Below are 72,089 nucleotides of genomic sequence, written 5' to 3'. Positions count from 1 at the left end.
TAGACTCTTCCTTCCACCCAACCCTTTCTACATTTCCTCAGTGCAGTAATAATATGTTTATAGCTGCTGTGGTCTGCGTCTCATCACACAGTTGTCTTTGCATTGGGGAAGAAGCACTAACAATATACAGGCTGGATTCCTGATTAGATGCTCAGCTACACTAAGCAGCTGAACATGTCACTTCTGTCACGCTACACTGCTCGTTCACTTTCTGCAGCCTGCCCATCAGCTTACACTCAAACCTCCAGCTGCTGGGAGGAAAACCGTCTCCACTTAATGGTTACGACATGATTAAATCGTATATTTGTGTGTCTTTGAATGTGCGCTTACACTGCTGTGTAGTGCTGTTTCTAAGCCACCAGGTAGTGTTACTCTTTAAGCTTTCACATAGACTGCTGTGTGTTTTCCTTTAATGCTGACCTCAGATGTAGGATCAGCATCCCCGCTCTCTCCTCCCCAAAGCAACCTGCACGCCTCTGACTCTCTGTTCACGGTGACTAACCTTTACATTTTACTTTTAATGACCAATATTAGATTTGCCCTGTAGCTTCACACTAGGCGTAGTGTAACATTAATCTTTATGTAACACAGAGATTGCTGTGGGGCACTAAAACGGGGAGTCTTTCCACATGTCTGTTTTAAAGTCATCATGTCTCTCTGAGTAAACATGTCATCATAGATCAACATTACTGATAAGCAGGCGAAGGAAAAAGGAGGAAAAGTCACTTCCTCTGATGATAACCTGTCCATATACGCTGCTCCTGACAGTTTCAGTTCTGTAACTGGTAAACAGAGACTTCTTCACATCTTTGCATGTTAGACACTAAAGTGCAAACATGTGTAATACAAGAGAGAGCAGTCGATCATGTGACTTCCTGGATCAGCCACAGCAATGTCTCCAGCTAAGTCCTGCAGTTGACCAGCTGAGTATACATCTGTGTACAGTAGCTTTAGTCTTTCCTTATGAGATTGTAGATTATAATATAATGCAACCCTTTTGATGCATATCACTGTATCGTATGTAATAGTATTGTACAGTGTGGCTGTATGCATTCCCTCTGTATGTTAGGAGTCAGCAGTTCACAGCAATGACTGTATCAAATATAACACAGTTGACAGAGTCATTGGTTCAAATCAGAGAGAAATCCATTCGGGTTCATTTCACGCTGCTAACATGAGAAAAGGTCTTTAATCACTTCACCTTCATGACGGCGCCTCACCTCTCATGCAACAGGCTGAATTACATAGATACATGTTATATAGTGGTGCAGCGGATCGCGGTTGATCCGTAATCTGAACCGATCCCACTCCACGGTTTGGCACGCACGTGGTCCGAAGATTCGAAAAAGAAGAAAAAAAAGTATGTGTATGGTGCGCGTGGTAGGTCTGTCAAGCGATAGCTATGGCCAGCGCTAGCGGTCCAAGTGGAGGAGCAGAGGAGTTTGTGGCATTTAAGCAGCCCTTTGCTGCCCAGCCCGACCGGGCTAAAGCTATTACAGAAGCTACTGGGGTGTTTAGCTGCAGACGGGAGGCCGTATTCTGTTGTGCAAAACAAGGGGTTTAAACTATGATGAATGTGCTTGAGCCACGCTATGATATCCGGTTGCGCGTCCACTTTAGTGGCAAGATCATTCCAAGCATGTATGAGCAGGAGAAGTTTAAAGTTATGGCTGAACTGTCCCAGGCATCTTCTGTTGCCCAACTACTACAAATGGGTGGAGCTCCAGGGCAGCGGAGTGCGATGTAATGAGCGGTGTGTATTATTGTAGGGTCTACCTTACAATATAAAGCACCTTGAGGCGACTGTTGTTGTGATTTGGCGCTTTATAAATAAAACTGAATTGAATTGAATTGAGTGGTAGATACAAAGCCCTATACTGCACTATATTGTACCATAATTTTTTTTAATAACTGCGTGGAATGAGTCTTGAGTTGAATGTTTTTAACAGGCAAAAAATACTTCAATAAGTAAATGTTAAATTTTTGTCTTTTTTCTTTTTTTGCTGATCCGAAAATTGATCAGATCCAAACTGTGAGATTTTTGATCCGTTGCATCACTAATATGTACACATAAATAATTAAACTTACACATCAAATTATATCATATAAATTACAATTCACTGGTTTCATATTTAAAAAAATATGTAATGTAAATTATTCGTTGTTACCAACCTCCTCTCATTCGATCCTGATCTTTTCATGTCTTGTGCCAGCTGTAGATCGACTGCTCAGCCTGGGAGGGACTGTGTGGTCACAGAGCAGTGATGGATCCACAGTGGATCCAGCCAAATCTGTTCAGGGGGGGACTGATCAAGTAATAAGAACACATTTAGGAAAAGCCACAATCCAACCAGACTGTAACTTGCCCATCGTCAATGTAGACGACGTGTTATCAGATGTGAGCCGCGACACCAGTGAGGAAATATCATGTGATGAGCCTGAAACCTGCTGTCCAGGCCAACATGGTGCAGCCCTGTGTGAGAAGCCTGCTTTGGAAGCCAGAGATGAAAAGGGTGCTGCCTTTCTGATGAATAAATGTGTGAACCAACAGAAAGAAGGCAGCTCTGCAGTTTTCAGCGGATCAGGTCCAGAAAAATCAAATCCTAGTTGTAAACACATGGATCCCACTGCAGATGTCAGTGGTTCAAACAGTGATTGCAGTGCAGTGGTAAAGAACATGGCAGATGGTATTGGTGGTGTCTCTTCTACACGGTCACCATGCCAGTTTCTTAACAGTACAGCACCTGTTTCTGCTACAGAGCCACACTTTGACAGAGTTAAAGCGTGTGCAGCATCCAGACACACGAGCGTTTACAGAAACCATGCTCCACCAGCAGCCCACTCCGTCACTGAAAATCTGCATGCAGACGTCTCCCAAAGATCAGATTTACTGAGGTGTGACGACACACAAACATATTCAGTGGAATCCAACCCCTCAGGCTCCAGGCTATCCAAAATGTCAGCGTCAGTGAGCAACAATCACAAAGTTGTGCAGTGTAAAGATACGTTAAAGCCTGACGCTCGCTCCTTACCTAAGACAAGCTCAAAGCTGAAACACCTCGGTTACTCAGACAGTCCTGTGTGGAGGAGTAACTTCAGACTTCAGGTTGAAAGTGGTCCTTCCACACTTAAAGGTTTGAGTATTAAAAAGAAGAACAGCCCAGAGGAGCCTCTTCAAAAACTGTTGGGGAGTCCAGTCCCTGCAGATACAAAGGCTTCCTTCAGGCAGTCAACAAATCCAGCAGCTGTGGTAACCATTGGGATTTTGAAGCCCACTAACCAGCCTGATGTCAGGAGTGGCCTAGCTGTGGCCGGAGCAGGTGACACAAAGCAAATAATGACTGAGCATGGAAATTCAGATGGAGCTTTGCAAACTGTGCAGCTGCCCAAAAAAGATATGCACGTAGGTTACGAAGCAAAAGCTGAATCACATGGACCTGCCACTCAGAGGACATTCATGGAAGTGCGACTGTCTTCCTCATCATCATCATCGTCAGCAGCAGCAGCAGCTATGTCACATAGAGACAAAAAGGTTTCAAAAGAAAATAAACACAGAAATGATACAGATGCACGATTAGCAGCAATGCATTCATCCACTGTCACCGCAGAAGAAAGAACAGCTGCCTCGGTCACCAACACAGCATTTCATTCACTGTCTTCTACAGCAGCTCATTCAACAAGTAAAGGTTTCAAACCTGTGACAGTTATGGAGACAGAAGAGACAGCGAAGTCCAGCACATCCAGACTGTCCACACAGACCCTGTCCACACGGACCCTGTCCACACAGACCCTGTCCGCACACACTGCCTCGTCTGCAGATTACAGTCCTTTCTCTGTCCGACATAAAATCAAATCCTTTGAGAATCTGGCTAATGTTGACAAGCCCCTGGTGAAAAGCAGTGATCCTCAGCCGTATGCGCTGGCATATAGAGCCCCGCTGAACCAAAGGATTGCAGGTTATATGGAACTGGTTAATGCTGTTGACTTCCGGACACGGCAAAGGAGTTTTAGCTCTTATGTGGAAAATCTGCTTCCAGCCACATCCTGTTCTCTTCGTCTTCGTAAGTCTTCTAAGAATGAAGTTCACAAAGCTCCAGATGGGGCTGCACCACACACTCCTCCAGTGCTGCGCAAGAAACATGGCAGACTTCTCTACAGTAGGTTACGGCAGCTCAGGGCTCTCAGCATGCCTGAGCTGGAAAAACTGTGCAAAGAGGACGTTGCAGGAGGGTGCAGCAATGCAGATAAAACAGACTCTGACACCCAGTCCACTATAGCCCCAGTGACTGACAGCTTTCCAACCTGTGCAACTCCAATGAAAGCAGATTTGAACAGCGTTAACCACAGTGAGGCTGAAGTCACTGAAGAGACTGCTCAGAGGACCCGAGAGACCCATGGCCGGCAGCTCGGCTGGTCCATCAGGTGAGACTTTAAACCAGTCATTGTAAATCACAGCAGCTGCTTTGCTCCAAACATAACTGTGAAATGTGGGTGAAAAAAACACATTAAATGTCCTGATTCGATGGCTTTTTCTCTGCAGTTTAGAGGAGCTGTCGGCTTCACCTGTGAGTCAGTGTAAACTGGAAACACTGCTGTCCTCACTAACAGCGAAAGCTTACATATCAACCCTGCTTCAGCAAACCAAGGTAATGTCTCACTGCAGATACAGAGTCCAGCTGAGTTTGAGTGTTCTTTATTTGTCTCTCTGTGTGTTTTGCAGACTAACAGAAATACTCGTCTTGTTGTCCTGAGTAAAGGAGAAGGTTCAGGACTTGGTTTCAGTATTGCTGGAGGAGTTGACCTCGAGCAAAAGGACATAACTGTAAGTACAAGATGTTGAATCTCTGTTCAGATTCACATCCTTCAGATTTAAACAATAATGTACGGTGACTGTTGCAACAATTTAAAGCACATTTTCTTGCACATTCATTTACTTGCCTTGAATGCCTCACTAAGATATGAAGATTCAGTTAGTCCAGAAAATCTCAAGAAAAGTTTCTTCAAGAGCAAAATGCACCAAACAGTGTGACAAAGCCCACTCTGCTGAGGGAAAGTTCATTAGAGTCACCAGCTACAGAGGTCAAAGGTTACCAGCAGCTCAGATTACAAAACACAACAAGCCTTTCAAAACTTCAAGCAGCAGACATTTGAGGACTTACAGGATCTATTAGGACTTACAGGACGTTTGAGGACTTACAGGACCTTTAAGGACTTACAGGACGTTTGAGGACTTACAGGACGTTTGAGGACTGACAGGATCTTTAAGGACTTACAGGATCTTTAAGGACTTACAGGACCTTTGAGGACTTACAGGACGTTTGAGGACTCACAGGACGTTTGAGAACTTACAGGACCTTTGAGGACTTACAGGATGTTTGAGGACTTACAGGACCTTTGAGGACTTACTGGATCTTTGAGGACTTACAGGACCTTTGAGGACTTACAGGACCTTTAAGGACTTACAGGACCTTTGAGGACTTACAGGATCTTTGAGGACTTACAGGATCTTTGAGGACTTACAGGACCTTTGAGGACTTACAGGATCTTTGAGGACTTACAGGACCTTTGAGGACTTACAGGATCTTTGAGGACTCACAGGGTCTTTGAGGACTTACAGGGTCTTTGAGGACTTACAGGATCTTTGAGGACTCACAGGACCTTTGAGGACTTACAGGACCTTTGAGGACTTACAGGATCTTTAAGGGCTTGCAGGGTCTTTGAGGACTTACAGGACCTTTGAGGATTTACAGGACGTTTGAGGACTTACAGGATCTTTGAGGACTTACAGGGTCTTTGAGGACTCACAGGACCTTTGAGGACTTACAGGGTCTTTGAGGACTTACAGGACCTTTGGGGACTTACAGGACCTTTGAGGACTTACAGGATCTTTGAGGACTCACAGGACCTTTGAGGACTTACAGGACCTTTGAGGACTTACAGGGTCTTTGAGGACTTACAGGAGGTTTTAGGACTCACAGGACGTTTGAGGACTTACAGGACCTTTGAGGACTTACAGGATCTTTGAGGACTCACAGGACCTTTGAGGACTTACAGGACCTTTGAGGACTTACAGGATCTTTAAGGGCTTGCAGGATCTTTGAGGACTTACAGGACCTTTAAGGATTTACAGGACGTTTGAGGACTTACAGGATCTTTGAGGACTTACAGGGTCTTTGAGGACTCACAGGACCTTTGAGGACTTACAGGGTCTTTGAGGACTTACAGGATCTTTGAGGACTTACAGGACCTTTGAGGACTTACAGGATCTTTGAGGACTCACAGGACCTTTGAGGACTTACAGGACGTTTGAGGACTTACAGGGTCTTTGAGGACTTACAGGACCTTTGAGGACTTACAGGACCTTTGAGGACTTACAGGATCTTTGAGGACTTACAGGACCTTTGAGGACTTACAGGATCTTTGAGGACTTACAGGATCTTTGAGGACTCACAGGGTCTTCGAGGACTTACAGGAGGTTTTAGGACTCACAGGATCTTTGAGGACTTACAGGACCTTTGAGGACTTACAGGATCTTTGAGGACTTACAGGATCTTTGAGGACTTACAGGGTCTTTGAGGACTTACAGGACCTTTGAGGACTTACAGGATCTTTGAGGACTCACAGGACCTTTGAGGACTTACAGGACGTTTGAGGACTTACAGGGTCTTTGAGGACTTACAGGACCTTTGAGGACTTACAGGACCTTTGAGGACTTACAGGATCTTTGAGGACTTACAGGACCTTTGAGGACTTACAGGATCTTTGAGGACTTACAGGATCTTTGAGGACTCACAGGGTCTTCGAGGACTTACAGGAGGTTTTAGGACTCACAGGATCTTTGAGGACTTACAGGACCTTTGAGGACTTACAGGACCTTTGAGGACTTACAGGATCTTTGAGGACTTACAGGGTCTTTGAGGACTTACAGGACCTTTGAGGACTTACAGGACCTTTGAGGACTTACAGGATCTTTGAGGACTCACAGGACCTTTGAGGACTTACAGGATGTTTTGCTAACATTTTGGTGCCACAGCACAGCTTCAGGTCCAGTGGAGTCTTGATGGCTCAGCCCTGTTTTGGCAGCAAAGGGGGACTGACAAAATATTAGGCAGGTGGTCATAATGTTGTGTTTGATCAGTGCACTTAATTAGTTCATGGCAGATGCAGAAAGGACTGGTTAACCTGAGAGCAACAGTGATCGACTGAAATCAGTCACATATTGCTCAGTGAGTAACTGTCACTGTTGCACCAACTCACCGTGACCTCTCACAGTTTTGTAAAGGCCATGATCCTCCAATAATTCAGGAGACCCATCTGCTTAATGAACACATAATAAATGTATTTAATACATGACTGAATGATATGTATTATTAATATGTTTTTGTCCTCAGGTTCATCGGGTCTTCACGAAAGGTGCAGCTGGTCTTGAAGGTACAATCCAAAGAGATGACAGCATTTTATCCATAAATGGCACCAGTCTGGAGGGTAAAACACACGCAGAGGCTAGATCCTGTCTTCATCAAGCCAAGCAGTCCAACCAGGTCTTAGTGGTCATTCACAGAGACAAAGACAGTGTGCAGTGTATCTCTGACAGACAAGCCTCGGCTACCCAGAAGTCTTTGGAGCGTAGCGGAGGTAGGTTTCCATCTCCAGTGGGTACACAGAGCTTCCTGTAATATTCTCATTGGCTGTAACGTCGGTTTTAAATCACTCTGATGCTGTCTGACTTAGAGTACTTCTTTCGTCAGAGCATTTGACCCTTTTAAATACAAACATTAACCTTGCAAACAGCTCTGCCCGTGGTGTGGTTTCTGCAATCAGCTGAAGTCCAGCGGTCAGCAGCAGCATCCTCTCTTAGGTTTATATCTAACTTCTGTCCTTCTTGGTGTGGGATGTCTTTCAGCTGTGGATGTCAGTCCAGATGGTGCTGTAACAGTGGAGCTTCATAATACTTCTGTTGGACTGGGCTTCAGTCTGGAGGGGGGCAGGTCTTTGAGCCACGGAGACAGGCCTCTCACTGTCAAACGCATCTTTAAAGGTGACTTTTTCTTCTCAGACAAAATGCACACACACTGTGACGTCACAGTGTGTGTGCTGCTGTTAACAATGAACACAAGGTTTCCATGTGACGTAAACTGTGTCTTTGTAACTGCTGGTGTCACAGACGATAATGTTAACATGAATACTGATTCTTGTTTGTTAAAGATTTTATCACATAAACCTTCGGGCTCAAACATAAACATAATGCTACATAGATAACTAGCTTAGCAAACAAATTCAGCCTGGTGTTAATCACAGGGAACATGACTAAAGTCGTTCCACCTCCTGTGTTTCAGTGTACACTCCTTCCTGGTTTCATTCATGCTTTCTTAAAAAAAAATCCCAAAACGGTCATTCTCTTATTTTGTAGGTGCATTTGTAATGAACAGCAGGGATCAGGGGATAGGGCACACTCACTGCAATTCTCGGGACTTTAATCATGAAGCTACAGCAGCACTTCTGCTTGCATTTGCACAAACTTAACGTATATTTTTCCGGGTCTTTAGCCACAGACACAGATACTTTCATCAGTGGGACACAGAGTGGACGCTACCTTTGTGTTCGTTCATTCAGTAAAAGTTAGTGATTGAAGCCGACTTCAGTGCAGTGTTTGAGCATTAGAAGAGAAAGTAAACACAGCCATCACAGTGAGATCAGTTTATTTTCTTTACCCCTAATTTCTTTAAGAGCTTTAATAGCTGTAGTGCTACTGGGAGAAACACAAAATCTAAGCTGTTTACACTGTGTCTGCCTTAAATCAAACAACGTGACTGTTATAACAGCATTGACATTTCTGTTTGGATGGAAACTTGTTTCCCCCACAGCATTTTCCTCTTGTGGTCAAAATTTGTTGCATAACTTAAAATTTGTGGCACTTGGGTTAGCACGGTTACCTCACAGTAGGAAGGTCCTGAATTCAGTTGTCTGTGTGCACGTTCTCCCCGTGTTTGCCCGGGTTCTCTCCGGCTTCATCCCACAGTCCACAGACATGCAGTCAGTCGGGTTGGGTTAACTGGTGATTCTAGATTGTCCACAGGTGTAAATGTTCGTGTGAATGGTTGTCTGTCTTTCTGTGACAGACTGGTCACCTGTCCAGGGTTTACTCTGCCTCTCGCCCTATGATAGCTGGGATAGGCTCCACCCCCCTGCGACCATGATAAGGATAAACAGAAGAGGATGAATAGATGGAACGCTGGAAAGTTCAACAAAATCAAACTTTACATTTGTTGAACTTTGACCTCAGTGACCATGACAGCTGCATGCGTGTTTTCTTGGAACGGCCACACTGAAAGTAATGATTGCAGTGTATCCTGTGTGAAAGTACCTTTATTATTTATTTAAACACAAATCTTTGACTTAATTCAAATAATGAGAGTCTGTGAGATATGCATATATTAGAGGAGAAATCAGAGGCTTAAATCTGACAGACACTGACAGGGAAGGTTGGTTATAGCCAGGTGAATGGCCATCTCTCAAATCATAGCTATAATTTGAATATATCTTCAGCGTGTAGATCATAAGTAGACCAGAGTAAAATAAGGAGCTTTATCTGAGTCTGAATTGCTGTTCATGTCTAACACAGGAGGAGCTGCAGAGCTTTCCGGGCTTATCGAGGTTGGCGATGAAGTCCTGTCTATCAATGGCGGTTCTCTGGAGGGACTCATGCACCATGATGCCTGGAAAATGATCAAAGCCACTAATGAAGGGCCTAACCAGCTCCTCATACGCAAGCAGAGCAATGTGATGGTAAAAAACAAGGAAACGGAGTCCTGACAGGCTCTACTGTTCAAGCGGATACGTTTAAAAAAAGCAGTTATACATTTTGATGGTTGGACTTTTTGGTTAGCCTTTTTAAAATATCTTTGTATTTAATAATTGGCTGGACACTATTGTGGTGCATAATACGTAATTATGATTTTTCGAATGAAGAGTTCAGTTTATTTATAATAAATTAACTTTTGAACACTCAGAAATAATACATTTGTAAGGCATTCCTTTTTTAAAATAAAGTTGATATGTTGACAGAAAATTTGCAGGTGACTGTGGCTCTAGCATTCCAGCTTATACATCCACACTATATGCCTCTGTACCTATTCACCTATATGGACATCAAGACGAGGGAGCTCTTTGCCATTAATGGAGGAGTTCAGGTATCGGGTATGAAGGTAGCCGATATGGACAATGGCTCCATCCGGTGCTGCAGCCATCTTTCCGGTGCTGGACACAGATATGTGTATATATATATACATGTATATACACGAGTATATATATATACACATGTATATATATATACACATGTATATACAGCTAGAGGGCATATATGGTATCACTCTTGGCTGGAAGCAGTGCTTAAACAATGGAAAAAACACAAACTTTGTCCAAAAACCTCTCATGTTTAACTGTTTTCCACTTTTTCTTTGGTCATTTTAGCCTTTTTGGCCAGGGTGAAGGGAGTATCTGCCATCAAACAAGAAGACAGCCGCATGTAGCTATGATGATGTTTGCTAGTTCACCTTACATGCATTAATGTAATAACGTGGTTAGCCTACTCAACGTAAATTACACACGAACAACATTAAGCTACTCACGCAGAGAAGAACGGCTGCTGCTGCATCATCATCCTCATCATTTCTGCTACACTGGCAGGGCTAGGGGCCAGGACTCTCCTCTTCGGGTTCTTGGGGGATGTTGCTAACTCCGGGTCGATAACAGGCACCACACCCGCAGTAGATGTGCTCGATGTGAGGTCTCGCAGCAAGCTATCAAATACGGCGCATTTTTCGGCTTTTAAAAAAAAACGCTATGCGTCGCCAGGTGTTTCATCGGATTTGAGGAGTTACCTCCTTTGACAGTATCACAGTATCACCTTAAAGCACTTGTTGCTGCTGAGTTTGCATCTTTTGCTGTGAAGTACAGCCAGACTTTGACCGCTTCGCCTTGGGCATTTTTAATCTGTAGCTCTGCTCTAAAAGAACGTACGTACCTGGCCCCGCCTACTATCATTGGAAACGTAAAATGATTGGCTAGAATTCAAAGTGTATCACAGCTCAGGAAAATAAAGCACCGAAATGTGCGCTGCTTTTCGGTCTGGTTACTACCGTTTATGTCAGAACCGGTGCCACCATGGCACCGGACACCGGTACCCATCCCTATATATATATATATATATATATATACACATATATATGTGGCCACCATCGTCCCTGTACCCAAATCCTCCACCATCTCCTCATTGAACGACTGGCGACCTGTAGCCCTGACCCCCATCGTAAGCAAATGCTTCGAGAAGCTGGTCAGGGACTTCATCTGCTCTGCACTACCCGACTCACTGGACCCTCTACAGTTTGCATACGGCCACAACAGGTCCACTGATGATGCCATAGCCCTGACACTACACACTGCCCTGTCACACCTGGAGAAGAGAGACACGTATGTGAGGATGCTGTTTGTAGATTACAGCTCAGCATTCAATACCATCGTTCCCTCGAAGCTGGACAGGAAACTGCAGGATCTAGGACTGAGCAGCTCCCTCTGCAGCTGGATCCTTAGCTTCCTGTCTGACAGACGCCAAGTGGTCAGACTGGGCAGCATCACCTCATCCCCCGTCACACTGAACACTGGTGCTCCACAGGGGTGTGTACTGAGCCCTCTCCTGTACTCACTCTACACCTACGACTGCACAGCCACTAACAGCTCCAACATCATTGTGAAGTTTGCAGACGACACTACAGTGGTGGGTCTTATCACCAACAGTGATGAGACGGCTTACAGGGAGGAGGTCAGCGCCCTGACCCACTGGTGTCAAGACAACCATCTCACCCTCAACGTCGCAAAGACAAAGGAGTTGATAGTGGACTTCCGGAGGTGCAGAGAAGTACACACCCCCATCACCATCAACGGCGCTGCTGTGGAGAGAGTGAGCAGCTTCCGGTTCCTTGGCGTACATCTGGCTGAGGATCTTACGTGGTCAGTACACACAAACAAAACAGTGAAGAAGGCGCAGCAGCGCCTCTTCTTTCTCAGGAGACTGAAAAGATTCGGCATGAGCCCCCGCATCCTCAGGACCTTCTATCACTGTGCCATTGAGAGCATCCTCACTGGATGCATCACCACCTGGTATGGCAACAGCACCGCCTACAACTGCAAAGCTCTCCAGAGAGTAGTGCGGTGCTCTGAACGGATAATTGGAGGTGAGCTTCCCTCCCTCCAAGACATCTACAGGAAGCGCTGCCTGAGGAAAGCGGGGAGGATCATCAAGGACTCCAGTCACCCCAGCCATAAACTGTTCAGACTGCTTCCATCAGGAAGGAGGTTCTGCAGCATCCGGTCCCGTACCAGCAGACTGAGAGACAGCTTCTTCCACCAGGCCATCAGACTGCTGAACACTTCATAGACACCTCAGCTTCACTACTGGAACGTCAACATTATGCACTCCATACTGTACAGTAATGCCACTTGTTTTGCACATATACAACTCTGTATATTTTATATATTTTATTATTATTATTATTATTATTATTTTATTTTTTTACTATTTAATTTGTAAAAATGTGTATACACACACACACACACACACACACACACGCACACACACACACACACACACGTAGGAAAATATTTAGTATACACATCCACAAATGCATACACTATTATATATTGTACATATATTTATTAGTTTCAGGTTGGCCATTCTTGTATTTTGCTCGTTTGTGTTGTTGTGTTTGCACATCTCTGTTGCTTGTGGGGCTCGCACACAAGAATTTCACTCGCATGTGCTGTGCCAGTGTGCCTGCACATGTGATGTGACAATAAAAAGTGATTTGATTTGATTTGATTTGATTATTTCTGACATTGACCATTGGAGGGCGCTAAAGTGCACAAAATGTTTGTCAGCAGCCTGAATGGCCCACAGGAAGAAGCTGTTTTTGAGTCTGTTGGTGTGGGAGGTGATTGATGTGAGGGGCCAACCAGAGGCCAGCGGGTCAGACAGGTGCTGAGTGGGGTGCGAGGGGTCACCTGTGATGGCCCTGGTTTTCCTGAGACAGGAAGATCTGATGATGGCCTCGAGGGGTGGCAGAGGGCAGGCAATAAATTTTTTGGTCAGTGTTAATTACACTCTGCGCAGCTGTCCTGTTCTCAGCTGTGGCACACCCAGCTAGTAGGAGAGCACGTGCTCCGGTAGAAGGCCAGCAGCAGTAGGTTGTTCTTGCTGAGGACACGGAGGACGTGCAGCTGCTGCTGGGCCTTCTTCACCAGGGTGATGGAGGTGTGGGTCCAGGTGAGATCAGCTGAGATGTTGGTACCCAGAAACCTGAAGGTGGAGACAGCTCCACCTGTTCTCCATGTATAATGAGAGGGGAGTGGACCTGTCTGTGCCTCCTGAAGTCAGTTATGAGTTATTTTGTTTTAAAGATGTTCAGCTTCAAGAAGCTAGCTCTTGACCTTGAACAAACACAGATAAAAGCTAAAATGGAGCAACTGGAAATTTAGCCTGCAATTGCAGCATCCAGTGCAAGGCTGAAAGTGTTCGAGGAGTGATTCACGGAGGAGTCCTTTTAAAAGGTGAAATATATTTATATATTTAATGATTAGATCATTAAAAAATCGATACTTCACAAATAAGTTATGTATTGGCCCAAATGTTGATGATCCCTCATTCTTCCAGATTGCAGCCTTGTTCTTGGGGGTGATCTCAGCCTGGGACTAAATGAAGAAACACAGCAGAACCTCAGCGCTGTCAGCAGTCGACAAATATAATCAAACAGTCCATGAGCGACTTTGGGCTTTGCGATGCATGGCACTCCTTCACCTCGACATTAAGGAATTTTCTTTCTTCTCACATGTCCATCACTCCTACTCTCATCTGGATTATTTCCCATCAGCAGCTCACTGCTCAGTGACATCTTAGACACTGAGATTCACCCTAGCCATCATGCTCCTGTATTTCTAACACTAAGACATAAGAAGAATACTACACCACGTAAAAACTGGGGATTTAATACATCACTGCTCAAAGATGAAGGCTTAAAGAGTGGACTTTATATTTAGACTATAATGAGCTGTGTGGAACATCAGCATCTGTTCTCTGGGAATTCAATTCAGTTTTATTTATACAGCACCAAATCACAACAACAGGTGCCTCAGGGAGCGTGTTATTGTAAGGTAGACCCTACAATAATACATACAGAATCGCTTTTTTAATATAATTTTTTTTGCCCAAAACGCCAGAATCTCAGGTTAAACCTCACAAATTTCCAACAACCACCAAACAGCTAAAACAGTAAACGAGAGCAGGAACACGGATTCTGCACAAAGACGTAAACACAAAGCGCCGACGGATCAGAATCAGTGAGATGTCGCCCTTCTCACCCGACGGCACGGACACGGTCGGGGCTGAAAGGCGACAGCTCGCTGATTCCGGTGTTTCGGCGGGTCGAGCTTTGTGTTTACACCCTTTTTGCGCTGATTCAGAAGCTGCAGGTTTTATTTCTCTCCAAACGGTATTGACTGAACCAGCAGCAAAAGAAGATCCAAACTACAGATAAACATCGTCATGAATTCACTCTGACTTTTGCTGTTTTGCTTCCACCAGGATAAAATCACACTTTGTGCACAGCTCTCTCTCTCTCTCTCTCTCTCTCTCTCTCTCTGTACTTCAAGAACAGTTTCTTAAAAATCTGTTTTCTGCATTATTCGCTTGCTTGTTACGCACCAGTCTACCGTTGTTTACAGGCTGTCGGACGCTGTTTTTTTTTCCTTTTACTTACGTCCGAAAAGAAAGCCTCATTTCTGCTGTTCAATACTGAACAAATTTAAAGTTTTTAAAATTATGCAAAATTGCAAAACTCTCAGCTGTGTCTCTAAAACCTCTGTAACTCTGCTCTTCTTCACCTCAGCAACATCAGGTAATGTTCAGATGTTGATTAATGGTTTTCTTTCGTTTCTTTCCAGGCCAGGAAAGTCACCTTCATGTTTTTCTGTGTTTTATCCTCAGTTACTTTGACACAAAGGCCTCTGCTGTGATGCTCACACCTTTGAAAGTCTGGAAAGTGTCAGCTTCCTTTTTATAGATATATAAATATGGAAATGTACTGATGCATGATCTGAATTATAATATTTCTGACTGTCTGAGGCAAAATTTCCCCGAATCGAATCGAATCGTGGATCAAATTGATTCGGGACCTTGTGAATCGGAATCGAATCGATTCTAGAAGTCAGTGACGATACCCAGCCCTACTAGAAAAACCATCAAATATTTACAAGAAGCCTACGTGTCAAGATCAGGAAATACTGAACAAAACACGCAAAACAAAACTAGAATTAAATGAAATCATTAATAAAAAAAACAGTTCTTAGTACAAAGACTTCACTTGCAGAATTTTGAACATGGTAATAAATCCGGTCGATTTCTGGCTAACCAGCTAAAAATAAAGAAAGAAAAAACAAGTATATGTGCTGTTAAAGATTTATCTGGGAACACAATATATGACCCTGAAAGAATAAGCAACACACTGTATATCCCTCAAGCTATCGTCCAATATCCCTTATTAATGTAGACCTCAAAATAATCTGCAAAGTTCTCTCAAAGAGATTAAAGAAGATACCTCCTGATGAAACTGGTTTCATAAAAGGCAGACACTCATCAAAAAACAGACGTAGATTACTTAATTTAATAGACTACTCATGCAGTAAAAACCACAATATTGTCTCTAGATGCAGAAAAAGCGTTTGACAGAGTTAACTGAAAATTTGTATTTGCAACTTTACACAAATTTGGTTTTGGATCCTCTTTCATTAATTGGTTAAAAATATAACAACAGCTCGTGTCAGAACAAACGACCAGACATCCTCCAGCTTCTGTCTCCTGAGGGGCTCCAGGCAGGGATGCCCACTCTCCCCTTCACTGTTTGCAGTTTTTATCCAACCACTAGCAGCAGCAGTTAGACAGGCTGCAGTAATGAAGGGCATCAGATGCAAGAATGTAGAACATAAAGTCAGTCTCTGTGCAGATAATGTGTTGCTTTTTCTCCAAAACTCACAAACCAATCTCTCTGAGATAATTGTATTAATAAATTGTTTTTCAAGAGTTTCAGATTATTCAATAAACTGGTTAAAATCTGCAGTTCTTCTGATTAATTTCTCCTTCCATAATTCTTCTTCTACCCCACTGCAATCTGGAAATATTAAATATTAATTATTTAATGTCTCTCCTAAGCTTGCAGATTTAACTAAATTAAACCACATCCCACTTTTAGAGAAAGAAAAAGACGATCTGGCCACATGGAAATCTCTACCCAAAGGACCAAGGACAAAGGACTAGATCTGCCTAACTTTCAACAACACTTCTTAGCCCACAGGCTTCATCTCAGGATGGTTTAAACACACCCTCTTAGATGAGCCCTGGGCAGATGTAAAACTTTGCACTAATCCAGAGATTTCAGACCATTTATCAGCTCAAACATCAAACGACATGATGCTTTAAAAGCATCAACATCAGCTCTTCTCTGACAGCATGGTGGGAGTTTGTAACAATGACGGAGTCTTCATGCAAACGCCTATCTGGAACAACCCTGACATACTACAGAACAATGATATGGTTACAGCAGGGCCTTGGGGTGCAGGGGAGGCACCATGCCCTGCTGTGTTTTAAACACACTTTAAAACAGCACACAGCAACAACACATATGAGTGGGCTGAGAGGTCTTCACACCTTACTTATCACACTTTATTAGTTACTGAAACTTATACTTATCTCGGTTGTTGCTGTGGTCTCCCTGCTGTGTTGTTCTCTTTTTGTGTGTTTCTTCTTTTTTCTTCCAGCAGCTGATCCAGTGGATAAACTGTTTATGCTGAGTCTGAGTCTGCAGGGGGTCCCAATGACATCATGCCTCGTCCCTGTACCGAAGACGCCACGTCCCGGTGGCCCCCAGGATTACAGACCTGTGCCCCTGACCTCCCACATCATGAAGACCCTGGAAAAACTCATCCTGGACCAGCTCTGACCCATTGGCAGACCACATCAGGATCCCCTTAAATTCCCTTACCCGCCCCACCTCAGAGCTGAGGACGCCATCATCTATTGCTCAATCGTGCCTACACCCACCTGGACCAGCCGACGAGCACTGTGAGGGTCGTGTTTTTTGACTTTTCCAGTGCTTTTAACACCATCAGGCCGATCCTCCTGGGTGATGAGTTAACAGCGATGCAGGTGGATGCTTCTCCCGTGTCCTGGATTGTTAATTACCTGACAGGAAGACCACATGTACACATCCTGGACAGGGAGGAACGCTGGTTTGAGTGCGGAGTCAAGGAGGCCATTTACGTGAAAAGGGAAAGACCATCTCTGAATGGAGGAGGGGCCTAAGGGTCCATCTGTCACCATCTTACAATGCTGTGATTGCAGCCATTCCCCAACTCTCTGTGAATGGGACTCATGACCATTGATCAGTGGTTGTTGATCAGTGGTCATGAGAATTTGCGTAATTATGATGAAGGAACTGCCCTCCCAGCCCATTGTTCCTTCACGGCTGGTTTCAGTCAAATGCAAATGTGCTGTTTATAAGATTGAAACCTGCAGTCAGCTGAGACTGAAGACGTCACCTGATGATGACGAAACGTTTCTCCCACAAAACGCTACGTCCAGGTGAACAGAATCAGCTTTTGGAGACACAGGAAGTTATTTCATCGAAATGCCATTCTTATATATCTCTGTAATATTCTTGATATTTATAATTGAACTATTTGTATGTATTAGAGCTATTTCTTATATTTTGTAACTATGTAATATATTGTATCATTTAATGTTCAGTCTGTTACAGTTACTGTCTGGAGCAACTGTAACCACGTACTTTCCCAGGGATTAATAAAGCATGCTGATTCAGATACAGGCTGCGTCCACACTAATACATTTTTGTTTGAAAACGCATTGTTTTCTCTCCGTTTTGGCCTCCCGTCCACACTGAGACGGTGTTTTCCCCGAAAACGCAGCGTTTGGAAAACGCTCTCGAAAACGAATACATTTGAAGACGGTGCTTTCGTGTTGCAGTGTGGACGGTGAAAACGGAGACAGACGGAGACGCATGTTAGTCATGTGATGCAGTCATGTGACCAATTAAACAAAGATAGCGGAGGGCATTATACAGCAGTTGTTTTGTCTGACAGCCCTATTAAAGATTAATATCAGTCTGCTCCAGAGAGCTTTTCTTCTAATTCTTTAACTCTCACTCGCTTTTGCAACTTTGTACTTTTGTGTTACTCGCAGCAACAACTCCACCTCATTGTGAGTCCATTTAAAAAACTCAGGAAAGTAAATAAGCGGCAGACAGAAATGAGGCCGGTCGAATCTTCTTGCGTTTCACGCATGCGTAAGACTGGAACATAAGCGTTTTCTGGCCGTTTCAATGTGGACGCACAACTCTGTGAAAACAACTGAAAACACTAGTGTGGACGCGGAGCGCTTTCATACGAAAATGCAGTTTTCGTATGTATCCAGGCCAGTGTGGACGTAGCCACTGTGATGGTACTATTTCCCCCTGTAGGTGTATATCCCAGCAGTTTGGTCTCAGAGCACAGGCTGAGGCTCAGGCTGTGGGAGACTTCCCATGATGCACTGAGCATTTTTCCCCCACTAACCTCATTTCAGTACCATTGCCTTTATATGCCAGTGCTGCACGTCGTGTCTACTTTTGTCTACTCTCTCCCAGTTAAAAAGGAATTCCTCCAACCCGTCATTGTGAAGTGGGATTGTCTGATCCTTGGAGTTCTCTCTCTGCCAAAGTACACCCACCACCAATGCAGGCACATCGAGTACATATGAAACTCCACACAGAAAAACCAACTGGCTTGAACTAAAGGCCTTCTGTGAGGCAACAGTGTGAAGCAGTGCATCTCTGAACACTGAATTTAAATGTTACAGTAAATCAAATTGGCTGCATTTTCAGTGTCCAGGTGTAAGACCAGCAGAGGGGAGTAAAATCACACACTTCTGTGTGTGAGATACTGTTGCTTCAGTACATCAGTGCTATGACAGCATGTGAAAAACACGGGAAAGCAAGCTTTAGTTGTTTTAATCTATTTATCTTAAAGACATTTATGGCCAGACTAATGAAGCAGACCGCTGAGGTCAGGCTGTGTAACTGTGCAATGGATCACTGGCAAAATGTCATCTATATACTGTATTTTGATGCCTTTAACTAATAGTAAATATAACATAAAACATATAAAACAATTAGAATGTGTATCACATGAAATCATTTCAGGAACATCACGTGAGCAATTAGGACTTGGCCACAACTGATTTTCATGTTCATCCTGAAGGTGTTGGATATTCTTGAATCAGTGCTCTGAGTCAGTGCAGTCATGCTTATCAACGCACAGCCGTGGAAATCTAATTGGCCGTTTTCTTGCACAATGCACACAGCACTCAGTACTGCATCTGTATATTTCTGATGTCAGAAATGATCAACAACAAAAAGAGCAGAGGCACAGCTGAGCCTGCAGGTTCAGCAGGATGTCTGCTCAGACTGCCTTCTCAAAATAAACATGAATCCAGACGTAAAAGATGAGATTGCATGTGTGCTGAGCTGAGCCTAATGACCATAATTTCATAATTTTTCTAGGCAGTGGTCTAATTGGTATAATTTGTACAATAAATAAAGATGTGCAGAATTATTCTTTACATTCTGTATAATGCTTTTCACATCATTTTCCATGTAATGATTTTAAATGTTGCAAAATCTGTGGAAAGCATCAGCACTAACGTCAGCAGACTGCAGTCTGAATGCCAGCAAACAAAAGGTGTCTTTAGACAGCGTCAGTGGGCGGGTCATTAGTGACACGTTAATGAGCCATGATAAGTGCAGAGGTTATAAGCTGAAGCTTTTTGGTTTGCTTTGTTCATTCATTCACAGGAGTCGCTCACTCTGTTCGCTTGGATCTCTCTGCTGTTACTACAGGCCGTGAACTCCATCACTGTGCACACACTTGTTCTACCTGTCTACTATTTTATTTACAATTTATCTGTTTCATACGGCTTCACCACTACAATGGAAAATGGCAAATCATTGTGGGGATGGCTGCAGTCATTCTTCAACACAGACTGAACTCTCTCTGGCAGCTTTCTTGTAATTTCTCCAAGTCGTCTCCAGGAATAGTTTTCGAGGCTTCTTGAAGGACGTTCAAAGCTTTTCTGTCAAGATGATCGCACACTGATTCAATGATTTTGAGATCTGGACCAGGCCAGTCTATTACTGATAATGTTCTGTTGTGTGTTTTCTACCTTGATATGCTGTTACTGCATTGATAGCATCTTTGGGATCACTGTCCAATCAGAGGCTTTGAAACCCAGCCCCAAACCACGACTGAGCCTCCACTGTTTTCCACAGATGACTGTAGACCCTCACTGTGGTAGCTCCATCCTGAGCTCCTCTGAACATACTGATGGCGATTTGGATCCAAAAAGGCTAATCTGGATTCACCACTCCATGCGGCCTTCCAGTGATTTTTTAAAATGTGTTTTTATTTGATTAGCATTCAAATAGATCAATGAATACAGAATTAAGATCTACCACAAAGCAAGAAAGCACGAGGCAAGGCTAATCAAAAGATGCTTATTACGCCAAGCCTTTTAACAAAAGCTCATTTAGCGTGCAGCTCATATACACAGGGCTCGAAGCAAAAGAGTAAAACAAACAAAAATCAAAACAAAAACCTTCCACCTTAGATAATAAATCACATTTCAATAATCAAAGCAAAACAAAAAAGAGTTTCAGTATTATTATGGCTCTATTTTTAAACATGTTTTTAAACAAGGAAAATGAACTAGATCTTTTGAAATCACTGTCATAACTCTTCCACACATTAACCCCTCTGACAGAAACACATCTCTGCTTTATGTTTGTCCTTATCTTGTTTTTTCTTGCTCTGGAGTAATTTGGCACACCTCAGCCTTTCCTCCCTGTATCATTAAGAATGGCTTCTTGACAACCACACTTTGACTGGGACCATTTCTGATGAGGCCTCGGTGACGTTAGATGGATCCACTGGAGGGTCGGATGCATCTCTCAGATCTTTGCTGGGTTTCTTCCTGTTTCTCACAGACATGACTTGTAATATGTCGTTTATACTGTTGTTTACGGTGTTTTTGCCAGAGGCTTGTCGGCAGTGTCAGCATGCACTGCTGAGATTAAAATGATTTCTTTGCCAGTTCACTCCCAAGGTTTAAAAAAATAAAGAACTTAGGGCTTCATTTAAATCGTTTGTATACCATCAACATCACAATTTTAATTTTTGGTCACATTTTTCCACCAGTCTTTCGACTTATTTGCTACTAATGCTGAAAATGTCTATACAGAGATCTTGGTTACTGCAGAGTCCATGCACACCTGCAGTTTGATGGCTTGTGTTGTTGTTAATTAAACCCTGTCTAAATAAATGATCTATAGCTGTGTTACAGATGGTTAGAGCTCGATCAACAAAAAGTAAAGAGCGTCATCTGCATTAACTGGAGCGCATTAAGTCACGCTACGTTGAAGTGGCTCATTGTGCGCTCGGGAGCGGTGTAGCTTTAAGAAGGAGGTGGGCAGCACTCCGATGACGCATGAATAATCCTGAAAAGACGCTTCTAAACTCCAGGCCGGAGCCAGCGTGTATGATGGCTGTTGACTGAGCTGGAAGAATTTCCGAGCCTGGCACGATCAACTGTTGAGAAAATAGTTTGAACAGGTTCAGGAGCTTGGGAAGCGACTCTAAATGCAGAATAAAACACACCCATTCTGGTAGATTGGCTTCTCCAAAAGACAAATACAGTTATTTACTATTAAGGCATTTACTAACGACAGAGGGCTTTCTGTTTGCAGCTCTATGTGCGCTGCCGAGAGCCAACTTGAGGGAAGGAACATTGGAAGAATATTTCTCTAAAAGTCTTTGGCTGTCTGTCTTGAAGAGGAAGTGCTACCATGCCACATTTGAGAACACTATGTGTCTATTTCTTGGTAGCCCTGAGCCCAGTTATGACAAACACCATGACCGAGGACTTAGATGTTTTGGTATTTTTGCCACAAAATAATTCTTATCTTTTTTCATATGAACGAGTCGCACCGGCGATCCGTTACGCACAAAAGAGGCTGAAGGCAGACGGGGGTCAGTACTCCGGGTTCAACTTCAACATCCAGTTTGAAAACTCCGACTGCCTCTATGATGCTTTCTTCACATTGGCGGACAGGTCTTGCGGACAGAAGCCCGACCTGATCCTGGGTCCTGTGTGCGAGTACGAGGCTGCGGCAGTGGTAAGGCTGGCGTCCCACTGGAACATCCCGGTGATCTCGGCAGGTGCCCTGGCCACAGGTTTCGCGAACAAGAACAAAGAATACTCCCACCTGACTCGCATCGCCCCGCCATACGTGAAAATGGCAGAGACTTTCACGGCGATGTTTGAACACTTCTCCTGGAGGAGCGCTCTGCTGGTCTTCGAGGACGACCGGGAGCAGCGGAACTGCTACTTCACGTTAGAAGGAGTATACCATCTGATGAGTAACTATAACATTGAAAGCTATGTGTTAACTGATGACAAACCCCTGGACACTGACGAGCTGCTGCGAAGCATCAGTGACATGGAAGGTAAAGCAGCTTTCCTTACTCTTTAATTAGACGGTGTCTACAGTGTGCTTAATGACAGCTGAAATAAGTCTTGACTTTAGCTCATCGTCACTGGATTTGGCTGACAGCTAACCATCATTCATAGCTCGGTGTAGACTATATATGGTTTGTGTTCTGTATGAAAGCCAGCGAGTTTCAGTTGATGAAACCAATGAGCCCTACACTGACGTGCCCTTCACAAGCCTGCATTTATCTGACATATCAGTTTGTACATGCACTCATAGTCCTCCTCTACAGCAGATTTCAGTGAATGCAACAATCGTAATGGGCTAAATTAGCCACTGCCAGCAAATGTAAGTACAAGTATATACCTGCACTGTCACACTAGTATTCACAGTCTGTACATTAACAACTATCCAAGTTTCACGTTTCAGCCCATTTCAGCTTCAGCAGTCTGAACTCGGTCAGTGTTGTGGCTCTTTTAATCTCCTCCTCCACAGCAGCCTCTCAGTACACGCAATAAATGGCATTATTACCAAAAGCAGCACGATCTGCTCATGCACAGGGATTAACTGACAGCTCACTGAATCAACTAAATGTTTTATCAGACACAATAAGCAACCTGAAGCTGTGAGAGATGTTTTCTCTTATTCACTGTTCTGTCCTGTTCTCTTACTACACTATTCACATAACAAAAGGCAGTGCTTCAGAAATGATACTAGACAATACAATGAAAAGCATTTTCACTTTTTTGCACATTTCTCAAACTTCCATGTTTCAGATCATCAAACAAATTTAATATTAGACAAATTTAAAATGCAGTTTTTAAATGATGATTTAAAAAACCCACCTGGTCCTGTGTATTAAAAAAAGTAATTGCCCCAATAGGGCTGTGCGATATGACCAAAATCTCATATCCCGCTGTAAAACATCTATCGTCCGATAACGATATAAATCACAAAAATGTAACATTTTCTGTAAATTCTGTGAATCTCGGGCAGCTGAAGTGTTTCCAGCTGGGCGTCGTGTATCTGGATCTCGAGTATCATACCGATGCATGAAACGACACATTTTAGACATAAGTTGTAACTGCTGCGTGAGTATTTATTACACGGCGTGCTGCGGGGAGAAGCCTGTTCTAACGTTTGAGTCTAAGGTTTATTTTTTAGCACCTGGTGGCTCTTTTTTGCTTCTCATCCGTAAACTCTCTGCATATTCTTTCACGTGATTCAGTTTATTTTGAAAAGTCTCAACAGGATCTTGAGCTTTATTGTGAAAGGTTTATGTGGAAAACAAGCGGACAGGCGATGGTGTTACTGTCGTTGTTGCTAACGACAACGCATAAAAACAGGCGCTTGTCCATCGTAGTGTGGTTATATTAAATATAAGAGAAAGAGAGAACTTTAAGAAACTAATAATAACAACAGCGACATCAGAACCATGAACAAATATTGCAGTAAACAGTTTATTTTGCGACACCACGAAACAAACGATAGGGTAAAATGAAACGATAGACGTTTTTATATCGTCATCCGATATATATCGTTATATCGAACAGCCCTAAGCCCCAATTTGATAAATCATGAGTCATGTGATCAACCACATCATTTTTTAAGACCTGGGTTTAATTTGGGGCGACCGTGGCTCAGGGGGTTGGGAAGCGCATCTGTAACCGGAAGGTCGCAGGTTCGATTTTCGGGCTCTCTGTCCTGGTTGTTGTGTCCGTGGGCAAGACAATTTACCCTACCGCCTACTGGTGTTGGCCAGAGGGGCCGATGGCGCGATATGGCAGCCTCGCTTCTGTCAGTCTGCCCCAGGGCAGCTGTGGCTACAACTGTAGCTGCCTCCACCAGTGTGTGAATGTGAGAGTGAATGAATAGTGGAATTGTAAAGCGCTTTGGGTGCCTTGAAAAACGCTATATAAATCCAATCCATTATTATTATTAATTTCCTTAGCCACACCCCTTTAATGTCAAAGCCTGTGATTCAACAATAAGAAAGAGACAGCGAAACGGCATCGACGGGCGATTTCCAGGAGAAACGCCGGCTCATCTCACGATGATGTTTGATTATTTTTGGAGGAAATAGTCTGTGGACATCACTGCTGATGTAAAACTAAGACAGCATTTCATAACAGGAACATCACACCAACAGTCGAACATGGTGGTGGTGGTGTGATGGTCGGGGGTTGCTTTCATGCTTCAGGATCTGGATGTAATTAGTGGAACCATGAATTCTAGGACAATGTCAGTTTGCTCACTCATGTCCTGCAGCAGCACACACAGAGTGTCTTCCTCTGAATAGTTTTTAAGAAACAGGTTTTTTAGTGGCCTATTCAAAGTCCATCTGATATGTTTAATCTTACAGTGAAATCATTATTAAAAACCAACAATGTTATCTTATTAAAATTTGTTTCATCTGAATCATGTGTGATAAATATGCAACAAACTAAGGAATCAGAAAGAGGTCGAATACTTTTGCATGGCACTATCTACAGTAAATAATGTAACATCTATAATAATGTATCCAATCATAATCCCAGATTTTTAAAGATCTCTGGTGTTTTTAGAAAATTAAGATGAATACAGAAGGAAGCTGTCCTGTAACTGAGAGAAACCCTGTCAGATATAGCTCTGCTGCTTCTGCAGTGATTCCTCACAGCTCTGAAAACATGTGCGATTTTTCAGCCTGTTCCTTTTCAGATCCAAGCAAACATCCCTCGTGTAGCACAAGCTATCGGTGGTGATAGGCATGTGTGTGTTTGTTTGTCCTCACCCCGCCCACTGCCTCCACTGCTTAGACAGACTTACATAACATCCTGCATGCTGTCTGCATGGTCCATCATCTCGTGTCTAATGGTTTTGTTGCTTCTCACTTGACAATCTGGACTCCTTCTTCTCTCCAGGAACATTTCCAACTCACCTTGAACCACACCAGCCAACTAGCATCGTGTATGCTGTCATTTCTACACGATTGCTCTGTTTGCTGCTGTATCACTGTGTTTCACTGCTCATCACTGTGTCACACAGCTTCTTCTCTGCGAGTGTGTCCAGAGGTGTTTTTGCATGGAGCCATTAAAAACTGCCAATGGAAAGTAAAGTAAGCCAAAACCATTTAAACCAGTGGGATTACTGTTGGTAAATAAAGCATGGTAATGAAGCGCAGCAAATCATAGGGCCACCCAGTAATCAATCCAGGGACTCACTCAACACATTTGAACCCATGTGATATGTGCTTAAAGCGCGAGGCTAAAATACTGATAAGCAGGTTGTTGGCACCGCTGCTGTGGTCATGACAGCCCTGAGGAGGTGGAACCATATCAGAGTAGCTGCGCCGGTGTCATACAGAGTTGCCTGTGATAAACTTTAAATGGTGACGAGAGGCTAAGGGTACTTGATAGCAAGACATGAGTTTGAGATATTTTATGGGATTCAACAGCCGAGCAGTGGGCAGAGCTGAACGCTCCTCCATGTTTCATGTGTGGCTACACAAAAACATCAATAACCAATGTGAACAGCAGGCTTTTCTAAGAAATGTAAATCTTTCCTAACTAGCTTCCAGTGAGAGGCATCATGTCTGATGATGCTGTGACAGCTCTCAGCTTTTCCCCGTGCTGGCACTCAGTTGCTACTCTCATCTGTTATGATGTCATAGTCATGTTTGTAGGAAATGATCAGTTTTTACACAAAACTCTGTATGGAGAGTTCAGAAGAACAGAAATGCCCACAAACATGGACTGTTGCATATTATACAACTTGTTCAAGATGAACAACTACTTCAGTGTAAAACAACTGCCAACATGATCTTATAAATGGTGTTGTTGGCCTGTCACAGTGCAGCGTTACAGCCTGCAAAGCAACTATTGTACTGCGAAATATCACCAGGGCTCAGGATGGGCCCAAACAAACCAGAGTGGTGTCCTGGCACCAACAGGAATAGGTCAACTTGATAATAATTACATATTATTCGTTATTTTTCGCTGTATGGTGTTGCTTTCACCTGACAGCACAGAGGTGCTTGATCAGCAATAAGAAAATGATGACGTCTGTGGTAAATAGTGAGTTATTACTGCTAAAACACTAATAATGTCCAAATATCTTGTATAAACAGTAGGGATGAGACTCAGTTTTGCAGAGCTGAGTCGCAGTAGTTCAGTTCGGGTTAACAGTTAGTCTGCTTATCAGTGTGACATGCACTCGAGCTACAATCAGCTGGTTTCAGTCTGTTGCAGTCTACAGCATGGATATGGACGTTATTTTACTACATAAAAGGACGAGAACGCGACGGTAAAGTGCAAGCTGCATCTATCTGCACAGACGCCATGCTAATGCTAAGCTAGCCAAGTGATGTTAGAGTGGGCGAATGCTGACCCTACCCCAGCAGCCAGAGCCTGAACTTCAACAGGTGACAAACAGGTGAGCAGTTGGACTGCAGCCTCTGTTTCGACCTGTTCTTCTTTCTAAGTTAGAGTCACTGTGGTGATAAAGTTTGTTCTGATTTTCATCTTTGCTTTGTGTTTGTTCATACCTAAATACTGAGAGAAAAATCATGTGTGTGTCCTCATTAGGGCAGGGCTTGTAACAGCCACTATGGTGTGGTGTCCCTTTAAGACACCCAAGTCGAGGATTGATGGTGTCATCAGTGTGTGCCACTGGTCTCTCTCTCTCGCTCCGGGATTATGAGGACACGTGCCTTCACGCTTGTGCTTAACGAGGGACAGATTTATGTTTTCTTCTCCAGACCTTTTTTTGTTTTATTTGCAACGCTTGGGTTGTATGAATGCTGGGCGTTATGTTGTTGAGCCGCAGCCGTTCAGCCGGGCTTTTATATGGTTGTCGAAGAACGCGTATTAAAGAACCACCGTGGATTATCGATACCAGCGTGAGTGTGTGTTCTTCCGATTAGCCTGCTAGGTGTTTTGCCGCCTCCGCTCCACCACGCAACACAACTCAACGTTACAGGCTGTTGTGTAGGACTGTAGCCTTGGATTTAAATGTGTTTCAGGTCATCTTATGGAGAAATGCAACACTATTATAACAAGTAGCATAATGAATTATTTTCTCCTGGTAGTAATTAAGTAACACACTGCGTTACTTTGAAGAACAGTGTTGTGTAATGTGTGTAACACATGACGACCCCAGCACTGATCACAACAGACAGGGGAGATACAACAAACACAGACATTTGACCACATTGTATCCAATTAATGTGCACAAATGTAGCATCATTAATATGCTGCTTAGTAGTGACTCTCAGAGTGAAGCCAATGACAATCTTTAATAGGATCATTCAGTAATAGAAACTCCTTAATAATAATAATGTTGTCATGGTCCGTGGTCCTGTGTCTGTGGAATGCGTGATGCTCGGGTAGCCACACCCCCGGGCTGGGCCATCACTGGCGCACCTGCTCTCCATCACGGTGACTACACGAAAATCTACTTAACCCGGCGCTGACGGATGTTCCACGCCAGTCCGTTAGTCACCCCCACAGTGGTTTCTACTCGGCGTCTGCCACCTGCCTGTCCTCCGGCTCAACTGGATCACTCGGTGCATCATCTGGCCTATTCGCTATCCCCACGGACTTCCTGCTCACGGACTGCCACACTTCCCTCCCACGGTCCCGTTCTATCCCTCCCATGGTCCCGATCCCGGCTTCCTCGTGTCATTGTTTCCCTGGGTTTTTAGTTTCTTGTTTTGCTCCCTAGTTTTCCCGGGTCGCCTTTCATTATTACAATAACGTGTCTTTTCTGTTAGCGCGGTGTCTGCGTCTGGATCCTTTTTGTGCACGCGCGCCGCGGCGCATGACAAATGTAGTATTGGTTGCCATTTTCTAATAGCAGAGCAGGCAGAATATTAACAGGAACTAAAAAGAGAGCTCATATTTCTCCCATATGAGCTCTCTTTACTGACTTACTCTCAAATTAAATTTAAAATCCTTCTCCATCCAGTATCAAGTCCTGAATGATCAGGTCAGTTATGTCTTAAAGACCTCATACTGTCCTGCATTTCTCGCAGTTTCCAAAAATAAAATGGGATTCAAAGCCTTTAGGTGTCCAGGAGATAGTCATCTACTTTAAAAATCGAGCTTCAGTCTTTCCTTTTGAGTGATGGTGACTTTGAGCTTAGTTATTCTGATATAAGCTCCGGCTGCTGGGGGACTTCCCATCATTACTGAAAAGCATTTTGTGAAAACACCACGTCCAGTTTTGGGATATCCTTACCTGGATGATCGATGCATTAAGACCTCAGCTAGTACAGACTTTTGTGTGTGCTTTGTGCTGTTAGTGGTTAGACTCTCTGTGCTTATCTCTCTGCTTTCTCGTTTGATGCTGCAACTTTTCAAATGTCAAATACCTGCCCTCACTGAGGCTTGTTTTGACAGAGAGCTCCGGTTAAAAGGTGCTCTTTCTCCCAGTGCAAAGTTCTTACTCAAAGGGATTTGCCGAGTCATTAGCTTCTTATCTGTAGTACTGGTAAATGGTAAATGGCTGGTTCTGAGCACTCAAAACACTTTATACAACATATCTCTTTCACACATTCATGAGGTTTTTCTATGGTTAAGGGTTTACTTTCCAACATCCCTCTCTGGATGGACTGGAGAGAAACTTGGGGATAGGATCTTGCTTAAAGACATTGGGTATCAGAATCAGAATCAGAATACTTTATTGATCCCTGGGGGAAATTGCTGACTGTAGCAGCCAGGGATTAAATCACCAATGTTCTAATTCAGCGGTCCCCAACCTTTTTTGCGCCACGGACCAGTTTATGCCCGACAATATTTTCACGGACACGTGAGGTGTCGCGGATAAATATAACAAAATAAAACTAGTACCGGTACTGAAAAAAAGAAGATTTATTCATAGCACACGTGAAAAGACCCAGGAAAACAGAGTAAACGATAAAAACGATAACAAAATAACGCCGAAAACCGATAAAAACCCTGAAAACCAGACATTTCACACCTGAGCCTCAACTCTCACGGCCCGGTACCAAACGACTAACGGACCGGTACCGGTCCGAGGCCCGGGGGTTGGGGACCGCTGTTCTAATTTATAGATGATCTGTTCTACCTCCTAAGCTACAACCACCTCACATCCATGTCTCTACTTGGAAAAGCCACAGAATCAGATTCTTGTGTTGTGGTATTTTGAGTTTTGTGTTCTTTTACTATATTTATAAAGACCCATATTTATAAAGGTCGGTTTATCCTTTAATAACCTTTAATCTGCTTTTGTTGTGAATTTACCTTAACTTTTAATGGAGAACAGCATAAACATACCAACGCTTGATGTGCTTTTCAGAACAGACCGTTCTTATTTTGATAGCATCAGAATACAGTCTGCATATATTCCAACAGTACGGCTCAGCAGTAAGAGTCAAGGTGTAAAGCTGTCTCACAGGTAATCCCATTTTATTATTCATGAAAGCCAATTAGTACATTTTGATGAAATCACTCAAAATAGAGTTAGTGTTATTTTCAGATGTTACCTGTCCCCCACATCAGGTAATAAGATGACAGGTGCTTCCATTAGCTAGAAGACTTCCGTTAGATGACCGAAGAAATATTGTCTGGTCTCAAATTCTGTTGCAACATATGAAAGCATGCATCCATGCTGCCTTGGCTCAGCTGGTGGAGGTAGCTCATGACCTCAGCCCGTTCTCACTCACGACACGTAATATACCGACAATTTGTCACGTCCCGAGGCATTCAATGGGAACGCGAAAGGTGACCTTCCACGTTCCTATGCTACCTGCCGGATTGTGGATGAAATGGATTAGGATGACACTCCCGCGGTAACACATGTTCCAGCCGTATATTCCACACCTAACCATAACCTCAGGCTCTTGTAGAATGTATGAGATTCAGGCTGTAGATATTGATATTTCACAATATCTTGTGATGTGCTTGCACTAAGGTTGGGTGATTGGGCGAATATATCGACGATAGGCCGCCCTATCGTTGATAGTTTTTACAAGAGCCATTTATTTATTTATTTGTCCATGAGTAAGTTTGTGGTTGAAGCTAACAGAAGCAGTCAACAGAAGTAAATAAACGCACTGTTTTAACAGCCTCCTCCTCAGAGTGTGCCCAAATGCAGAGATTCATTTACTCAGACTCATAACAGAAAGAAAGAACAGCAGCAGCCTATGTTCAGAAAAAAAGCATTATATATAAATAAAAACCACAATAATGGAAACAAAGAGAAACTGTCAGGGTCCCTGTGTCTACCCTGGGGTCGGCACCCCTGGGCACACGTGCCACAGTCGGCACACGAAGGGTTAACAAATGGCACGACCACAGCTGGACTGGCCATCGGGATACCGGGCATTTGCTCGGTGGGCCGATGGTGATTTTTCGATTTTATGGGCTGATGATTTTTTTTGTAATGGAATAAACAATGAGAGGTGGTGGATTGGCCAGATGCTGGCCGGTGTGTAAAAAAAACTCTTCCACAGAGGCCAGCTGGTGGATGAGAGAAAGGGGAGGCAGGAGGAGGAGAGACGCGAGGCGGCCGCCGGTCCGAGTGTCAGGTGAACTGAACTTCAGGTAAGAAGTTATGACCTGCAGTCTATCTGGGTCAGATATGAACCAAGTTTAGGTGGAGTTTATTTTCGTTGTGCTGACTTTTTCGTACTGCGTGCTAGCTAGCATGATGGAGTTTCTACAGATGGGTGGTGCTATGAAGTTACTGATAGTGAACTTTATTCATAATGTTAGTTAGTAGAGTTGGTTTACCTTTTAGGTGACATGAAAGAGTTGAAGTTATAAACTGTTTCTGAGAGACAAATAACACCAGGATCCTTTTCTGTGTAGCTGACAGCTGGTAACTGTGCAGGGGCGGATCAAGCAAAGTTTTGCCAGGGGGGCAGGTAGGGCATTAACAGGGAGAGGGGGGCACAAAGATATACTTTCTTATTCTCATTTAAAATGTCTCGCTGTTATTAAATATTTATGTGATGTTTTGTCCCAGTCCAGCCCTGCGCACGACATGCAGTGAGTTAATCTGAGAAGGAGCATTAGAAAATAAATGGCCACGCCAGCGGTGCACATCGCAAATCAGCTCGCATAGACACATTAGTTGTGCTGCTTCTTAATGACCGTATCTTAGCTAACAACCCCAACTACCAGATTCAACTTGTAATTGGGTTAAAATAACTTAGCTACTGGTGAGAGAGACGTTGTTAGCTTTCTACATTCCGACACTTCAAAAGCTTCAGGAGCTTTCCGCTCGGCGCAGCATCAGCACCGCGGAGATACACGGATACATCCGTAGACTCGAGACAGAATTCACTATGTGTTTTTGGGACTTTCAGGTGTTTGGACCAATGTTTTCTTTTCTGATCAAACCAGAAGCTTTAATGAGCAGCTGGATTTGTCTCGCATTAACTGTCTGAGTTAATATGACATCAAAATGCAGCTGATTGAAATAAAAACCTCGACTCTGTGGTGTCAAAGTTTGCAGAACTACAGATGCAGCTGGAATCCACAGCTGTGTGTGTTCATGGAGCTGCATGTTCACCTGCTGGACGTCACTATCTGACAAGTTTAACTGTCTTCAGAACATTGCAGAGGCCTTATTGACAGTATTTGGCTCTACATGTCTGTGTGAGCAGATTGTCTCTCACACGACTCCTCAGGTAGCCTCTGAATGCTGGACACTGGGAGACCTGTGTCTCTGAGTGGGAGAGGAGAGATCACATGGTCTCCCACTCAGAGATAACAAACATGCCATATTGGCCCAGTTTATTTTTCTTATCATTGTTGTGAGGAGACCATAAATAGCATTTGTATTTTCTGTTGTACAGTTCATTTGCTGTTATGGTTAAAAAGTCTTTTTTGTTTCCAAATAGCTGATAGCTATTCGCTGACAGCTGCCAACATCTGCGGACAAATATGATTCTATAAAGTGGTTCTATATAGTGCGTAACTGTTAATATAGAGCATTATTAAATGTATTGCTAATGCAACCATATGGCACACTGACCTCTGAGGAGATTTTAGATGCGCTCGTCATCAGAAAGGTTGCCGACCCCTGGTCTACCTGGTTGGCTCATCGTGGCTACATGTGTGTTTGTTTAGATTTTGTTCCTGCTCTCTCCCTCCCTCTCTTTCCTCCGCCTGGGTGGAGCTCACCTGTGGGCTCCTGCCTTTGGCTCACGCACCTGGTCGCAATCACACACCTGTGGCTCATCACCCGACAGTGTTCCAGTCCCTTTATAAGATGGCAGCACCGTGCTTCTCGTCGCTGGACCGTTGCCGACTCTCGTCAGTGTAAACCCAGCTCAGCTTACTCTCGTGTTTTCTTAGCGATCTACCCGTAGTGATCCTTCCGTGTCTCTGTGAATAGACTTCCCTGGACCAACCCCTGTGTTACCTGAGCGAAGTTCAGGTAACACAGTGAAGTGAGTGAAGTTTGGAGTGAGCTTTTGTGTTTTCTGTGGAGTGTGAAGAGGAGCGTGAGGCGTGGAGCGTGGACGGAGTGTGGAGTTAGGAGTGTGTGTGGACTTCCAGCGTCTTGTCCCCCGTTCGTGTGCGGATCCCCGGAGCCCGTCTTTCCCCAGTTTGTAAATAGATCACCTGGTGTTGCTGTAAATAAAGACTCTTGTGTTCTCTATTCAGAGCCTGCGCGTGAGTCTGTTCAGTCCCGCTGTGACAGAAACTGGCTTCTTTTTTCCACTAACGTGTTTACAGGTCGTTCCAGTGTTTGTATGACACACTCGACCAAACAACAAATAAATAAAAAATCAAAATGTCTCTTGCAGCGATCATAAAAAGAAATCTCTGACGTAAAGCTACGTTTTTTGTGCGATTCGGCGTGTCTCAAATAAATAAATAAATACATACATACATAATCCAAAAAGTATCTATATTAATACTGAAACAAACAAGAAAAGAAGGTAAAATATTCCCCCTAAACAAAATTCTGTGACAGGCAAACGAGCATGTTTACTTCATCAGGTTTCAGCAGCGTGCACAGGTGGTTAACAATATTAGCAGCGGTGATGAAGACGTGTTCTGAAGGTGTGTTTGTGGCTGGTGTACACAGCCTGTGCCATGTGTGACATCAACGTTTTTCATGTACTTTCCATCAAACAAGTGGATCGTCTTCTCCGTCTACAACCTCCTCGCTGAGGTAACAGTCCATTTCTATCTGCGCCTTCTCCTCCAGTGTGCAATTTGGCAATTAGTTCGTCCATGTTTGGACTTTTTCTATGTTCTAAACGCGCAAATCAGTCCGTGCATGATTACATTGCTCCGCCCATCAAAAAGTCTGCGCATGTGCAACTGATGATTTTCTGTTGGAACATGTTTACGTATCGCCCAAAGTTAGCTTGCACTTCATGCAACATGAAGTGCAAGCTAACTTTTTTAAACATTTTTAAACTGCAACAGTTTAAAAATGATCCATCCATCCAGGAAGCAATACCTGCTCTACAGGTGTTGCTTCCTATAGCCTTACGTTTGCCTTACCCTATACCTGATGAAGCCTCAATAGACTGAAAATTTGTAAACCAATAAATGTGGCAAGCAAACCTGTCTGCAGGAGTTTCATTTATGTGAAACTGGTTAGGAGAGCACATATTACAGTTTTTTTCAATCGCTAACAAGCGCCTACCCATACTTCAGATACTTTTCTAAACTCTTAACACAGACTCACACCTACAAAACACAATTGGCCAAATGGATAATTTCCTTCTCAAAAATACACTTTGTTAAATATATACTAACTCCTCATTTCAAAATTAGAACACATCTTTCTCTGCACACACTAACTGTACAAAAACACTATGAATCTGACTCAAAATGAAATTAGTCTGTCAAAGAATAACACTTGTTTTCACTTCACAAGGTACATGCAGTCAATCAAAGTACACCAGGTTTCAAAATACTGGCTATTATTGACATTACAAAAACTGCATAGACTTTTATGTTTCAGTTTTACAGGTATTTGCATGCGAAACATGCAATCCACCATTTTGACACCAGAAATGTCTTGGTTGGTAACTGTATGTCCACATGTACAGTAATGTTCACATTCAAAAGCATTCCAGTAAAAAGCAAACAAGTGTTTGTTTCTTTACTGTTTACTACAGGAGGTACAGTAGAAACACGGTATGATAGGACAGAGAAAGTTTTACAGTATTGCTTACAGTGAACAAAATATCCATGAAACACACAAGAGCATTCTGAACAAAAAAACAACAGCAAAAAGCCAAGATAAAAAGGGGGGAGGGGGGCTAAAAAAAGGCAAAAACTTTGCATCTAATCTCTGCGATCTTCAGGGTTAGGCCACATGTTTTCATCAACATCACATCTGATGTTATCCAAGTCGATGCACCTGGGATAGAACCGCCTGGTATGTCGGATCCACCCTTGGCAATCGTCAACTGTGATGTCCCTGGAGCCAGCATCCATGGCTTCAAGGAGGGACATCTGGTCATGTGGCTGATGGTCATAAACCTTCCACCGCCATGCAGAAAAGAACTCCTCTATGGGGTTGAGGAAAGGTGAATAGGGTGGAAGGAAGAGACTCACCAGTCTTGGGTGGACTTCAAACCATGTTGTTATTGCTTGCGAGTGATGGAAAGCCACATTGTCCCAGGTAATTACAAAGGTCCTCATGTTTTCACCCTCCGGACCCTGCTCTGGAACCAGGCGCTGGTGGAGATCATTGAGAAAGGCAAGCAAGCGCTCTGTATTATAGGGTCCAACCTGACATCTGTGAAGGAGTTATCCTGCATTTGCAATTGCTGCACACATGGTAATGTTTGCCCCTCTCTGTCCTGGCACATCAACTGTGGCCCTTTTTCCAATTACATTTCGTCCACGTCGACGCCTTTTGGCCAGATTGAATCCTGCCTCATCGATGTATATGAATTCATGAGGGGCCTGGTTGGCCTCCAATTCCATAACTCTCTGAAACAAAGTTTATGTAAGTCATGTTATTACTGTATACCATACTGTACTGTAACCTAGTATTGTGTAGGTTACCTACTTGCAAAGTGCAAAGCTTATAGAACTGGACATTGGATTGAATATACACTGTACCTGGACATATTGTCATCGTAGCTCCTTGACCCTCTCACTGTTCCTCTCAAAGGGAACAGTGTAGAGCTGCTTCATCCGCACTCTGTGTTTGGACAATGTCCGCGTAATGGTTGTGAGGCTGATTCTATCGATATTGTCGAATATCTCATGGTCCGCCACAATTCTGGTTTGAATTTCACGCAGTTTTATTGCATTATTTGCAGTAACCATTTCTACAATGGCAAGCTCCTGATCATTACTGAGGAGCTTTCCTCTTCCCCCAGAGGGTGGAAGATGTTGTATTCTTTAGAAAGACAAAAAATTCAACATATGCATTACTGTATGACAATATTGACATGTCAAGTGAGAATAGAAACAATCCATGTAAAATGCAATACTTACCTGTTGGTTTGTTGAAAGATGCGTATAATGGAGGCAACCGTTGACCGCCTCAAATTGGGCTGCACTCTTTCACCAGCCTCTCTTAGTGAAAGACCATGGTTGATTACATGGTCAATGATAGTGGCACGGATTTCATCACTGACTACTGTTCTTGCAGCCCTTGGAATGCCACCACCACGCATTCTCACACCTCTACCTTGCCCTCTCCTTGGGCCTGCTCTTCTCCCTGGGCCCCTTGCTCTTACTCTTCCTCGACCAGACATTACAGTGTTTGTCTTTTTTTTGTTTCCAAAAACATCACTCCTCAAGGTCTTGCCTTATAAACCCCACTGAGTCTAAGCCAGAATGGAAGAAGGTGTGGTTGGCCCAATTTACCCAACATAAATCAGCTGTGTGTCAATTATTCAATTGTTTGTTTATTATCAGCTGAGATATGTTTTTGATATTGATATTGTTTTTGTACTGATATCATTGCAGAAGCAGAGGCTTTTATACTGTATCTAAGGTTTGGGATATTGTTTTTGCGATTGTGGGATGTTGTGTGTTAACATTCGTAGATACTACAAAAACAGTCCATAATTCTGTTGGGAGGTATAGCTTGTCTGTTAAGAAAATGTAAGCATTGTGGAAATGTGTTCACTGACTGCATATTGGGTGAACACGACATGAAATGTGTGAATGGTATGGCCACAACAGACCGATGCTGTGCTAATTGTGTTTAGAGTTTTGCAAATGTGACAACTGTTTGGACAAACGCTTGTTAGCGACTGAAAAAAACTGTAACCAATAACATTAATTATCAGTGTTAAATTATGTGATTAGCATATGCTAATGTTATCCTAAATGCTAAACGCTGCCTCCTCTCTGGGTGTCTCCTGTTGTTCTTGTTGCTAATAGGAATTACGCCATGGTTAGATATTTTATCACGTGAGACTGAACAGGTGTTTTCTAAAACAAAGCTTGCAAACCTGGTTCTACATTGTTTCTTGTGTTTTTCTAAAAATGTTAACTATGTATTTTTATCCATCTACACAGTAAGGAAATAATGTTTCTTTACTGTTAGAGTAAAAAGGTTTATACACTGTTACAGCTTAACTACAGTCTCAGCTCATCAGTCCAAGCTCATCAGTTCCTCTAGGAATGGTGGTGAGAAGTACAAAAACTGAAACACTACCATGACATTAATACTCCTCCTGGGCACCATCTGCTCCTCTTTACATGTTCAGGTTACCGTAGGCAACTAATAATATGTCATCAGCCATCAGTTTCTCTCCACCAGGTCTGGAAAAAGCAGTGCCTGTGTGTTTGTAATTGCATTATGGATAGAGCTGTGGCTGTGGTATACAACACTAGATTCAGACCCACTTCAGGTAAACGTTGACATATGCAGTTTCCTTCATACTCTTCCAGCTTTCTCAGATGTGTTGCCATTGAAAAATAAGACACAGATGAGATTTTCATCAAATGTAAAAGTTTAAAGATTTGATATGTTTCCTCTGTTTGACTGAGAGCCACATGTTGGGTTATTACTTTAGACCGTGTCCCAAATTCCCAGAGCTGATATTGTACAATAAAACCTTAAGTCAAGCTGGGTGTCATGTTTCTATGTTGAATGAAGCGTGAAGCACAGATTTGAAGAGTAATATTATTTTTCTAAAGGCTTCATTTATGCTTTTAAACCATGAATATTAAAGGCAGTGAATCACATGTTTATCAGCTTCAGTTTCAGGCTGTCGTCAGCTTTGCCCGTTATAATCTGACGATCCAGCTTCTCAGATTTGATTGGTTTTTTGAGGTGATGTCATTTGGAATTTGATCCTTTAGTTTGATTTTCCTGATAACTGAAAAAATTTATTGTTTCATACTCAGTTTGAAATGCAAATAAAATTACAATGTAAGATGTAGGGTTAGGGTCAGGGGTTAGTTTTAGCTTAGTTTTAGTATATAAAGGCAAATGGCTTAGCCCTCTCATGCTCAAATTAAACCTTTTGTTGCTAATGCACAACCAAGTCCTCCAGTGGTACTTCTGAGTAAAAAAAACTCATAAAATATGTATGTGGGGTAATCAGGTTGTTAGTTTTTAACTGTTGTAAATTGGCAACACCTGCCTTGAGAGGGTTAATCAAGAATTGAGCTGCGGTTGTTCGAAGTCCTCGATAGGGACTGGCGGCAGCTCCCGGGCCTGGCAGATCCCCCCGTGTACTAATGAGAGAACACGGGGGGATCAACGCGAACGAACAGCTTGTAGAACTGGGCCGGGGGTGCGGGTCATATATAGAAAATACACGGAAGGGCCGTGTTTGGAGGCGTGATCCGCCCCTGAAATTTTCATAATTTATCTCCAATAATTCAAAACTATGTGCTTCTCCCAACATATGCAAACAAAAAACCCAAACTATTTGTTATAGATGATTTTGTAACATCACATCATAAAGATTCTAACACAAACTGAAAATAAAGCACCTTTCTTGTGATTGGTTCATTTCCACTGTTAGTCCATGTGAGACCTGCACTCTGATCCTGAATCTGTATGAAGGACAGAACTCCTCCAGGGCTCCGGTAGGACTCGAGATCCACTTTGACTCTGCGACCACAAGTGACTTGATAATCAGGCTGCAAGGTTCAGACAGTGATATGTACCCCAGGACTATAATAATAAGGAGAAACAGTTAGTCAGGAAATAAATATTGATTTCTGTATCTTAAGGACTCTGTTTAACTGACCTACATATACATATTTAATTTCCACCCTCCTTTCTTTTCCTTATCCCGTTCACCTGTCTGACAAGCACATCCAACATCACTGCTTGTTGTTTTATGGAAATGGCATTGCAATTTGCCTCTGCCCATTTTCACTATGTTATATTTCGAAAGCTAACAGGCGAAACAGGGCATCTGAAATACAGTGTGGGCACTCAGTAAGTGCTCCATGTGCTGGCCCATTCCTGAGTTCATTTGTAACGAGCATCAGCGCTCCAGCAAAAAGGAAAATCCAGAAGTTTTGAAATATTGCTGGCTGCAAGCGCTGCCCCGTGGAATGGCTTGCAGAGCATATACAGGGCCAGTAGTGTGTAGAGCCCAGTGTAATTAAAGGGTGCTACAGTGCTGGCAGTACTGAGGTGAAGTTTGTCCCACTGACTCAAGGGATATTTCAGGAGGTGTGTTTAAGTGACAGAGTTGTGAGGAATGTTCCAGCGAGACTCTGAATCTTCCTTATTAGACGGGGCGCTGGGGTTACTGTTTTTCAATTGCAAGCCTTGTTTGTGCAGCCATGTGTTTGTTGGTTTATTTATTTTTAATCACTGGGACACCAGAGGGGAAAAAAACCCTTTTATACAACCCAGCAAAATCCTTCGTTACATTTGACTTTTTCCTCCTCGGCTCACTTCACTCATTTTGATCATTAAATATTTAAAGTAAACAGAAAAGGCTCTGCGGTCTACAGAGCAGTGAGGAGTCTCTTTACTAACATGGATTTCTTAAATTCTTCAGATGATTATCTTTAAATTCCTGCAATTAATATGCAAATCAGGGTGCTTTATATGAACTCTATTAATTTGATTAATTTTTTTTCCTAGTTTTCGAGGACTTTGCATTGTTGAATTGAATAATAATAATAAAAATTTTACAATTACAATTTGAAAAGTGGTCAGTTTTTACTTCAAAGGCATTCGAGAAACACCGACTCCCAGCGTGTTGGAGTGTGAAGACCAGTCAAATGTAAAATAATTTAATTTTATATTAAATCAGTATTCCACAAGTGTGACTAAAGTGTGCACACTTGCTCACAAAGTGCTGTTGCTGTTTCACTCATAGTTTAGTGACTTTTTCTGCACTTTAACTTTAACTCCAGAGTTCTTTTTGGAGCTTGAACAAATGCACTGGACAGCGTGGACAGATGAGAAGAAGCTGCATCTGTATTTGTTCATCTATTCGCTGAGATTAAGTTACACATGAAAGTGCATCCAAAGAGAACCAGCATCTCCTGAGCATGTCTCAGTTCAGTTTGTACAGCACCAAATCACAACAGGATCAAGACATTTTATATTTGAAGTTAAAGATGCTACAATAATGTCTCCACACTGTATGTGTGTAAAGCTTTCTTCTTTTGAGAAAAATACAAATCCAGCACTGATCCTGACTTGCAGTGAATCAAACTGTAAAAAATGTAGTGTGGTCCATTTCTAGCACTGACATATACGACTCCCATTTCAGCACCAGTCTACCAAAGCATGTGCTTACCCGTGCCACGGACATCACAGCTTTTCCAAAGAGCAAAAGGGAAAAAGACACAGTTGTGTTGTGTTTAAACTTAAACGTCCTCTAATCAGCTTGTTATGGTTTACTGCTTACACACATGTCTCTTTTTTCTCAGGGCATATTAGTGTGTCAGGCCACCAAGCAGCTGGTACTTCTTATAACAAGTGAAACAATGTAGGACTCATATAAACTCTGCATTGTAATGGTCTGCACAATGCAACTACTTTGGTTGTGAAAGAAGGATCGCTGGCTCCTCCGAGACAAGATGCTGAAGTTGCCTTCAAGAGATAAGTTGCCTCCAGTGCAGCTGTTTTAGTTTTAGACTAAAGTCCTGGTATGAAAGCGTGTGAGACTGGACGAATAAGACTTTTACTAGAAAGTGCTTTGGAGAAAAGCACCAGTACCAGTTTCAATTTTATAGAAGTCCACTACTCAACAGAACTTGAAACATCCAATAATAATTATAATAATAATCCAATAATGTTGATCAAATGACAATGAGTGGCAGTGGATACAGTTACATACAGTAAAAGCAAGTGAGGTGTGTCCCTAAGTGCAGGAGTCTTGGAGTGTTGTTCCTGAGAAAGACACAGTGAACAGTGAACCTGCACCTAGCTTTGACTGTGTTTCATCGGTACACAGCTTCTTAATGCTCCGAGTGCTCAGCAAGAGTAGAAAAGCACTATTTAAATGTGTAGTTGATGTGTTGCGTGTTTTCCTGGTTGTTCTACAGTCCAAGCCCCTGGCAGTGATTGAGGTAGTAAACCAACACATTATATTAAGTATATAAAGGTTACGAAATATAGGTTTCATCTATGTAGTGTATTAACTCCATCTTAGAAACAGGAGCTTGTACATCTGGAGACAACTTGGTTGTTTGTGTTGATATGAGTCAGCTGTGCAGTTCAGTATCTGATCAACATACCTCTTGAGCACCTTCCTCTTTAGGATGTGTTCTCAGGCATGCTCAGCTGGTACCATGCTGGCCCCTGTCCACATCTCCATATGAACACCAAATACTGAGAAATTGAAGAAGCTGGGCTGCTGTAATGAATCTTTTCCTTACAGTTCATTAGTGTGTACCTAAATGCTTAGTCTGTTGTGCAGCGACATCAAGCAGCCCAGCAGGATCAGTAAGTTCTTAATCTTGAAGATCGAATCACATTTTGAAATGAAATATGAGTCATGATGCACTCTGTACAGACAGCTTGATTAAGTTAAAAGCTTATCTGCTCCATCAGATGTGAGGACGGTGTCTGACTAACATGACTGATTAAACTGAAAATATACAGTTTAAGTAACAGCACTGATTGTGCCAATGTGGCCCAAAAGCAGCACACTGCATGGAGTCCATCAGCTGATTAGCTTTAGCCAGCTGTCTCTGACGGCAGCTGGTCCAGTATCTGCTCCATCTGCAGGCTCTAATCAGAGTGACGTGCATCCAGGATTACACACCACACATCCACTGGTTACATTTTGTGTTGGAAATAGTCCACAGAGCGCTCTGTGTATACGTGCACATCAGGCCTGATGCTTACAGTAATAATTATCAGCAGCTGTGCTGGAGATAGGCTTGTAGTAAATTTCTTACTGTTTTCACTTTGATGGTTCTTTTCATCATTTGAAGCTATGTGAGGTATGTGTGTTAGAATTTGATTAACATGATATGCTCCTCAAAAAAGAATTACATCTGGGACATGTGGTGTTCGATGCTATTGTGGAGCACTAACCTGCACATCGAGAAAGATTGTAACTGGCTACACAGTAAATTACATGCATTAAATATCTGATGTGCTTGGAATGAAAATCTGTCAGGAACTACGATTATTTGATGACTGTGTGAAAAATGTATACAAGTGTGGCAAAACCACACCACCCACCCGACTGTGAATCCGACTGAATTGTTATTATTTTCACTATTATTTGTGGAGCTTATCTTTTAACGTAAATTACACTAAAGCTTACCTAAATTAATTTTCCCTTTTCATAACTTATTGTGTCCAAATAAACTGATGAGCCTATTAAATTACTTTTTGTCTCTGTCTGATTTTCTCTGCAGTGGTGATTATGTGCATGGGAGCAGAAAAAATAAGAGAGATCATGCTGGCTGCACACAAACGACAGATGACAACTGGCAAATGCATATTCTTTAATGTTGAACTCTTTAATGCCTCTTCTTATGGTAAGTTAACATCCATTACCTTAAATGTGTCTAACATACATATTTAAGGTAAATAATTATTAGAAAGCACTGGCATTGTCTGTCAAGGTTTGTTAAAGTGTGTACCAGTTAAGTAAGGTGGTTGGTGCCTGCGTGGTGGTAATCGCCAAACCAGGTGGACAAAGGTGAAGGGAGCCATTGGGCCGAAGGAGGAGTCCTATCGGGCTTGGTTAGCCTGTGGGACTTCAGAGGCAGGTACTGACAGGCCAAGAGGAACACAGCTCGGGCAATGACTGAACCAAAAACTCAGGTGTGGGAAGAGTTTGGAGAGGCAATGGAAAAAGACTTGTGGACTGCCTTGAAGAGTTTCTGGCAAACTCAGGCGACTCAGGAGGGGTACAAGTGCTGGTGGAGCACTGCTGACTTCAACTGGACGTTGTAAAGCTGTCTTGGTTGACACACCTCTACGATGGCGATCAGGAGTGGTACCTTTGGACTGGCAGACCAGGGTGGTGGTTCCCATCTTTTAGAAGACGGACTGGAGGGTGTGCTGAAACTATACGTTGATCACACTCTTCAGCCTCTCCGGGAAAGTCTATGTCACGGTGCTGGAAAGGAGATTACGTCTGTTAGTCGAACCTCGGATACAGGAGAAACAATGCAGTTTTCTTTCCCGTCAGAGAATACTGGTCCAGCTCTTTATCCTCTCGTGGATACGTGAGGGAATGAGAATCAGCACCTCCAATCTGAGGCCATGGTCCTCAGACGGAAAATGATGGAGTGCCCACTCAAGTCAAGTCAAGTGGCTTTATTGTCAGTAAAACCATGTGTACACAGTGAAGCGTTCCTCCGAAGCCATGGTGCTACATACAACAGACAATCAACACAGGACTACATAAAGACGGAGCATTGTGCAAAAAGTAACTTGATGTGTAAATGTGTGTGTGATAAAAAGCACAAAAACAACATCATTTAGTCCGAAGTGGTCGTTGCGTTCATGAGGCTCCGGGTCAGGGACGAGTTACCTCTCCCTTAGAGATAGGGTGAGGAGCCGCTGCTACTCCACATCAAAAAGAACTAGTTGAGGTGGTTTGGAAATTTGACAAGGATGCCTCCTGGGTGCCTTCTGTTTGAGGTGGTCCAGGCATGTCTCACAGGAGGAAGCCCTGTGGGGGATCCAAGACAGGCTGGAGAGATTATATCTCTTGGCTGGCCTGGGAATGCCTTGTTGTTCCCTCGGACGAGCTGGAGGTGGCCAGGAAGAGGGAGGTCTGGGCTTCTCTGCTTAGGCCGCTGACCAAGCGACCCAGCCTTGGATTAGTGGAAGAAAATGGATAGATGGATGGATATTAGTGACATTACCCATTTAATTCATTCAAATTAGAATAATTGCAGACTACTTTAGTTCACTTTAATTCAATTTTATTGATCTAGCACAAGTTCTCTTCTTTGTGAGGCATCAGTAGATGTGAAACGATTAAAGAAAGACTCAGTAGTTCTTAGTTCTACTTCACAGGTTTAATTTGATGGGGTTTGTGTGTAAATGTATGCTCTATGTAACAAGCAAAGCATTACATTTGTAAATTATTTGGTAAATGTAGTTTTTTTTTGTCCCTGGAAACTTAAATTCTAGGCAATGGCTCATGGAAGAGAGGTGATGAATACGACAACGATGCAAGGCAAGCCTACGCTGCTCTGAACACTGTGACTCTTCTGAGAACTGTCAAGCCTGAGTTTGAGAACTTCTCCATAGAAATGAAAATGCCTTTTGAAAAAGTAGGGCTTCATGACTGCAACGACTGTGAAAATGTAAGTATGTCTATCAATATCAGACTAAAATAAAGAAGTGTACGGCATAAGAAAACTGAGCGTAAATGCTGATATGTTTGCCTCATGGTTTAGGTAGTGATTTTGGAGGGTCAAGTGAACAGAACTAAAAAAATATGTGTGATAACTGGAACCTTACAGGACTTTTCCAGGGTTAGAATAATATATGACTAGTGTTAAAAATAGCAGTTTAGCATATTAGCTCACACTAAAACTGCTGTTAAGATTATTCCAATTCAGTTTGATTTATATAGTGTCAAACCACAACAATAAAACCCGTCTAGGTAAAGATCCTACAATAATACAGATAACCCCAACAATTAGACGACCCCCTCAGAGCAAGTACAACGTCAAACTGGTGAGTAAAACCCCAAGCATTATTTCCATATATGTCAGAGGTTTTAGGGAAGTTCAAATTGGGAAAAAGTAAAAAAAACAACAAATTGTGCCAAAAATGACAACAAAAAAAAAAGCCACATGAAGAATATACAACATGAACAGTACAGACAGGCTGCAGTGGACTCTCACTTCAACCTTTGTATGTTATAACTTTGTTCTTTTCTGCAGCTGATTGTCGGGCCATCAGCAACACTGGAGACTGGAACACAGAGATGAGACAGACTGGACACAAAAGAGGAACTAAAATAAAGCAGCAAAAATCAAGAACTATAAATAACAAACACATGCAGTAAAAATAACATATTTAGGAATTAGAACCTTCATTATCTAATAACTTTCTAAGACATAAGTCCAGAATAAAACTAAAGATACTTGGACAAAGATATCATGGGAGTCTGTGGGAATTAACTCACTTATGGAGCCTGTCAGAATCCCAGTTTTAGCCCCAGGGGCAGCAAGATTTCATACAATGGTGTGTACCACTTCTTTCAGAGACTAGCAGAAGCAAATGTGTTTTACATCGCAGTGCTATTTAAACTACAGAAAATTCCTAAAATGGGATACTTTGTAGAGGTTCTAAAAGTAGATTAAGACTACATAATAAAACCACCAAGAGAAATAATTGGATGTTTTCAGTGGGAAAAACGTTTCAACACTCATGCAGGTGACTTCTTTAGTCTCAGCTGACTGCAGGTTTCCAACCTTATAAACAGGACATTTGCACAACGAATGAAACTATAGTCCACTGTTCATTCAGTGGGCTGGTTTCAGTCACTGGAGAAGTCACTTGGATGAGTGATGGAACGTTTTTCCCACTGAAAACAGATGCAGATGAACAGAATCAACTTTTTGGGATGTACTTACCTGGATGATTGTGCACGCATCAAGAAACTTACACTTAGTCTCTTTGTCTGGCTGTATCTCAGAAGGTAGATTCTGATCAGAAGGTTCGTGGTTCGATCCCTGGCTCCCCCTAGTCTGCATGTCAACTATCCTTGGGCAAGACATTAAGTTTCTCTCCGATGTGTCCATCGGAGTATGAATGTTAGTTTAGTAAGCACTTAAAATCAAAGAAGAAAGTGCTGTGTGAATGTTGTGTGTTGTATTAAGCTTTGAGTACTGTGGGAGAGAAGCTCTATATAAGAATCAGTCCATTTACCATTTGCATATTGAGTAAATTGATAATATATTCTGTCAGTTCTTCAAAAGATAAATGTATGCAAAGCATCGTGACATCTGTCCTAAAAAGCCATCGTGATTATGTGAACAGCACAGTCACTTCATGAATTTGTTTCATGTCAGGTCAACATGTTTGTGGAGGGGTTCCATGATGCCCTGTTACTGTATACCATCGCCTTGCATGAAGCCATGAAAAATGGGTACAGCAAGAAGAATGGAACAGAGATCACCTCACGTATGTGGAACAGAACGTTCGAAGGTAAACACACGAGATGGTGTTATGTGACCATCATTTAGTCTGATGTTATTTTGTATATGATCAAATATAAACTTGCAGACTTCATATTTGCTTAACTCTAAAGCAACATCTGCACATCGACAAAACAAGAGCAATGAAGAATGAACTTTTAAATGCCACTGATGCAAAGGAGTAAAAAAACATCAGGCTGACGTGGAATTAACACTGACATTAATATACCATTGTACAGAAAATACAGTGACTGATGACTCTGCAGGTACTGTGCAAAATGATAATGATCGCTCTGAAATCATTTGCTCTCTAGAAAACTAACAAATCTGAGAAGCAGTCTTTGAACCAACTTTATGTTAGACTACTTTTAATTAACTGCTTTAGCCCACTTACAAAAAAAATCTTGTTCATGACCTGCAGCATGTTAACACTATTGGACGTAAAAATAACTTGAACTCCAATTTTGAAAACACAACCTTCTTTTTTATTTTTTTTGCTCTGACTTGTATTATGAGTCTGTGGTCTGGGAGAGAGTCTGTAACTCTGTCTGCAAATACAGTAAATAATGACCAATGTTGGGCAATTAATTATATAGTTACTTCTTCAAAAAAGTAACTGAGTTTTGCAAACAGAGTTTTTTGCAGCTTTTACCTAAAAATGCAGCCAAAGCGTTTTTTAAACAAACATTTCAAACTATTTACAGAACAATCAGCTGTTCTGCATCAAATCTGATGCCACACAGATTATTTGTGCCGCTCCAAAAAATAATTTTTGTCCACTATGAGATGAAGGAGAACAACAGCCTGATACCTGCAGGCCTGACAGCAGCAGATGTGTCACTGCTGTAACACCTGTAACACTCAGCAGTCGCCTCATTGTTCTGACACACAGGCTGGGGGAGGGGTTTGGTGTTGTTTTTGCTCACAGGCTTTCGAGCGTTTTCCTTATAAAACGCCGTTTTTACCGTTTCTTCCTGCAGTAAATATAAACAACGACAGTATTCAGGAAGAAAAACAAACATTGCAGATATTTTTATCATAACTCTGGTTTTACGTGGCCGATCAACACAGTTTAAAAACTGGTATAAAGTCCACACTTTGTCCGTCAGTTGTTCGTCTGTCCTGCTCACATCTCCAATGGTTGTACACGTTGTCATTAACGTGGCTTCACTTCACATCAGCCGCTTTGCTAAAACACCGGTGTCGGCACATAAGGACGCTGTCATAGCCTGTCAACCACGTTGATTAGAATGTGAATCGCATCATTGGCTGGACTGTGGGATAAGGTGGCATCGTTCTGATCCCATACGGGAGCAGCCAGTCACTGACTAACATGCAGAACAGAATTGTTAAAGTTTTAATCTTAATTTCAGTTCAGGTTAGATTTTTTTTTGTGCGCAACACAGAGACGTGCCAGCAGAGGGAACATTGGTTGTCAGTCCACATAGTATTTTCCCAAACGTGTTGGGGATCATCAGGATACTTGTTGGTGAGATGAGCCTTTGTGTTGTTTTTGGTTTCTCCTTGGAACTCTCCCATGGATGCCATTTTTGCTCTGCGTCTTGTTGAATAATGAACTCTGACCTTAAGTGAGGCAATGAAGGCCTGCAGTTCCTTAGATGTTGTTCTAGGTTCTTTTGTGACCTCCTGGAGGAGATGTCGATGCACTTTTGGAATAATTTTGGTAGGTTAGTCACTCCTGGGAAGATTATTTAAAATCTTTGTTTAGTACTACAATTTATTTTGTGATCTGAAAGATGTAAACGTGACAAATATGCCAAAAAGGAAAACAAAACAAAAACCTTTTCATGCACTATGAGGTAGTGAGGTATCTTTCCCTCTACATTTCTGGGATTGTAGTCAAATAATGCTGCTTCATAATGGGTTGCAGGAATTGCTGGCCAAGTGTCTATAGATGCCAATGGTGATAGAAATGGAGATTTCTCTTTGATGACCATGATAAATGTTGAAGCAGGAACCTATGAGGTAAGAAGAAGCTCTAAGATCTCTAACAGGCTTCGTATTGGGAATGTGTTGTGCAGCTTAATAACAACAACAATCTGACTCATTTACAGGTGGTGGCCAATTACTTTGGTGTAAATGGGACTTTTCAGCTGTTGCCAGCATTCAACACTGAGCATTTCACTCTGAAAGGAGGGGATAAAGACCACCCTGAGAAAACCGATAAATCAGACACACCCTGTAAATGTATGTTAATGACACGTGTGACATTGATGAACAATATTTTGGTGCAGTGTTTGTTTTCACTAATGAGTGCTCGTCCAAACAGGTGGACTAGGAGTGTCAGCTTTGACTGGAGTCATAGTCGGAGCTGTTCTGGGGGCTGTGATCCTCGTAGCGTTCTACTTTTTCAGGTAAAAAACTATGTAGTCAGCTCTTCTGGACAGTGGCATGTTCTGGTGTAATTTTGCCTTGGATAAAAACTATGTACACTTCAGGAATTATATCTCAAATGAAACCTTACTGACTCAAAACTGGTTTACTTACTGAAATTAAGAAGAAATGAAAACTTCAGAGTTAATCAGCAGTCACATCATCAAACATTCAAGTGAAGGACTTTCATATTAGATTTTCCTGATTTATTTTGCATGTTATAGCGTTTTAACTTTAGCCCCTGCTTTCAGAGGTCTCCATGACTTTGCTGAGTATGATTTAATGGTGAAAGAGAGGAATTAAAGTAAAAGTTGTAGAGGAAAAACAAACATATTGAAAGACATCGTTTTCTACTTTATTTTGAATCCTTCTTGTGCAGAAAAAACTACAGAATTACCATTGAGCGTCGCACACACGGCGAAGAATGTGACTCTGGGAAGCATCGTCAGCTACGAGAAGACTCCATTAGGTCAAACTTCTCAGCAGCATAATGAGAGGCTGACACAGTCCATGGAGAATCGCACATGTGACCAAAGACTTTGCAGTGGCTGTCAGTAGACCCACAGTGTTAATCATGAGACACTCGTTTTTGTGTCCTTTGATGTTTTGACTTATAACTCAGGACAGCTGTAACAGTCACAAAGCACCACTCACTTGGATTTTCCCCCACACAAAGGTAAATGATTGTATTGGTGTTTCATGATATTTGGCCACAATGTTCTTTGAGGTTTTTCTAGGCATCTGTTATTATTATTATTATTATTGTTATTATTATTGTTATTATTATTATTATTATTATTATTATTGTTATTATTATTATTATTATTATTATTATTATTATTCACACCATTCTAACTAATAACTGTGAATAATTCAAAACAGACGGCATATTTAACACTATATTGGCATGCACTACTAGCAGAGTTGTTGAGATCTATTTTTACCTTGCAGTTTTAAAAACAGTGTATACATGTAGTAAACCTAAATGTCATCTTAACACTTTAAGGATATAACAGAGCTACAGGGGTATAGACTCGATCTATATCAATAGGTGATAAGCTACTGATCTTGAGCTACAGATACTGTAAGGTTTTCAGTCCATTACAACATTGCTGCAGTCTGGTAGCCTCCATACAAATCATGCTCCATCAGTTTTCTAATCATGCTGATTTCTAATGATTGTTTTCTTTTAAATAATTTTATTTGAAAAATTCCTCATATAATTAATTCACCACCTGAAAAGATACTAAAGATATTTTTACTGATAATGTGTACTTTACGTTGCATTTTTATTACTGGTTCTTTATGAAACTTTAATATAGCAGTAAACAATATTTTCTGTGTAAAGATGTGTATAAAAGCATAATTGCAGAGAATCACTTCACACTTCCTGTCTGTGTCTTGCAATACAAGCGTCTCATACATGACATTTCACGAGTCCTTACCTTTGAAACACTGTTCTGGTTCATAAAGAGACACGTGAAAGTGAAAGTGAGATGACAGAGTACACTCAGCCCCAAAACCCAAAGTAGTAAAAACAATACTTTATTCATATTTACTTACTTTCAGCATCCCTGCTGTTCTCCTCTGTGCTCTCTTTCATTCTGTGTGTCTACATCGCCTTTGAGGCTGTAAATAAATTGCAAAGAGAAGAGAAAGGCGACCTGATATTTTTGACACTTGTCTCACTTTCAATGAACTGATGTCCGTAAACACAAATCTGGACAGGAGCCCAACAGCACATGATCACCAAGGCCAAGTTTTTTGCCAAACAAGAATAAGTTATTAGAAGTAAGTTATTGTTATTAAGGGCGTATTGTTGAGACATTCATTAATTAGTTAGTGGTTTATTTATATTAGTACAGTCGTGGTTTTTAGTAACATAAATAAGCTCTTTTCTACAGGCTGTTTAATAAAGAGATCTATAGATAAGGTTGCTAGCTTACTTGTTGAGGTTGTACGCAGGGGAAAATCATTTCAGCAAGAACTGATTTATTGTTTATCATTTCGTTAAAAAAAGCAAACAAAAACAATTTTATTCTTAAGCACTGGGTTATTTTTTTTAATCTGTGTGTAATATTATTATAATGACTCCTGGCATGTGGTTGTTTAGGATGACTGAACATTGAACGCGGTGTGTTTAATTTATTTCTTGTAAATTATAACATCTATTATGTTACATATTTCTCTCAATTTTGAATTTATAATAAGTTTGTATTTTCTTGTTATGATTATTTCTAAAGCATACTTTTACTACAATAATAGTTCAGTTGTACCCTACAAATACTTCTCACGTATCACTTATAATACAAATATAGGGAATTCTTTATAAGCCAGTGTTAATGTTGATATTATTTTAATTAGAGTATACGTTGTGATAGGAATACAGTTTATCCTACGTCATTAAACTTTTGGTTTGTCTGAAATGTCATCAACATTGTTTTGTTTAATAACATGCAAATAATGAATAATGAGAATAAAAAGTGATATTGAATTCTTTATGAGCATTCAAAGGCCAAATAATACAAGACAATGATGGAGCAGGTTTATCACATTTCATAGTAAATTTAAAGTTATAAAACTATTTGATATCATACCGACTGACAATATGTTTCTTTGACAAAGAAGAGGACAAGAAGTGACTTACTGTTGTTTAGTGAAACGAGATAAGCAGCAAACGGAAGTAAATTCCAGTGATGTAACAGAACTTATCATTAGGCAGGTTTTATGGCAAATGCATATGAACACATGGGAAATAATATTCTATGGGACCTACAACATACAATGCAAAAAGAAAGAAATTGAACGTTTTCTGCTAAAAGGTGATTAAAAAACAAGTTGAGTGCTTTGTGTTTAATGATATTTTTAAGAGATCTTATTTCTTTTCCTTTTCTTTCCCTCTACTTTTTGATTCAGTTTAGACCAGTGTTTCCCAACCTTTTGGAGACACGACACATATTTCACATTAGGAAAATCACACAGCACACCAGCAAACAAAAATGTCACAAAAAGCATGTTGATAATTTTTCCCCGCACACCAGGTTCAGCAGAGTTGGCTCAGTTTGTCCGCAGTATATCTTTTTTGCCTTCTTTTGACCACTACTCATGCTAGGGCCTTCATCCTGTTTGGAATAGTGATGCGTCGGTCGCGAACGAAACGGCTCTTAGAGCCAACTTTTTGAAGTGAACGACGTGAGCCGTGGGTTTTTTTTTTTCTTTCTCTCACCCTCTCTCTCACACTTTTTTTCCACTCCACTCCGCACGTCAGCCTTGTGCTTAGCACTGGGAAAGCACAAGGCTCGCAGTAGCACAGGAACAGAGCGGGAGACAGAGAGAGAGAAAGAGAGCCGGGGACAACAACGTCACATTAGAAAGGTATAGTAATCATCCACAACTATTTTCAGATGCGGATGATAAAGGATTCAGAAAGTTTATTCATGCAGGTCCATATGACAGAATGTGCATCTTCTTTTTGTTTTATATTTTTTCATATTTATATTTAATTGTGTTGTGGTTTGCAGTGTTTTGTGTTGTTTCACTTTAAATTTGTTTTCAAAGGAAAAAGCTGAAAATGTAAATAGTTAAAAGTTGAAATGTAAATAGTTGGTTTTTGTATTATATGATTTATTTATTACATTTTATGTGGAGTGAATAAATAAAAGTATATTTACGGTGGCCCCTACAGACAAAACACGTCCAAACTCCAAAACACGTAAAAACTTCAAAACACGTAAAAACTCAGAAGCACATAAAAACTCAAAACACATACAAAACACAACAGAAGTCCTCCAGGATGCTAGGGGCAGTGTTGAGCTTTTGTTACCTACTGGCTACACAAGCCAGAAAGTACCAACGACCGGATTTGGTGTGTGGTAGTAACAGGTAAACATTTTTTTAAATTATTTGAATATATATGAGTGCCTGTGTATAAATACACAAACAATACACGCATGCTTTCGATTGTGTAATTTAATGATCTAGGTAGCTCTGTTGTGGAAGTTCAGTTAACGCTAGAAATGTGTTTTGGAGTTTGTACGTGCTTTGTCTCTAGGGGCCACCGCATATTTTTATATATAAACATATATAAATACATTAGTAATTCCTTTCGTGCATAATGTTATATTATTGTTAATAATTAATTAATTAAAGCAACAAAATAACCTGAAGAGCCGGTTCGGAGCCGAAAGAGCCAGCTCTTTTTAATGAGCCGAACCAAAAGAGCCGGTTCTCCAAAAAGAGCCGGAAATCCCATCACTAGTTTGGAATTTTCTCCAGGACCCAGGTCAGATTGACTACTTTTTCTTTTCAAATATCTACTGCTAATAAGCACTGCGTTGTCTCACTCACAGGATGACTTTTATGCAATTTCTTCTTTGTCTTCTGTTTTACTGGCAGTTGGCAACCTATTTAATTGGAGCAAGAAGTTGTACTTCCCTCTAGTGGAAGAGAATGTAATTGTTCTGCCTGTTCGCTTGGAGCAGGGTTGTCCAACTCCAGGCCTCGCGGGACGGTGTCCTGCAGGTTTTAGATGTGTTCTTGATCCAACACAGCTAATTTAAATGGCTAAGTGACCTCCTCAACATTTCCTGAAGTTCTCCAGAGACCTGGTAATGAACTAATCATTTGATTCAGGGGTGTTTTACATCACTGTAAAAGAGCAACTCTGCAGCAGAGACATTGAGCTGTTAGCCGTTAGCATGCGTCCGTACTACCTGCCCCGGGAGTTCTCGCATGTTATCGCGATAACAGCGTATGTCCCCCCCTCGGCCAACGCGGATGCAGCCTGTGACTCTCTCCACTCTGTGGTCAGCAGACTGCAAACACAATCACCGAGAGCCCTTCTCATAATATCAGGGGACTTCAATCATGCCTCACTGGACTCCACACTGCCCACCTTCACCCAGTATGTGACCTGCCCAACCAGAGTCAATAAAACACTGGACTTACTGTATGCCAATGCAGAAGAGGCATACAGTTCATCACCTCTCCCTCCACTGGGCAGATCTGATCACAACCTGGTGCACCTTGTCCCTGTGTATGAGCCCTTAGTGCGCAGGGAGCCACCAGCACAGTACAGAGATGGTCAGAGGAGAGCGAGGAGGCTCTTAAGGATTGTTTTGAGTCGACTGTGTGGGAGGTGATCTGTGACGACCATGGAGAGGACATCGACAGCCTTACTGACTATATAAACTTCTGTGTGGATAACACTGTACCTACCAGGACTGTACGGTGTTTCTCCAACAACAAACCTTGGATTACCCCAGAAATTAAAACCGTCCTCAAGCAGAAGGGGAGGGCCTTCAAATCCAGAGACAAAGAGGAGTTGAAAAGGGTGCAGACAGAGCTGAGGGGACTGATAAGGAATGGGAAGGAGAGCTACAGGCAGAAGATGGAGAACCAGCTTCAACAAAACAACGTTGGTGAAGTCTGGAGAGGCCTCAGAACCATCTCGGGCCACAAAGAGCAGAACTCTCTGCCTGGGAGGGATGTGAGATGGGCAAATGAACTGAATCATTTCTTCAACAGATTTGACTCAGCCATGAGGCAGTCTGCAACATCGGCTGCAGACTCACCCACCCCCACTGCTGCTGTTCCACCTCAGACACTTCACACCTCCTCTATTCACCCTGCTCACTCCCCCCCACCCCCAACAACAGCATCCAATACACACTCAACACAAGGCTCCAGCCTGTCTCTCTCAACCACCCAGGTTAGGAGGGAACTGAGGAGGATTAATGGCAAGAAGGCAGCGGGTCCAGATGGCATCAGCTCGAGGGTCGTCAGGTCCTGCGCGGACCAACTGTGTGGGGTGATGGAGCACCTCTTCAACCTGAGCCTGAGGCTGGGAAGAGTCCCACAGCTCTGGAAAACCTCCTGTGTTGTACCAGTGCCAAAGACTTCAAGCCCCAAGGACCTCAACAGCTACAGGCCGGTGGCTCTGACATCCCACCTGATGAAGACCCTGGAGCGGTTGGTCCTGGCTCAGCTTCGGCGCCTAATAAGCTCATCACTGGACCCACTTCAGTTTGCCTACCAGCCTGGCATTGGAGCGGATGATGCCGTCATTCACCTCCTACATCGTTCCCTCGCTCACCTGGAGACCGCTGGAAGCACTGTGAGAATCATGTTCTTTGATTTCTCCAGTGCCTTCAACACCATTCTTCCCTCGGTTCTAAAGGACAAGCTGGTGAACTCTGGAGTGGACCATCACCTCACTACCTGGATCCTGGACTACCTCACCGACCGACCACAGTATGTGAGGACTCAGGGCTGTGTGTCGGACAGGGTCGTCTGCAGTACGGGGGCCCCACAGGGAACGGTTCTGGCTCCGTTCCTCTTCACCATCTACACTGCAGACTTCTCCCACAATTCCACCCAGTGCTTCCTGCAGAAGTTCTCTGATGACTCTGCAATAGTCGGCCTCATCACTGATGGGGACGACAAGGAGTACAGAGGTCTGACCCAAGACTTTGTGGACTGGTGCCAGCTGAACTACCTCCAGATCAACGCCAGTGAAACCAAGGAACTGGTGGTAGACTTCCGCAGGCACAATCATTCTCCACTGCAACCACTGAACATCCAAGGTATGGACATTGAGGCTGTGGACAGCTACAGGTACCTTGGTGTTCATCTGAACAATAGACTGGACTGGACTCATAACTCAGACGCCCTCTACAGGAAAGGGCAGAGCAGGCTGTACCTGCTGCGGAGACTCAGGTCGTTTGGAGTGGAGGGCCCACTCCTGAAGAAATTCTATGACTCTGTTGTGGCTTCTGCTATCTTTTATGGCGTGGTCTGCTGGGGCGGCAGCATCTCTGCTGGGGACAGGAAGAGACTGAACAGGGTGATCCGAAGGGCCAGCTCTGTTCTAGGATGCCCTCTGGACCCAGTGGAGGTGGTGAGTGACAGGAGAACGGCGGCTAAGCTGTCATCCCTGTTGAACAACGTCTCCCACCCCATGCAGCAGACTGTGACAGCACTGAGCAGCTCCTTCAGTGGGAGACTGCGGCACCCACGGTGTGGGACGGAGAGATTTCGCAGGTCTTTCCTCCCCACTGCTGTCAGACTCCATAATAAAGACTTTAACTGATCAAGCACACACATCCACACATGTGCAATAATACTAAGTGCAATAATCCTTTCTGTCATCGTTGTATTTTTACTCAGTTGTATATAGTATTTGTATTTGTATTCTATTTTTATCTTATTGTATATTTATTTTATTTTATTCTACTGTATATAGTATTTTATTTTATTCTATTCTGTACAGCTGTGTACTGTATTTATTCTTATTGTATTCTAATTTTTGCCTCATAACTTTTGCACTGTCCACTTCCTGCTGTGACAAAACAAATTTCCCACGTGTGGGACTAATAAAGGTTATCTTATCTTATCTTATCTTATCTTGACCCAGGGTGAGATCTAAAATATGGTAGAGTACCAATCAGGTGAAACCAGATAATCTTTCTCACGGCACACATATGTGCCATGGCACAGTGGATGGAAAACACTGGTCTAGACAACAAACACTTATTTGGGTTTCAGAAAAGATGGTAGTTTAGGTCTTAGACAATTTGAAAACCTCCGTCTCTCTTCCACAGCATGTCTTTATCCTGTCTTCCTTCTCTCACCCCAACCGGTCGCAGCAGATGGCCCCGCCCCTCCCTGAGCCTGGTTCTGCCGGAGGTTTCTTCCTGTTAAAAGGGAGTTTTTCCTTCCCACTGTTGCCAAAGTGCTGCTCATAGGGGGTCATATGATTGTTGGGTTTTTCTCTGTATCTATGAAGCGCCTTGAGGCGACTTTTGTTGTGATTTGGCGCTATATAAATAAAATTGAATTGAATTGAATTGTTCCGTCGCCCCTAGCTGAGCCTGCTATTCAGCCCGCAGCTCTGCCACCCATTCGGCCACCATCCTCACCCATTGATTCTATACAGGGAGAAAGTCTCACTCCAACCACAGGTGTTTCTCGTGAACTGGCAGTTTTTTAAACAGTTATTCCCTCCAGGGCCTCCCCAGAGGCTGGGTTTCAGCCCTTAGGTGATTCTGGATCCCTGGGCAGGGCCAGTGCCCTGCTGGTTTTGTGTCTGCCTCTGCTGGAAGGTACCAGGGACCACGCAGGAGGATCCGAGGGGCCCGTTCAGCAGCCTGTCTCCGTTGGAGGGACCAAAGGGCCTCCTGCAGCTTTCATCTGTCTCCGCTGGAGGGTCTGAGGGACTGCTTCAGCCTTCTGCCTCCGCTGGAGGGTCTGAGGGAGTGCAACCACCTGCGATTTCTGCACCGTTGCCTGATGCGCCCTCGTCTACCTCGTCGGTCCTGCCTTATCCGGTCCTTCCTTGTCTGGTCCTGCCTCGTGTGGTCCTGCCATGTCTGATTCTGTGGCTGCCACACGACTGCCTCATTCCGACTCAGCCTGCATAACCTCGTGCACGTCTGGTTTGGTGTTCAGATAGCTGCTCTGCTCTGTGTTGGTACAGGGCATTGGAGATGATAACAGTGGGTGGATTATATTCTTAAACTTAGTTACAGCACTTTCAGAAAGACATCTACTTTGATAAAGTCTACTCTCCACCGCTGTGTAATCAATTATTGTAAATGTAAATGTTATCAGGAAATGATCAGACAGGAGAGGGTTTTCAGGAAACACTGTTAAATGTTCAGTTTCTATGCCATATGTTAAAACAAGATCTAGAGTGTGATTAAAGTGGTGGGTGGGTTCTTTTACATTTTGAGAGAAGCCAATTGAGTCTAATAACAGATGAAATGCCATGTTGAGGCTGTCATTTTTAGCATCTACATGGATGTTAAAATCACCCACAATAATTATTTTATCTGAGCTCAGAACTAAATTAGATATAAAGTCTGAGAAATCAGACAGAAACTCTGTGTAAGGCCCAGGTGGACGATAGATGATAACAAGTAAGACTGGTTTCTGAGTTTCACAGCTCTCCTAACAAAAAAAATGGTCTGTATTTGTATAGCCCTTTACTAGTCCCTAAGGACCCCAAAGCGCTTTACACACCCACACATTCACACACTGGTGATGGCAGCTACATTGTAGCCACAGCCACCCTGGGGCGCACTTACAGAGGCGCCGGACACTGGCGCCACCGAGCCCTCTGACCACCACCAGTAGGCAACGGGTGAAGTGTCTTGCCCAAGGACACAACGACGGAGCCGGGGCTCGAACCAGCAACCTTCCGATTACAAGGCGAACGCCCAACTCTTGAGCCACAATCGTCCCAACTAGACCAGGTTTCCTCCAGAAGGTTTGCCAATTAGCAAAAATTAGACAGCCAGCAATTTATGGAGAACATGCGGCTAAACATGTCACTCCTGGTCTGATTGGGGAGGGGACCAGAGAAAACTACAGAGTCCCACATTGTTTTGGCAAAGGTACACACCGATTCAATATTGATTTTAGTGACCTCCGATTAGCGTAACCGGGTGTCATTACTGCCAGCGTAAAATTATAATTTTACTGAATTTACATTTGGTGGGGATAGGTTAATTGTGAGTGCGAATAGTTGTCTGTGTCTCTATGTGTTAGCCCTACGACAAACAGTCTCCAATTCAGTAATCCTCCAGAGCTGCAAATATGCTAATTTTGTTACAAGTATCATTACTGCTAAAGGAGGCCGAGGAGTAACTAAACATCTGACACAATGAGCAGGAAAGTGCAGAAGGGACAGGTGAAGAGGCCATGCTGCTAGCGAGTCAGCTATGAGCTAAGCTAGGCTAGCGAAACAGTAAAGACACAATGAGTGAATACACAGAAAAGCACATGAAGATTACTCTATGACACAAGAAGTTATCTATAAGTTTTTAATAAATTGCTACGTAGATAAGCTACACAAAAACACCACTGTGTGTTGTAACAGGAAGTGATACTTTACGGCAGAAAGAGCGACCACCAAGTGACAGCGCCACCCAATGACGGAGGTCAGAAGATAATTCTTTGAGTTGAGATTAAGGCAACAGTAACTCAAATATCCACATATTACAACCAAGCAGAAGGACCATCTCCGTACGCACAATAACCATGAAACCTTTAAACAGATGGGCTACGGCAGCAGAAGACACCTTTGGGTGCCACCATTATTAGCTAAGAATTGAAAACTGAGGCTATAATTTAGATGTTTGGACAAAGATATTGCATGGTCTGATAAGTCTTAAAATTTGCTGCAGCTTCAGATGGTAGATGGTCAGAATTTGGCACAAATTGTACTTTTCTCCTTTAATTGAGCACTTGGTTTTGACAAGAGAAGATCCATCCACAGAAGATCCATGGCTGCATGGATCTTCTGCAGCCAAAGAATGTATTTCTTTACATTCTTCTGCAAGAATGTAAAGAAATAAAAAAGAAATGTGTCTCCAGCCGGTCTGTGTCTGAATAAGAGGAATGGTATTAAGTGTTAAGATTGGTGCACCCAGAACCATAATTAATATGCAATTTTGCTGATAGTTAATTATGCTTAATTGGTTAATGCTGAACAGAATGTAATCTGGTGTAAATTCAATCAATATACTGAATAATATAATAGTGTAGACTTCTCACTTGGTGTGTGTGTGTGTGTGTGTGTGTGTGTGTGTGTGTGTGTGTGTGTGTGTGTGTGTGTGTGTGTGTGTGTGTGTGTGTGTGTGTGTGTGTGAGAGAGAGAGACACATGATCTCAAAGAATGTCAGATTTTTTAAACATGATTTAATTAAATAAATTGTATTGTGTATGTTGTGACTGACAAACAGAGCCAGGAAGAGAAAATGTGAGAGAAAGTATTCCGCTGTATTTGAATTAAAAATGGATCATGTTAAAATCTCCTTGTGAGAATGACCTACACATAGATTCATTTCAAGTAAAGTTGCATAAACTAAATGAAACATGTATGACAAATCATATAGAACATAAAGAAAGAAAATGTGATAAACTGATTTTAAAGTATAAACTGTGTTTTAAATCATGTATGTGGAGAAGCCAGATAGCTAGAGAGAGGATGGTAAGGCTTGATTGGATGTCAAAATAGGTGAGACCAGATGTCATCACAGAAGATGTGACGTCCAGAAGAAGAGGAGGTAGAAAGAATGACCAGGTGTAAAATATAAATCAGTTTTCCCTTTGTCTTCTGCGAGATGAGCAGATTGGATCTAAGGAGTTCACAGGTGCAACGACAGAGGAATCAACCGCTGCCCAAACTGTGAACTTGCTAACTGGTTTTGTATTTTTTGGCTTTTTCTCCGCTCACATGTGCCGTCGTGGATTATAGATTTCCAAAGTTTTCCGTGTTGGATTCTTATCTTCAGCATGGCTCATGGGGATAGATGCATCTTCAGCTGTGGGTCTGCCTGTTCTCTCTCCAACCTTTCTCTTCCCAAAGATCAGGACAAAATCAGAATTAAATTAATTAAGTTAAGTAACTGACCCTTGGGGCCGACTGTCCAGGCCACTGAACTAAATAATGTCATATTCCAAGACCACTGATCTAGAGGAGAGCTGCTGTTAACGGATATGGCTGATGGAGACTGAGCCTGCAAGGCTACTCAGGGCTTCCTGTTTCTTATCAGCTCCATCTGAGCTCTGCACTGCCTACTGGGTAAGACCCATAGGATCAGAGAATAGGGTTAGTTAAACAGAGAGACTTCCTGTACAGCTGGTCCCACAGATAAACACTTTATCCACATTTGTCTCATTCACCCATTCAAACACACACTCTTGTCTACATCTAAGTGCTTTCTATCTAATCGTCAGACACACACACACACACACACACACACACACACACACACTCTCTCTCTCTCTCTCTCTCTAATGAATCTTGCTCAGGGATGCTTTGGCATGCAGACAGAAACAGCCGAGCATGCAATCACCAACAGCCACCGTCAGACTTGAACAGTGCATAAAAGCGTGCATCCCCTGTGCCTTATACATCTGGTTCAGGCTTCTGGTGGTGTAATAGTGTGTGGAATATTTTCTTGGCTTTCTTTGGGCCCTTGGTACTATTAGAGTATCATCAGCCAACTTGAGTGTTATTGCCGACCATGTCCATCTTTTATGGCCACACATCTTTTAGTAAGTAAAATTTATTTATATAGCACTTTTTTAAGCCAGGAATCTATTACATAATGCTTTACAGGGAGTTTAAAAATACATCAGACAGAAACAACATATTACACAAGAACATTACCCAAAGGCCTGTCTAAATAGATGAGCTTTCACCTGTTTTTTAAAAGAAGCCAAAGAGTCAATGGTGTATAGAGGGGGAGGTAAACTGTTCTCAGACAGGTCCGTGGAATTGCAGACGATCAGTGGATCTAAGCATCTGGTATGGCCTCTCCTCCTCAGGCCATAAAAGTAAGAGTGAGGATTTCAAACTGATATCTGTACCTAACGGACGGAGTGATATGTGGGAATTCATGACTGTGAGTTAAGAGTCTTGCCACATTTTCGACAGCTTGAAGGTGATTTAAAGAAGCCTTTGAGGAGGAGGAGATGAAGGCATTCGATTGTTCAGATTGGCTGGATGGCCAGCTCTAGCAAGAGTCCTGGTGATTTTTGCACATGATGGAAGCCACTGTGATTATTGGGACCTTCTGTACCCTTATTCCCCAGGTAAATCAATATAACTGTTTTCTACAAAAAGGGTTTCCTTCATATCAAAGCTTGTAATATTCTGTGTAAACATCCATCACACAGCAAGTGTTCAAATGCAGGTGTAACCCAGAGTAATTTCCTGCACTTATTTCCTGCCATTGAACGCATCACAAATGCATGACTCCAACCACATGACTTTGCTCAGCCAATCGGATGGCATGTAGGTCATAGTAAGCCTGTCCCGGCTTCCTCCCGTGACATGCGTGGAGGCAAGCCAGGTGACAGAGCTGTTGCAGATGCTGATTACTGTGAGCCAGAGCCATAATGTTGTTGTGCACTGAACAGAACGGAATTGGCCAGGTGAACCTTGTTGGGGTATGAAAAAGGATGGCGAGCCAATGAACGGCTAGGAGCAGGACACATTCTGCAATTGACGCTTCCACCGGTTGGGTAGGAAGCTATCAAAGACAACACTCTGTCCCCATTTTCCAAATACACTGATTTCCGCAATCATACACACCATTCCCTTCATTTATGGACAATAGCGCTTGGACATCTCTCATGGACATTCAGATTAAACTCATGGACTTCAGTGTGGATCAGTGGATTTGATATTAACATGTGGTGTTTATGGGGGAACTGTTTTTTGAGAACCTGTGTTGCTTGGTATAAGCCAGACAAATCTGTTTAGTTGTCTTTGTGTACCCTCACTGGGTTTTTGATTAATTGGATAGCTGCAGGAGGAGTGATTATTTAAGTTTTTCTTTTCTTGTTATTCTTTTTTGGGGTTTGGTTAAATACATGGTACCTGCAAAACCATTTTGTGTTGTGTGTATTTATTAATTACTGCCCATCAGCTCCAGTGGCGTCCCTAAATCTTCTGATTAATAATAACCATAAAATTACACTCAATCCCTAGCCTGTATTAATTCATTAGCGCTACATCAGTGTTACACAGAGGTCGTCACAGTCTCACAGACTTGGCTAGATGAGTGTATTTCCACTAGTGAAGTATACATCCCTGACTACGGCCTCAATATAAGGAGGAACATTTAGAACTGCTTACAACAGCAGAAAATTACATTTCAGTGATCATAATATGTGCTGTACAAATTAGATCAATATGAAATTAGGATATTAATATGTTCACCGACCTGATGAGAGCTCAAGACTTGCATGAAGCGATTAATAAAAAGGATGTAAATTTAGCATGGCAGAACTTCTTTGAAAATCTGTTGAAAGTCTTGGATGTTGTTGCAGAAAAGACTCAAACAAGGTGCAGAATCATGTTTTTCTAGTGATTTGTTAAAACTCATCAGTAAAAGACACCGTGCTTGGGTAAGGTTTTGTCACAATACGGCTGTGTGCAGGCAAGAGTAGGACCCAAACGCAAACTCACAGAGTCAAAAGGTAAACTCAAAAAACACAGCTTTATTGCTGGCGTGAAGTGGGACACGAAAAACAATACAAAATAAACTAAACTGGGAAAACTAAAGCACAAGGAGCCACAGGGAAAAATCACACAGCTATGAGGGAGGACGCAACACTGACAAAGAGAAACATGGGGCTTAAATACACTGAGGGATAACGAGGGGGAATGAGCCACAGGAGGAGAGCACAGCTGAGAGTAAGCAGGACGAGGCAAGGGAAGCAAAACTAGAAACATTAACATAGAACAGACTGTGAAAGTAAAACAGGAAACACACTGACGGAACTCAAGACATGTGAACTTACAGTTTTTTACAGACGCTAGGACACATGTCTCAATACTTAGGTCACTTTTGCAAAACTCTTCACACAATCCTCCTAACTGACCGTCAGCTTGGCAAAGCAGTTCATTTCACATTCAAAATGCACTACAACTACCAAAACACTTCATTCAGGTCTGAAATAACCTCATTCTTCCAGAACACTAGCAAAGGTTGACAGCCGACAAACACACTTTGTCACCCACAAAACAATGACCTAAAAAACACTAACAACATGTAGCATTACAGTGTTTTCTTGTGTAAAACAAGGACACATCTCTGTTTATAATTTCAATATATGTTACTGGAATGAATCAGACATCATGCAGAATTCGTTAATATTTGTTTATGTATTTTTATCTTTTTGCACTAAGTAATCCCAAAATACAAGAATTTGTATACACACCATCCACTGATACACATACAATAGTAATGCTAATCTACTCGGTCTCCTCCATTTGGCCACAGGTTCTCATCCACATCACATCTTATGTCATCTAGGGCAACACACCTAGGAAAGAATCTTCTGGCTGCCAGAATTGAAGGAGTTGAAAAATTGAAGGAGTAACACCTGTGTAGATGTTCATCTACAATGAGAATCAGCTGTGGCTGGTTAAACTGCATTTTTAGATTTAAAATATGTTTCAATAAAATATTGCTGTTGCATTTTGCTCTTTTCAAGTTTTGCATTGTGTTATTGTTTTGGCCATAAGTTTAACAGTTTTGAAAACAGTATGTAAGCACATGCAAAATGTCCTGTACGTACAAAGATTTTTGGCAGTTGTTGTGTCTGAGTGAGAAGATAATTCATGAAATTTGAGAGATGTAGTCATTGAATGCATTTTGTGCCAAAACAATGATAACTGGTCCTCAGTTTAGCCCACATAGACTTCTGTTGTGCTCACTGTGTGAGGAGTTTTGCAAACGTGACCTAAGTATTGAGAAATGTGTCCTAGCGTCTGTAAAAAACTGTAAATTAAAGTGCTGCTGTTCATGGATTTTTCTGTGTAGAGTTAGTTATTTATTTATCTAGAGCACGTGGTGCTTGGACTTTACAGTGAAAGATAAAACCCTCAGTTGACATTATGCAGTTGCATGTGAGGCTGAAAAACATTGGCACTGAGGCGGGATGTTTGGCTTGATAACTGACGTGTGATTAGTATCAGTGTTGTAAACATCCCCAAAGAAGCAATTCAGCATTGGCCTCAACAAAGAAGACTAATTTTGCCCATTTCCTTATCATCCTATTATGATGTTGATTCAGACATTTTCCATCTAGCCATCATCTGCCCACTTGGATGACGTCAAAAACCTTTAATCAGATAAAATTCTCACACTCTACATGGCCAAGTTGATGATTTGCAGCGGAATGCGTTCCCTCTCAGCTCTGGAAGAAATAGTTTCCTTCCTTCTTTACTTTATGCTTCCTTTCCCATTAGTCCTGTACAAACCCTCATGCATGTTTGAGTTTTTTCTGTTTTGTGTGTGTGTGTGTGTGTGTGTGTGTGTGTGTGTGTGTGTGTGTGTGTGTGTGTGTGTGTGTGTGTGTTGAGACCACCGTGTTTCTGAGTTTAAAAAAAACAAAACACCCATACTTCTATGAGGTTTCACAGATTTGTTTTGAATGGATTATAATGAATATTTTTGTGAATCAGTAAAAACAAAACTTTATATTTGTATATATTATATTTATTTGTATATAAAATGTTGCTCCCTTTGCAACAGCAAAGAGAAGCCTCCAGTAAGCGTCTCTAGGCTTATACTCCCAGTGCAGAGACCAACATTCCCAGTGAACACAGAGCACCTGGTAGTGGTCTAACATTCACAGCTCCAAACTCAGCTGGAACTTCAATAAACTGCATAAAAATGCTGAGCTCACTGCTGCAGTATTGGTCAGTGTTAAAGAATTAGATGACCACCAACCACCTCTAAGAGTGGAACAACATGGAAGCTCCACTCAGGAATTATAGCAGCTAAGTATAGATGTAAGCCGATTCTTGTTTTTAGTCGTTTGTAAACAGAGATGTCTGCCCAACACGGTCACTTTCGGTAAAAACACAGTCAATATAATTTGGTTTTGTATCTTCCAGCCCTAGACAAGTTGCACTATAATGCAGTTCTGCAGTGTATTGCTGACCGGTCCAGGATGTGCAATGTCTTTTGCCCTGGGACAACTACAATGGGTTCCAGCTTCCCTTAATATCCCTGAACTGAATAAGCTGTTAGCCTGTTAGCCCAAACCCTAAGCCATCGCAAAGTTAAATTTTTAGGAGAAAATTAATGCAATATATAGCAGCAATTCACAGCAACAGTTGGCTCATGGCACTTTTATATTGTGAGACTCACCAATATTAAAATCAGACAAGCCCTTATGAGCAATCATTTGGCAACAGTGGGAAGCAAAACCTCTCTTTTAACAGGAAGACCTCTCTGACAAAATCAGACTCAGGGAGGAGCAGCAACTGACTGTGAGGGCAAAGACAAGAGAGCACAGGGAGAGAGGAAACGAGGCAAACTGTGGGACAATGAGACAGAATGCTAAAATGACTGCGAGTCAAACACAGCAGTGGTGTATAAACACATGAAAAACAGATGAAGGAAAAACACACTGCATCATGGGAAGCCCACTAAGAAAGTAACCTTGTATTTACTCAGTGTTCACACTGAACGACCCGTCCTGGTCAAAAATGACTCCCGGGTTAATCAGTGTTATCGCTGAAACCAAGGTAACGACATCAAACGTAAGAATCCAATTGGACACTATGTTTCCAATATTTTAGGTTAGAGGACAATAACCTCAGTTTTGTCTGAATTTAGAATGAAATTAGATGTCAAGATTCAGCGAGCTGATCAGTATTATCTGGCTTCATTGATTAATAAATCAATCAATCTGAGTATCATCTACATAGCAATGAAATTGTTATGATACTGCATAAGGGAAGCATGTATAATGTAAACAGTACTACTGTCATGGTCCTGGGCCATGTTGGCCCAGTATTCTTAGTTTTCTTGTATTTTTGTATTTTGTTCCTTATTTAGGCCATGCTTCCTGGGTTGATCTGTTACGTTGTTCCTTATGTGTTTTCCCCTTGTGACTTTTATCCCCTGTGTGCCCCTCTATGTATCTGTGAGCCCTCGTCTCCCCTCCTTGTGTTTCATTCCATGTTTCCCCAGCCCACTATGCCCGTGCTCTCTCTCTCCTCCTGTCTGAACCTCTGTACTTCCTGTTTTACTTTGCCCGTCTCCCATCAGTGTTGCGTTCACTCCTGCCGTGTCTTGTTATGATTATCAGTGTCACCTGTGTTCCCTGTGTGCTCCCACTTCCCTCGTTAACCCTCTGTGTATTTATGTCTGCGTCTCCCTCAGTTCTGTGTCGCGTTCTCCCTCATGCTGCGTGGATTTCCCTGTGTCTCTCTCCGGGTGTTAGTTTACTTTTCCCAGTTTAGTTTTGTATTTCCTACGTTCTGCCTCTCCAGCATTAAAGCTGTGATTTTTGAGTTCATCCCCGTGTCTGTGAGTTTTTGCATTTTGGGTCCTCCTCCTGCCTGCCACACAGCGATCCATGACAACTACACACTGTGGAAAAAGACTCCCCATTTACTGTACACGCAACCACACTGGACTCTATCAGATATGTTACAAACCACTGCAGCACAGTTCCTTTAATACCAAAAGTGTGTTCTAATCTCTGTAGTAAAATATTGTGGTAAACCTACGCATACGGATCAGTATTTAAGGTTTGACTCTCATCATCCACTGGAGCATAAACTGGGTGTCATCAGGACGCTACAACACAGAGCGAACACCATCCCCACAGACACAGCAGCCAGGGAAACAGAAGAATATCACATCAAGAAGTGTCACGGCTGGGCAGCAGTCGTGTGGTTGAATGAATGCGGATCCAGGATGCAGATGGCAGTGGAGTAACACAGAGGATGAACACAGACGACATGACGAGGAACAGAGGCAAACACACACTATATCCAGACCAGGACCAAAATGGAGGCCCCAGAGTCCCAAACAAAATGTTCACAAACCACAGAGGGGAGCAGATCCGAAACATAGTTCAGGGCCAATAGCACAGAAGGCCAAGATGAGACAGTTCAAGGGGGCCGGCCATGAAGAAAGCAGTGGCGGCGTGCAAACAGTTCAGGAGGCCGTCCACGCGGAAGGTGGTGGCGGCAACAGAAGTCCGGAGACCGTCCACGCGGAAGGTGGTGGCGGCGACAATCCCGTTCAGGAGGGTGGCGATGATGATCAGCCAGCGGCCTAGAAAATGGCCGGTGATGTTGAGGCGCCAAACGCAGGCTGGATGGCGGCATGCCAGCAGCAGTACCAGGCGAGGAGGAGGATGAGGCTGAAGCTGCATCTGAGGCCGAAGCCACTGCTGAAGCTAGTGAAAGAAAGGATGACTGAGCTTGTGGCTGGTGGGCAGCTAACTGAGCTTGTGGCTGGTGGGCAGCTAACTGAGCTTGTGGCTGCTGGGCAGCTAACTGAGCTTGTGGCTGCTGGGCAGCTAACAGAGCTGGTGGCTGGTGGGCAGCTAACAGAGCTGGTGGCTGCTGGGAAGCTAACTGAGATTGTGGACAACATCCACCTCTCCAACACCACCTTAACCGAGTCCAGCCCCATCCGTACAACATTACTGGTCTTACGGATTAGTTTATTGAGTCTGTTGGCATCTGCAAACCTCAGCCCGGTCCCCCAGCATGCAACAGCATAGAGGATCGCACTGGCCACAACAGACTCGTAGAAAATCCTGAGCGTTGTCCGGCAGATGTGGAAGCACCTCAGTGGCCTCAAAAAATAGAGGCGACTCTGGCCCTTCCTGTAAAGTGCTGTGGTGTTTTTAGCCCAGTCCAGTTTATTATCTATGTATACTCTGAGGTATTTATAGTCCTCCACAACGTCCACACTGACCCCTGGATTGAAACAAGGGTCTAAGTGTTTACTGGTCTTCCTGAAATCCACGATCAGTTCCTTGGTCTTTGCCACGTTGAGCTACAAATGATTCTGCTCGAACCACGTGACAAAGGAGTCGACCAGAGCCCGGTACTCTGTTTCATCATCCCTGCTGATGCATCCAACCACCGCAGAGTCATCAGAAAACTTCTGAAGATGGAGGTCTCTGTGCAGTGGACAAGTCTGTGGTGTAGAGGGTGAAGAGGAAGGGGGAGAGGACAGTCCTTTGTGGATAAATGATATTCTTGATTTTCCAAATAAGAACTTTGCTTTAAAGTTTGAAAACTCATCTTCCTTTACAATGCCACATATTGATGTGATTCCTTTTTCTATCCAGTTCTTAAAAGTAGAGTCTATTTGATTTGGTAAATTCCAAATCATATGCACACCATTTCAATATTTTAATTCCTTCTCCAGCTTATTTTCTTTTATCACCATTTTCCAAACCCTTACTGTGGCTTTTATACCCGTGGATTCCTTATTTTAACCATGAAGTCCTGTAGATCTGTATCTGCCAGATAGAGCTTATGCTCAAACATGGGATGTGAGTCCATCTTTGACTCTTTGATATAAATGGTTGTAGTTTTTATCAAATAGTCTTATTAGTATTTTTATATCTTTAATAAGTGTTACCCCCAGGTATTTAATTATTTCAGTGGGTATGCTTGTTTGAGTTTTTTGGATAGTCTATAATTATAGGGAAGGGTTTCAGTTTTGCTTAGGTTCAGTTTGTATCCTGTTATCGGGCCAACGTTTTTAAGTTTATTACCTCTGGCAAGGACAAGCAGGAGTATAAAAGTACATCATCAGCATAACATGCTTGTTTGTGTTCTACATCGCTAATTGTAATACTTGTGATTTTTCTGTTTTGCCTCATGCGTTGAACTAGCAGCTCCAGGAATATTAAGGAGAGGAGACCAACCACTGCCTTGTCTCACTCCTCTCTCCAGTCTTAGATGTTGAGTTACAGTGGGGCAAAAAAGTATTTAGTCAGCCACCGATTGTGCAAGTTCCCCCACTTAAAATGATGACAGAGGTCAGTAATTTGCACCAGAGGTACACTTCAACTGTGAGAGACAGAATGTGAAAAAAAAAAAATCCATGAATCCACATGGTAGGATTTGCAAAGAATTTATTCGTAAATCAGGGTGGAAAATAAGTATTTGGTCAATAACAAAAATACAACTCAATACTTTGTAACATAACCTTTGTTGGCAATAACAGAGGTCAAACGTTTACTATAGGTCTTTACCAGGTTTGCACACACAGTAGCTGGTATTTTGGCCCATTCCTCCATGCAGATCTTCTCGAGAGCAGTGATGTTTTGGGGCTGTCGCCGAGCAACACGGACTTTCAACTCCCGCCACAGATTTTCTATGGGGTTGAGGTCTGGAGACTGGCTAGGCCACTCCAGGACTTTCAAATGCTTCTTACGGAGCCACTCCTTTGTTGCCCGGGCGGTGTGTTTTGGATCATTGTCATGTTGGAAGACCCAGCCTCGTTTCATCTTCAAAGTTCTCACTGATGGAAGGAGGTTTTGGCTCAAAATCTCACGATACATGGCCCCATTCATTCTGTCCTTAACACGGATCAGTCGTCCTGTCCCCTTGGCAGAAAAACAGCCCCATAGCATGATGTTTCCACCCCCATGCTTCACAGTAGGTATGGTGTTCTTGGGATGCAACTCAGTATTCTTCTTCCTCCAAACACGACGAGTTGAGTTTATACCAAAAAGTTCTACTTTGGTTTCATCTGACCACATGACATTCTCCCAATCCTCTGCTGTATCATCCATGTGCTCTCTGGCAAACTTCAGACGGGCCTGGACATGCACTGGCTTCAGCAGCGGAACACGTCTGGCACTGCGGGATTTGATTCCCTGCCGTTGTAGTGTGTTACTGATGGTGACCTTTGTTACTTTGGTCCCAGCTCTCTGCAGGTCATTCACCAGGTCCCCCCGTGTGGTTCTGGGATCTTTGCTCACCGTTCTCATGATCATTTTGACCCCACGGGATGAGATCTTGCGTGGAGCCCCAGATCGAGGGAGATTATCAGTGGTCTTGTATGTCTTCCATTTTCTGATGATTGCTCCCACAGTTGATTTTTTTCACACCAAGCTGCTTGCCTATTGTAGATTCACTCTTCCCAGTCTGGTGCAGGTCTACAATACTTTTCCTGGTGTCCTTCGAAAGCTCTTTGGTCTTGGCCATGGCAGAGTTTGGAGTCTGACTGTTTGAGGCTGTGGACAGGTGTCTTTTATACAGATGATGAGTTCAAACAGGTGCCATTCATACAGGTAACGAGTGGGGGACAGAAAAGCTTCTTACAGAAGACGTTACAGGTCTGTGAGAGCCAGAGATTTTCCTTGTTTGAGGTGACCAAATACTTATTTTCCACCCAGATTTAAGAATAAATTCTTTACAAATCCTACCATGTGAATTCATGGATTTTTTTTTCACATTCTGTCTCTCACAGTTGAAGTGTACCTCTGGTGCAAATTACTGACCTCTGTCATCATTTTAAGTGGGGGAACTTGCACAATCGGTGGCTGACTAAATACTTTTTTGCCCCACTGTATGTAACCATTATTTTCAGCCTTGCAGTTGGATTGCCATATAATGCCTTTACACTGTTTATCACCAGATCATTAAAACCAAATTTATGCAGTACTCTGTATAGGTACTGCCAACTAACTGAGTCAAATGCCTTTCTGGCGTCAAGACTCAGGATCACAGCCTGCTCTGTATGGTGTTGCATGTTCTTTACGAATAACATTTTTACCATTACAGAAAAAATTACCAATAATCATCTCACAGATGTAATATTATCTACAGCTACTCTTAGTACCATTGATATTAAGTTAGACTCTTTTTCTCCAATTGATCTTTCTGAGTTAACTTCAATAATTACTTCCTCCAAACCATCAACGTGTCTTTTAGACCCCATTCCTACAAAACTGCTCAAAGAAGTCCTGCCATTAATTAATGCTTCAATCTTAAATATGATCAGCCTATCTCTAATAATCAGCTATGTGCCACAGGCCTTCAAGCTGGCTGTAGTTAAACCTTTACTCAAAAGGCATCTCTAGACCCAGCAGTCTTAGCTAATTATAGGCCAATCTCCAACCTTCCTTTATATCAAACATCCTTGAAAGAGTAGTTGTCAAACAGCTAACAGATCATCTGCAGAGGAATGGCTTTTTTGAACTCCAGCCATAACTATATGCTTTATTAAAAAAAAGTTTTAAGCCTAATCTTAAAAGTGGAAGAGGGTGTGTGTCTCCTGAAGATGTGTGTGAAGTTGCCCCCCATGCTGCCGGTGGTAATCTTAGCACCGCCGTCTGCACCTCATCAGACCAAAGGGTAGCAGCTGGAATGGCCACTCAGTTTCTGGCCACTTGCTTGCCACCACTGTGGCCTCAAACGTATCCAAAAAGGAATGTAGGTGGTCAGGCTCTCCCATCTGATGAGTGTGTGATGGTAGGGGGACGTGACGGCGGCTGAAACGTGGAACCACACAGAGCCAGCAGGTTTTCCAGCACTTCTTGACTTTGGCCTGAAAGACCTGAAGCTGTTTTCTCTGCGCTGCCTCCTGCTCCTGATGCATGGAGGCCAATTCTGCCACCACCTACCCCAATGTCTGTGCTGGATAAATGGGTTGGCCGCCTTTGTTGGGCACTAATGCTCAGGATAACTCTTCATTGCTAATTTGACACAATGTTTGTACTTCTGCCTGCACAACTCCAGCTGTCATCTTCTCTCCTGCTGACACACACACATACACACAGACACACACACTCACATACACACACACACACTCACACACACACACTCACACACACACACACACTCACACACACACACACACACACACACTCACACACACTCACATACACAGACACACTCACACACACACTCACACACACACTCACACACACACACACACACTACTGCATAAAATATAGAGTTATGAGTAAAACAAAGACGACATGGACAGCAGAGTTTTAAGATCGCTGACAATGCACATGAAGTGAACATGACATGTAGATCTGCAGTCCCTAGAACAGAAGAGATTTTTGAAAACATCTTAAATCTGCCATGGCAACACAAATGGCTATAATGAAATTGATTATGTTTAATCGAAATCTATCGAGATGTCTTGGTGAGCTGCCTCCCTCTTCCCGCTCCACCACAATCACCCACACATACAGGCCCTCGGGGTAAAGGTGTGTCACCAGGGTGCTCTCTTTTTGCTTGTTT

At 42.6% G+C, this 72,089-nt stretch overlaps 2 protein-coding genes across 5 annotated transcripts in view; both read left to right on the top strand.

Annotated features, from left to right (window-relative positions):
* The window catches only part of pdzd2 (PDZ domain containing 2), a 96,136-nt gene extending 86,067 nt beyond the window's left edge, over positions 1–10,069 (top strand). For all 4 annotated transcript variants that reach the window (XM_026186346.1, XM_026186342.1, XM_026186345.1 and 1 more), the window contains 6 exons: positions 2,214–4,422; positions 4,541–4,646; positions 4,721–4,822; positions 7,392–7,635; positions 7,904–8,038; positions 9,623–10,069. In XM_026186346.1, coding sequence (XP_026042131.1) covers positions 2,214–4,422; positions 4,541–4,646; positions 4,721–4,822; positions 7,392–7,635; positions 7,904–8,038; positions 9,623–9,813 — 2,987 coding nt within the window. In that variant the 3' untranslated portion in view covers positions 9,814–10,069. The remainder of the gene's footprint in view (positions 1–2,213; positions 4,423–4,540; positions 4,647–4,720; positions 4,823–7,391; positions 7,636–7,903; positions 8,039–9,622) is intronic.
* A 10,813-nt stretch (positions 10,070–20,882) lies between these two features.
* On the top strand, positions 20,883–49,305 carry npr3 (natriuretic peptide receptor 3). Its single transcript, XM_026188285.1, has 9 exons — positions 20,883–21,815; positions 21,897–22,656; positions 42,386–42,508; positions 44,121–44,296; positions 46,016–46,151; positions 48,033–48,127; positions 48,217–48,349; positions 48,432–48,516; positions 48,915–49,305. The coding sequence occupies exons 2-9, from the start codon at positions 21,996–21,998 to the stop codon at positions 49,024–49,026; spliced, it is 1,521 nt and encodes a 506-aa protein (XP_026044070.1). The 5' UTR covers positions 20,883–21,815; positions 21,897–21,995; the 3' UTR covers positions 49,027–49,305.
* The last annotated feature ends 22,784 nt before the right edge of the window (positions 49,306–72,089 follow it).

Source organism: Astatotilapia calliptera, chromosome 12, assembly GCF_900246225.1.
Source record: "Astatotilapia calliptera chromosome 12, fAstCal1.2, whole genome shotgun sequence".
NCBI classification, from domain to species: Eukaryota; Metazoa; Chordata; class Actinopteri; order Cichliformes; family Cichlidae; genus Astatotilapia; species Astatotilapia calliptera.
Note: the sequence above shows the minus strand (reverse complement) of the source record. Positions and strands in the feature narration are given on the sequence as shown.

Excerpts from the sequence above, each read along its gene's own strand:
- npr3 (XM_026188285.1), top strand. The coding sequence starts at position 21,996 with ATGCCACATTTGAGAACACTATGTGTCTATTTCTTGGTAGCCCTGAGC. Across the intron at positions 44,297-46,015 it reads ACTGCAACGACTGTGAAAAT|GTCAACATGTTTGTGGAGGG; the intron begins GTAAGTATGTCT and ends GTTTCATGTCAG. Across the intron at positions 48,128-48,216 it reads TTGAAGCAGGAACCTATGAG|GTGGTGGCCAATTACTTTGG; the intron begins GTAAGAAGAAGC and ends ACTCATTTACAG.